The 70,058-nt window shown below is 39.5% G+C and overlaps 6 protein-coding genes, 1 long non-coding RNA gene and 1 other non-coding gene across 9 annotated transcripts in view; 3 read left to right on the forward strand and 5 right to left on the reverse strand.

Annotated features, from left to right (window-relative positions):
* The first annotated feature begins 2,167 nt into the window (after positions 1 to 2,167).
* LOC148791217 (U2 spliceosomal RNA) lies at positions 2,168 to 2,355 on the forward strand. Its single transcript, XR_016076828.1, has one exon. It is a non-coding gene; the product is annotated as a U2 spliceosomal RNA (small nuclear RNA).
* Positions 2,356 to 5,783: 3,428 nt separating this feature from the next.
* Positions 5,784 to 11,239, reverse strand: LOC104607579 (cytochrome P450 81Q32-like). Its single transcript, XM_010273251.3, has 2 exons — positions 10,212 to 11,239; positions 5,784 to 6,493 (listed from the first exon to the last, which is right to left on the reverse strand). Exons 1-2 carry the CDS (start codon positions 11,121 to 11,123, stop codon positions 5,870 to 5,872), a joined length of 1,536 nt encoding a protein of 511 aa, XP_010271553.1. The 5' UTR covers positions 11,124 to 11,239; the 3' UTR covers positions 5,784 to 5,869.
* Positions 11,240 to 16,271: 5,032 nt separating this feature from the next.
* On the reverse strand, positions 16,272 to 21,032 carry LOC104607571 (cytochrome P450 81Q32-like). The gene is made up of 2 exons (XM_010273239.3): positions 20,023 to 21,032; positions 16,272 to 17,319 (listed from the first exon to the last, which is right to left on the reverse strand). Exons 1-2 carry the CDS (start codon positions 20,935 to 20,937, stop codon positions 16,696 to 16,698), a joined length of 1,539 nt encoding a protein of 512 aa, XP_010271541.1. The 5' UTR covers positions 20,938 to 21,032; the 3' UTR covers positions 16,272 to 16,695.
* Positions 21,033 to 27,676: 6,644 nt separating this feature from the next.
* Positions 27,677 to 30,039, reverse strand: LOC104607564 (E3 ubiquitin-protein ligase APD2-like). 2 transcript variants are annotated; one of them, XM_010273230.2, is made up of 8 exons: positions 29,849 to 30,039; positions 29,541 to 29,767; positions 29,289 to 29,391; positions 29,135 to 29,212; positions 28,645 to 28,868; positions 28,484 to 28,553; positions 28,089 to 28,389; positions 27,677 to 28,006 (listed from the first exon to the last, which is right to left on the reverse strand). In XM_010273230.2, the coding sequence occupies exons 1-8, from the start codon at positions 29,940 to 29,942 to the stop codon at positions 27,928 to 27,930; spliced, it is 1,176 nt and encodes a 391-aa protein (XP_010271532.1). In that variant the 5' UTR covers positions 29,943 to 30,039; the 3' UTR covers positions 27,677 to 27,927. The 2 variants fall into 2 exon arrangements, with proteins under 2 accessions (XP_010271532.1, XP_088743411.1); XM_088887285.1 differs by having other exon boundaries at positions 29,868 to 30,001.
* A 3,062-nt stretch (positions 30,040 to 33,101) lies between these two features.
* Positions 33,102 to 39,883, forward strand: LOC104609694 (agamous-like MADS-box protein AGL104). Its single transcript, XM_088888879.1, has 11 exons — positions 33,102 to 33,728; positions 33,825 to 33,878; positions 34,030 to 34,045; positions 34,150 to 34,211; positions 34,335 to 34,377; positions 34,484 to 34,545; positions 34,677 to 34,776; positions 34,867 to 34,920; positions 35,046 to 35,179; positions 35,265 to 35,455; positions 39,588 to 39,883. Exons 1-11 carry the CDS (start codon positions 33,544 to 33,546, stop codon positions 39,653 to 39,655), a joined length of 969 nt encoding a protein of 322 aa, XP_088745005.1. The 5' UTR covers positions 33,102 to 33,543; the 3' UTR covers positions 39,656 to 39,883.
* Positions 39,884 to 45,109: 5,226 nt separating this feature from the next.
* On the forward strand, positions 45,110 to 63,152 carry LOC104607554 (MAR-binding filament-like protein). Its single transcript, XM_010273219.3, has 6 exons — positions 45,110 to 45,620; positions 45,716 to 45,921; positions 47,719 to 48,016; positions 58,021 to 58,128; positions 62,307 to 62,551; positions 62,647 to 63,152. Exons 1-6 carry the CDS (start codon positions 45,408 to 45,410, stop codon positions 62,765 to 62,767), a joined length of 1,191 nt encoding a protein of 396 aa, XP_010271521.1. The 5' UTR covers positions 45,110 to 45,407; the 3' UTR covers positions 62,768 to 63,152.
* Positions 46,367 to 58,014, reverse strand: LOC148791218 (uncharacterized). Its single transcript, XR_016076221.1, has 2 exons — positions 53,695 to 58,014; positions 46,367 to 46,996 (listed from the first exon to the last, which is right to left on the reverse strand). It is a non-coding gene; the product is annotated as an uncharacterized LOC148791218 (long non-coding RNA).
* A 5,205-nt stretch (positions 63,153 to 68,357) lies between the features above and the next one.
* Positions 68,358 to 70,058, reverse strand: part of GH3.1 (Auxin-responsive GH3 family protein) — a 2,430-nt gene continuing 729 nt past the window's right edge. The window contains exon 3 of the mRNA XM_010273209.2: positions 68,358 to 69,988. Within this exon, the coding sequence (XP_010271511.1) occupies positions 68,608 to 69,988 (1,381 nt within the window). The 3' untranslated portion in view covers positions 68,358 to 68,607. The remainder of the gene's footprint in view (positions 69,989 to 70,058) is intronic.

The raw sequence follows: 70,058 nt of genomic DNA on the forward strand, positions 1-70,058 counted from the left end.
AGATGCAACATAGCCCATTTCTGGAAGCTAGCCAGTTGTCTCCGAACCGAGTTTTATTTGGGCTCCAATTCGGCTTGTTTAGCAAATGAGTGTATATATAAATATAAATATATATTGGACTTGAACTTGACTCAAAGCTCGATTTGGAGTGAATTAAATTGTGCTAGCTTTTTACTAGTGAGCTCGAAAAACTCGTAAAAATCTCACATATTTGTATCCACCCTACTTGTAATAACTTTGTATGTTTATCACAATAACTTTGGGTGGAGTTTTTTTAGGTAATTATCAATAAAAAGTTAAAATTCATATCAGGGTAAGCAGGGCTTATATACAGGTGTGTTTAGTGTTTAACTTTTGAGTTAAAGCCATTTGAATTGATAGATCTCTTTGCAATATGATGAAGGGTAATTTGGCCCGACTTGTTAGCACGCTAACACATGGAATGACCTGATGACTAGGTGACAATTCAACACTTTTCAACACCTTACCTGGCAAGGTCAGCTTGGGTACCTCGACGAAGAATGAAGCCCGAGCAGTTTGTGGTGTCTTGACCTGCTGAGATGCCACATAGCCCATTTCTGGAAGCTAGCCAATTTTCTTCGAACCGAGTTTTATTAGGCTCCAATTCAACTCGATTAGCAAGTGAGTATATATATATTGGACTTGAACTTGACTCGATTTAGAGTGAATTAAATTGTGCTAGCTTTTTACTAGCAAAGCTCGAAAAATTCGTAAAAATCTCACATCTTTGTATCCACCCTACTTGTCATAACTTTGTATGTCTATCACAATAACTTTGGGTGGAGTTTTTTTAGGTAATTATCAATAAAAAGTTAAAATTCATATCAGGGTAAGCAGGGCATATACATGTGTGTTTAGTGTTTAACTTTTGAGTCAAAGCCAATTGAATTGATAGGGGTAATTTGGCCCGACTTGTTAGCATGCTGACATGTGGAATGACCTGATGACTAGGTGACAATTCAGCACTTTCCAACACCATAGCTGGCCAGTTCAGCTCGGGCATCTCAGGTACCTCAGCCAAGACCAAAATCTGAGCAGCTTGTGGTGTCCCGGCCTACCGAGATGCCACGTAGCCCACTTCTCGAAGCTAGCCAACTGTATTCGACCTTTCCGAGATCGCACCTCGTGTCAGCGAGCCTTATCCTTATTCCACCTAGATCGGACGAACTCGATAAGCCTTATCAGCTCAACGAAGTCCATCTTCGGGTGCAAAACGGACTCCAGGTAACATGGGCCAGAGATCTCGAACATGTTTCATGGGGCCTATGACAGTTTGCCTATATAAGGGCATCACTACCAACCTCAAATGGTACATGTGATTTAGCTTTTTAGCTCTCTTACTTACAAGGCTCTTAAGCTCACAACTACACTCTTCGTTAACTTAAGCATCGAAGTACCCACATAAAATAAAACACCCAGGGTTCTTTATGTTTTCTTGCGGTTTGATTGACGACATAAGCAGATTGATGTCCGAATTGCCATCCAGCACGAAGTCACCAGATTGTGCATCATCACAATATAAACAAGACCTGCTTAACATAGGCCTGGCGCGTCCTGATTTTTCTTTTCTGGCGCATAAACAAAAATGCATACAATCGTCCTTGAGAGCATGAAATACGATGGATCATGGACCTAATAGCCGTGCCGTTTCATATCCCTCATTTGGTATTTGTTTCAGAAATACATACAATGGTCCATTTTGTGGATGCTCAATTATACAAGTTCGATGGTTCGAACTTCCAAATGCAGTGAATAAGTTAAAAGGCTTCACAAATTCAATGGACCTAATATTTCCTGTTGAATTTTGATCATCGTGGTCGATCCTTGAGGAGCATATCAAAGCTGAACATACCGACCCAGATGGTTTTTTGAAGCATACTCGAGACGGACCCTTAGAAAGCTCAAGACAAGTATTTTCAACAGGCAAGAGAAAGCCAGAGACGTCGATCTGGGAGCAACAGACCGCTAGGCCAGGGCGGTTGATAAACTGGGAGTGTGTGGGTTGATTTTGGATCAATGGATCGCCGGGAAATGAGGCAGCCAGGCAGGTAGGTATATAAATATCACTGTGTTGTGGTGTGGGACATTATTGACTAAACTTTAGTTCCCACATCGGCTGGTGGAAAGAATTGAAGCGGAAGCGAGGATTCCTGAGGACAATCAAAGAAACGAATGAAAGCATCTGTTCTTATCAGTTTAATATCTGATACGTGGGCCATCGGCCCATATGATATTAAATTAATTTCTTTTTAGGGGGAAAGTCCATTACAGTAGCTTGCTACTGGGGTTTTCGTGCGTGGCCCATGCGTTGCACTATCGCACCACGCTAAATCGATGACAAAACAATTTGTTCTCTGTTTTTGAACACTTCTGATTCTTCCGCCTTTCGATTACAATCGGATTATCTTTTTGCGGTCTGACAGTTGCTATAGGAAAATTTTCAATTTAATATCCTGAATTTTGGCCTGAACTTTATGTCAGTCAAGTTGGTCCCTGTCAGAAAATGTCAAAACTATCTTTCAAAAAAAGATAGTGTTCATTGTCTTCTACTTTGAGAGTGAACCAGTTGAGGTATTTGAGATTCTAAACTATTGAAGTCATTGTCTTTTACCTTTAGATCTGAAATACATTTTTGTCTAGTTATTTCTTTGCTTTTAGTTATTGTTTTCCTCTATCATATTTCATGTTTTTTCTTTGAAGATAACCAGTTCAATCTCAAGGTAGAAGACAATGAACAATGTCCTCTTTTGAAGGGTAGTTTTGATATTTTCAACATATAACTGACGGTCAGCTAATGATAGGGACCAACTTGATACTTTTTGAAATTTTAGGTATTGCAGTGATACATTTGAAAGTTCGGGTACTAATTTAACAATATCCCTAAAGTTTAGTGTACTAAGGTGGACTTTTCCTAAATAATAATTCGAAGAGTCTGACAATTGCTATAGTTCCACAATGCGCAAAAAAGTAAAAGAAAAAAAATGAAGAAGCCTAAATTATATTAGATTTAGGTGTTTGCACTTGAATTTGGATTATAATAGGATTTTGTATTTAAACCGAGTCTATTTTACCATCTTTAAAAACAAAGAAAAAACTAAAAAATGAAAATAAAGTAATCACTATTTAACTTCATATACATAAATGTAAATTAAGAACTTTCTTAATCATAAACTTTATTTAATTTCATATCTATCTATCTATATATATAGCAAGATGTTCCAAGTCACCTTGCTTCTTCTTGCTCCATTACCCCAATCTTGCATTCTTCTTGACTCTCTCTCTCTCTCTCTCTCTCCCTTCCCACCACTCTCAATTTGCCATCTCAACACCCTCTCTCTCCATTCCTCTCCCTTCCCATTGGGTTCTCTATCCCCCCATAACTTACATTTCTCACTTTCTATAATAAGTTAACACATTTTCTCCTTAATTAGCTCAATATATGTTTTATCCTCTCCTTCATTTTCATCTCTAATTCCTCTCCATTCTCTATACTTTCCCATAAAAATAAGGCCATAATTTATTAAGATTTTGTTTTCCATATTAAACAATATTTATATCTATAGATGTGATTTCAAGCAAAGAGAGGGGAATAAGGGGAATTTTGATGTTTCCTATATATATTCATGGCATCTTCCATTGTTGTTAAACAATCTATTCTTAAATAAAAGTTTATTGTTAAATAATCCATTAGTTATGAAAATTATTAAAAATTTCTGGAAAATATTCTTCCAAAAATTATGAAATAATTATTAAAGAAATAATCCATTACTTCAAAATAAATAATTTAGTAATCTACCAAAAATTAATAAACAACCCATTATTTAATAATTTTGGTTATTAATAAATGTTCAAAATTTCAATGTTTAGTGTAATTTACATTAATCACTGTAATTTAATAAATTTTTATTATTTTTTATAATAATAATAATTTATCGATAAAAGGTATTACTAATTAGCATAATTTACTAATTTCTATACAATCAATAATTATAGTTAACAATTATCAAATAATTTAGGAAAGTTCTTTAACTAATAATCCATAATTATTTTTTTAAATAAGTAATTAAAAATTTTCGAAATTAATAAATGAAAAAGTATTCTTAAAAACTATTTAAATAATAATCCATTATTATTATCCAACTAAATAATTATTAAAAAATTTAGGAAATCAGAAGTTGTTTGATAATTATTTAAATAACAATGCATTATTATTATTATTTCAATAAATAATTATTAAATAATTTGGGAAAATTATTAAGTCTATCCACATGGATCTAGACCATTTGGTTTACTTGGTCCATACCTGGTTTTACATTAATTAACAACAAGTGATTTATTTTTAATTAAAAATAATTTAGTTTACCATAATTACATTAATTTACTATAATTACATTTACTTTGATTAATAGTAAATAATTTAGGCTTAAAAAGTAATAAGAAGTAAATAATTTACATTAGTTTATTGTTATTGTAAATAATTAATTTACTATGCACTACTACTAATCAATAGCAATTTTAATATTTTTTAAATTATTATAAATTATTGTTATTTAATTTACTATTAGTTAATTGTTTATAGAAAATTATTAGAATTGTACCAATGGCAATTTTTCCTGTAAAATTGGGGCCCTACCTTGCACCGCCCCGAATGGGGCCAAGTTTCTCAAATCTTAAATGGGGACAGGTAGAGACGAAGTGGGGATAGGAAAAATATTTTTTCCCCTAAATTAGGGATGGGGTTTGCTTGTAATTCTCTAAACCCGATGATAAATTAGTAAAATATCCATAGATTTAATATTGATTTTTAAAATAAATCTAAAATTTCCACATATTCTTATAATAATATGACTCATAATTTCATTTATAAAATACCCCTAAATTGTCATAACCCAATTCCTAAAATACTCCTAATTTTTTATAATCCTATTTATAAAATATCCATAAATTAGATTTTTTTAGGTAATTACCTCAGGATGGGGAAAAGTTGGAGATTCCACATCCTCGATTGGGAATGGGTGCCCTGCCATGAACCCGCCCCGCCATTAGGGTTGGGGCGGGGATGAAATAGAATGTCTTGATTTATTGGGGGGAAGGACAAAGGCCCTATTCACATTTTGGTAAGTTACTTACCCGGGTAAATGCACTTGCCCAGGTAATTGTTTCCCAGGAAAGATTTATCCGGGTAAGTATATTTACACATGTTCTTTTATTTCCTATGTAAATAAGGCAATGACCATTTTATCCAAAAAAATCTATTATTACAAGGGGCATTTTTGTCCCTTTCAAGTGTTGGATACTTTCCCCTAAGGTGGGAAAGTTATTTACCCACCCAGGACATGGGTATCACTTACCCAGGAGATGGGATACCCAGGAAAATAAATTTTCTCTCATCCCCACATAAATCTGAAAAAAGAATATGGAATTTTTGACCATTGACCAACTTTCCCCAAAGAGACAAAGAAGGGTGTTCCATCTCTACATCGCACGGGCCACGTTAGTATTGTTATAAGCGAAAGTTAATAAACTTCTTAGGTTGTAACCGCGTTTGATCTGACTATTAACGGATCCATCTTGCAAAGAATTAAACTGATCCGTTTATATAAACGGATTACCAGAATTTGAAATATCCAGACTGCCACCATTGACCGCCTTACAACTAATGTAAGTATCGGCATTATTATATGGTGAATATTTTTGTTTTTCCAGCTTCTATCAAACCAAAAACCGTCTGGTTCCATGTGACAGATTGGGTTCTTTAAGCGTTTATTCTAATAATTCACAAATAATATTGAAATATCCAGAAAGTACCACAACATGCAATTAGAAGGGGGGAGCTTTGAGAATGGTTTCAAAGTTGAGATAGGAGGTCCACCATCGTTGGGCGTGGCTTACGCTTTGCTTTCAAGACCCGGGCTTTGGGTAGGGTGAGACCCCCAGCTCCTTCGCTCATGTCCACTAGGTCGTCACCAACCATCTCCCACTCGAAGCACTGAATGAGTGAGCCCAAAGCTAGCCCAACCATGCGCTCAGCCAATCCCTCCACGGGACAACTTCTCCTCCCCGATCCAAACGGCAATAACTTGAACCCATCTCTTCGCCCTTCCAGCCCTTCAAATCTCTCTGGTTTGAATTTTCTGGGCTCCTCCCATATTTTGGGGTCGTTGTGTATGGCCCACATGTTCACTAGCAGCAAGGTGCCATGTGGGATGTCAAAACCTCCAACAACGCAATCCTCGGATGACTCGTGGGGTACAAGCAGGGGGGCCGCTGGATACATCCGAAGTGTCTCGTTGATGATACAGCGCAAGTAGGGGAGCTTGGATAGATCGGATTCATGGAACAATCGGCCTTGTCCAACATGGTTGTCTATCTCGGCTTGGGCCTTCTTGAGGACGTCTGGATGGTTGAGCAAGAGTGACATTGCCCATTCCATCGTTCCTGATGATGTGTCGGTTCCGGCTGCTATCAAGTCCTGTAAAGGGTAACCTTATTAGTTAGCATTTTCTGCATCGACCTTAGCTAATCAATCAATTCTTATCAGTTGGCCCAACTTTTTGATATAGTAACTGATGTAACCGTTTCTGGTCACGTACCATTTTTTGTGATGTATAAATTTTTTTGGCTAAGTATCTCGTTGTTTAACCCTCTGGGGACGTGCCTTGGTGATGAGCTACTTGGTGGCGAACTGCCCGGTGGCGAGCTCCCTGGTGGAGAGCTACTTGGTGACGAACTGCCTGGTGGCGAACTGCCTAGTGGTGCTCCCTGGTGGCGAACTGCCTGGTGGACTTGTCACTTGACTTGCTCCTAGGCGGCCTGCGACTCAGAGGATGGTGGAGCTCCCTGGTGCAGCGCAACCCGACTACCCTCCGCGTGAGGTGATTTCCTCTCCTTTGTAGGCGGCGGGAGCTGAGGGACCTGCAAGAACTGAATCAGAGGACCCGGGGGTATTTTCCCGGTGGAGACTCCACGATGCCTAAGTTAGCATTCTGATTACAGAGAGCTTGGAGAGAAATGAGAGAGCTAGAGAGCAAGGGTTACCATCCTTTTTCCTCCCCTTTGGCTTTGGGGGTCGGAGTCCTTATATAATGGTGTCCTCGCGGGTTAGGTGGGTGAAAAGCCTTCAAACGGTAAGACTCGTCATATCCCGTCAGAACCGGGGTACGTTGATGAACTCCTCGAGGTTGTCAGGCTGGCGCTTGTGTCAGGCTGCCAGGTCGGCGCCTGGGCCAGGTTGTCAGGTCGGCACCTGTGTCAGTCGGCGGATCGGTGTCTGGGCCAGGTTATCAGGTCGGCGCCTGTGTCAGTCGGCGGGTCGGTGTCTGGGCCAGGTTGTCAGGCAGGAGATCTTCCTACGATACGCCTAACTACTCTTCTATACCGAGCTACCCTACAAGTGGCGAGAAGCCCGGGGGAGCTATGCCGAGTTGCCTGGCTCCTTGGTGGCGAGCTCCTTGGAGAGCTGCCTAGCTCCTTGGCGAGCTCTTTGGTGAGCTACCGAGTTCCTTGGTGAGCTACCGAGCTCACGGGGTATGCCGTTAATGGTTCTTGGTGGGCGTCTTATAGGTTGTCAGGTCGGCCAGGTCGGATCATGTGCCGGGCTGATCCGGCCAGGTCGCGTAGGCCGCACGGGCCGTGCCAAGCCGCGTGCAGGCCGCGTGTATGTCGTGCCAGGCCAGCCAGACCGGTGCCCGGGTGGGACACCAACTTGGTAAGTTGTTTGCCTGGGTGTTTGCCTAGTTGTCACGAGGTGCCACATGTCGCAATTTCACTGGAGGGCCAAATTTGCCCTCATCAATTGCCCCCCACTCCCGAGCTGAGAGTAACTCAGCGAAGGGAGTAGATTTCTTTTGGCTCGTAAGTCGACGAGCTAGTAGGTGCTGATCCAATTCCTTAGGCTTTGGGAGCTGCCTGTATGTGGCGAGCTGCCACTAAGGCGAGGGGGTCTCCGCCAGTTCAGTAGTGTAGCCCTTAGGCTCTAGGGCAACTTATAGTTCATTTTTGCTGATTTTGCTCCAGTTGAGGAAGCGACTGGATATTTAGCAATAGTGTGGCCCGTAGGCTTTGGGAGTGACTCATAGTCTACTCTTTTTTGACTTTGCCTGCGCTGGAGAGGCGACCGGGTCTTGAGCAATAATGTGGCCCATAGGCTTTGGGAGTGACTCGTAGTCTAGTTTTTTTTGACTTTGCCCGTGTCGGAGAGGCTACCGGGTCTTGAGCAGTAATGTGGCCCGTAGGCTTTGCCTGTGAGGTGTCGAGCTATGATTGTGCTGCATCAGCTTCGTATTGCCAGTCACCCTCTCCTACAAGAAGCTACTAGGAGCGCGACCTTCGGGGGCAGCACTACTAACTTTAGGTCGCCAGCTTTCACGGGAGCCTTCGGAAGGCTCGACCGGTAAGGGCGCCTATGTAGTCTGTTGGCCGCCAACTCACGTGGAAGCCACGAAGAGCTCATCTTTTGTAGGGGGAACTTGCGGAGAGGACTGATGAGGCATTATCTGAATCGGAGGTAAGATTGGTAGATCTACTTAGTCTGTTAGCTCCCTGCATAGTCTTTGAGTTCATAAAAAATGTAAACTATAAGGTGATAGCTTCAATTTCTAAAAAGTGAGGACTTAGCTTTGGTAAGATGAGAACTTAGCTTTTGTAGGATGAGAACTTAGCTTTTTGTAGCGTGTTCCCACAGACGGCGCTAATTGATGTAACCGTTTCTGGTCACGTACCATTTTTTGTGATGTATAAATTTTTTTGGCTAAGTACCTCGTTGTTTGACACTGTGGTGACGGGCCTTGGTGATGAGCTACTTGGTGGCGAACTGCCCGGTGGCGAGCTCCCTGGTGGAGAGCTATTTGGTGACGAATTGCCTGGTGGCGAACTGCCTAGTGGTGAACTGCCTGGTGGCGAACTCCCTGGTGGTGAACTGCCTGGTGGCGAACTGCCTGGTGGCGAACTGCCTGGTGGCGAACTGCTTGGTGGACTCGTCACTTGACTTGCTCCTAGGCGGCCTGCGATTTAGAGGATGGTGGAGCTCCCTGGTGCAGCGTAACCCGACTACCCTCCGCGTGAGGTGATTTCCTCTCATTTGTAGAAGGCGGGAGCTGAGGGACCTGCGAGAACTGAATCAGAGGACCCGGGGGTATTTTCCTGGCGGGGACTCTTCGATGCCTAAGTTAGCATTCTGATTATAGAGAGCTTGGAGAGAAATGAGAGAGCTAGAGAGCAGGGGTTACCATCCTTTTTCCTCCCCTTTGGCTTTGGGAGTCGGAGTCCTTATATAATGGTGTCCTCGCGGGTTAGGTGGGTGAAAAGCCTTCAAACGGTAAGACTCGTCATATCCCGTCAGAACCGGGGTACGGTGATGAACTCCTCGAGGTTGTCAGGCTGGCGCTTGTGTCAGGCGGCCAGGTCGGCGCTTGGGCCAGGTTGTCAGGTCGGCGCCTATGTCAGTCGGCGGATCGGTGTCTGGGCCAAGTTGTCAGGTCGGCGCCTGTGTCAGTCGGCGGGTCGGTGTCTGGGCCAGGTTGTCAGGCAGGAGATCTTCCTGTGATACACCAAACTACTCTTCTGTATCGAGCTACCCTACAAGTGGCGAGAAGCCCGGGGGTGCTATGCCGAGCTGCCTGGCTCCTTGGTGGCGAGCTCCTTGGAGAGCTGCCGAGCTCTTTGGCGAGCTCTTTGGTGAGCTACCGAGCTCCTTGGCGAGCTCCTTGGTGAGCTACCGAGCTCACAGGGTATGTCGTTAATGGTTCTCGGTGGGCGTCTTATAGGTTGCCAGGTCGGATCATGTGCCAGGCTGATCCGGCCAGGCCACGCCAGGTCGCGCGTAGGCCGCGCGGGCCGCGCCAGGCCGCTTGCAGGCCGCCCGTAGGCCGCGTACAGGTCGCGCCAAGCCAGCTAGACCGGTGCCCGGGTGGGACACCAACTTGGTAAGTTGTTTGCCTAGTTGTCACGAGGTGCCACGTGTCGCAATGGAGGGCCAAATCTGCCCTCATCGGTAACAAAATGTTTATTTTCTATCTAAAAATTGCTATTCTAAATTAGGGGTATTTATTATTTGGTTCAAACTGCATAATCCAATTGAATCAAATCAAATTTGCGATTTGATTCGATCTATACCTGAAACTATATATGGTGTAAATATATAAACCGACTCCTGAGTTAGTGAAAGGGAGGAGGGAGGAAAAAAAATCTACCAGAACCAAGCTTTTGATGATGTCGTCCGTGTGATATTCCGGCTCTGCTTCTTGGAGAGACAACAAAACGTCAATCAGCGTCTTCTTTCTCTCACCAGATTCAGAACTAGAGCTAGAAATGAAAGAGTCATCGGTCTTCATCTTCTTATGCTCTTCGATTAGTTCTTGCATAAACTCGTCCCTCTTCTGGTGCAGCCTCATCAGCCTCTCTTGTAACCTGTTGAACCCAACCCATCTTAAAGCCGGCATGTAATCTCCGATATGCGTTGCCGCAGATAGATAAAAAGTCTCCGTCACAATATCATGCAAACGCCTTGCTTTCTCTGATTCCTCCTCCACGTTCTCTCCGTAATACCGCTCTCCGGCTATCATCATCATTATCACATTGAGAGTTAACTCAAAAAACATCAATTTCATATCTACCTCCTTGGTACCAGAGGAGGCAAGCCGTAGGATCATTGATCGAACCTCGTTGGTGCGTGAGCGGGAAAACATCTGAAGACGATTGGTGGAGAAAACCTCGAGGCTGCTGATGCGTCTGAGATTGCGCCAGTGGTTGCCATACGAGGCCGAGCCTATGCTTAAATAGTTATAACCTATGTATTTTCCGGCAAGGAGGCGAGGACGGTTCGCAAAGAGGATGTCGTTGGTGGTAAGGCATTCCCCGGCCGCGGAAGGGGAAGAGACGAGGAGGACAGGGCGGGAGCCGAACCTGAGGAGTAAAATCGGGCCATATCGGTTGGAAATATCGGCAAGAGTTCGGTAAAGAGGGTTCTTGAATAGGTAGAGATGACCGATAATGGGTAGGGTGAGAGGGCTTGGTGGGAGTTTCCACTTCTTAATGAGTCGATATTTGGAGAGTAAAAGGAAGCCGAAGAAGAACAACACAAAGTAATACAGCAAAATCTCCATATCTGATATTGCGAATTATGTATTTGGAGGTGCATTAGGCGCTGCTGCTGTTGCTAAATATCAATTTCATTATTACGGAAGCACCGTTAGAGAAGAATCCCACCAAGACGCGTTCGAATAGGATACTCAAATAGGGCTGGCTGCATTCATTTAAAATTCACATAAGGGTTTTGACGTGGGTTAGCTTGGCCCATAACACATTAACGCATGCTAACGTCAGTCACAGTAGGCGAGAGCCCTGTTGCCTTCTTATCGAGTCAATCACTTAACTATTTGGTGTACCTTTAGGGCTTACAGTCTGACCTAGTATGGCTCTCATCCGAGATGCTCATCTCTACCTACCACCAGCATGCTATAAATAAGAGGTAGTTGCCTCTGAAAAGGGGCAATAACAGAGTAACTCCAATATTTACTCACTCATTTACTTCCTGTGCGCACATTACCCGCTAAACATTAATTCTGTGAGATATGGTGCATCTGAGGACCTTTTCCAGGAACACTCTCGCATTCTCCCCAGTTTCGCACCTCGTACTAATTTGAGCGTCAGAGCCTCCGCCTCGGGTATCCACCCTGAGGCCTCTGACATTGTGTTTTGCAGTTCCTCAGGTCACCAGGGACCTCGCCTTAGTCAGTAGTCCTCGGCTACCATAATCCTCACCTCGGTTTACCGTCCTCGCCCGCAGGCTTAACCTCGGGCCAAAAAGCCCAGCCCACATAAAATTCGAGCCGGGCTCGGGCTTTGCCAAAATAGCCTGGCCCGAGCCCGGCCCAGCCCGACCCGACCTATAGTTAAACCTAAGTAAACTCGGCCCGACCTATAGTTAAACCTAAGTAAAAACCCTATCTGATGTTCATTTGAATAATTTTCTTGATTTGAGAAGGTTGTTGATTCACTTGTAGGCCCATTCTTCATTTAAATAGGGGAAAAAACATCTGAATTAAAATAGATAATGTCTATTTGAATAGGGAAAATTTTGAATATCTTTTATTAGGTCGGGCTCGGGCTTCAGGCTTTTTATCAGGGCCGGGCTCGGGCCCAAGTTGTAGGCCCGTTGGTCGGGCTGGGCTCGGGCTCGGCCCTAACATTTTTCTGTTAATAAAGAGTCAAAGCCCGGCCCGAGCCCGAGCCCGAGCCCGGCCCGGCCCGGCCCATGAACAGGTCTACTTGGAAAGTGTGACAATCATCGAATTTCTTGTCAAGAAGAGATTTTAGCAGTTTTTCAACTCTCACCCTTTTTTCTTTTGTAATGTAAATTCCATTCACCTTGCTTTTGTTACTTTAAGAAAGGCATTCCATTATATAGTGAAACCTACTCAATCTGGGGTACCTTCTTTGAGTATTAAAATTGGCTTTTACAATGATTAGTTTGTTAGGATCTCTTTCATATCAAAACAAAAAATTAGAAAGATCCTTTGTTTATTGTTGGTTTTGATCAACATAGGAGTTCAACGGTATTCTAAAGTCTTAGAGTTGTTTGAATTTTGACATAGGTCCCATGAACACCTAGAGGTGTAAAACGGGGCCCCCACTAAGTGCGGGCTGTGCCATGTTGACCCGCGGGCCGTCTCGTGTTGTGTCGCGCTCCCCTGGGATAATTTGGGGGATCGGCCCGGTATGGCCCACGGCCCAATCCCACGAGAGCCCATGCCATGCCATGGGCCGGGCTGGGCCTTGGATCGGGCCAAAGCTATTTATTTAAAAAAATTGAAAAAAAACTCAAAATTTTAATTTTATATGATTTTTGATGTACACAATTACTTATATATACAATAATTAAATAAATTAGTATAATAAAATTGAAAACAATTGTTTATTTTATTAATATATTATATTATATTATATATATATATATAATATGGGCCATGTTGGGCCGTACTATGGGCTATGGGCGACACGACCCACTAGGTCGTGCCGGCCCAACTTGGCTCGCGGACCTAAAACCCCAGCCCCAGCACGACCCACACGAACGTGTCGAGCCTGGCCAGTTCAAATTCGTGTTGGGCCGCAGGCGGGGCAGCCTGATTTACTCCTCTATGCCCTTGTAACATTTGTTGGGATTTGCTTCTCAAAGAGTGCTCCTAACACCAACCTTATAGCCACTTCCCACCTTGTATTGGAAACATCTCCCCATGAATAATAAATGCAAGTACGAGAGATGTTCCCGATGTTTGACCAAGACATGTTCCCCGGGAATAATAAATCCAATTTGAATATGATCCATTTACAACCCTATTGCCCGCATTATGTATGGGCTTGATGCAAATCTGAGATAGGCTCAACTTAGAAGAAAATAGTTTCTTAAGCCTAGAAATTTACAGGTCTAGTTGGGTTTAGCTAAGTTATAAATAATCATCCTTAAGTAGGAGTTTTATTACATTTCTATTTGGGTCATTATTTGTTTTATTGTTTTAATTAATTTTTATATAGAATGCAAATGGTTTATTTTATTACTTTTAATAAATTTTTTTACTTTTTACTATTAATTTTAGATATTTTTAAATATCATTCAAATGTATTTTAATTTTTAATTTATGAACTACTAGTTTTTATAAATTTCTTAATTTTTAATAGTTTCTTGACAAAAACTTGCTAAACTTTAATATTTTTCTGAACTTTAATAATTTTTTTTTATAATATTTAGTTATTAGGTTTTAAATTACAATTTTCTATAACTATTTATGATATTTATATTAACTAATTTTTAAATTGTTATTTGTTTGAGGGTTGGATTGGGCTGATGTAGCATAACCTTTGGGCCTAGATCGGAAAAAGAGTAAATGAATTTTAAGTAATTTAATGGAGTAATTGAGATGAAAGAATTAATGGAGTATTTATTGAAGGAGAGAGAGAGAGAGTTAATAGATGATCAAATGAGTTAATGAGGAAGAGGAGAGATGAAAGTCTTAAAGACTTAAAGTTGCTTGGTTACTTGAATAATTTTATTCAATTTTAAAAAATAGAATTAAAAAAATCATAAAATAGATACATGATAGGGGAGAAAGGAGAACCATGCTGACATGGCATGGCACACCTTGAGCGTACGCACGTGTGTGTGTATAATTGAGTTCCATGTGGCTATAAAATTTAAGTCCGCCATAGATGATATATTGTTATTGCACACGTGCGATTTTGCTCTAGTAATATATAATACTTATACTTCTCTTGATTTATGTGCAAATTGTAAAAATTAGGTATGTTATCTAAAACTCACCATGATGATTACACATTTTTTTTTATATTCACCATGATTTTTAGAAACCGCCAAAAATCCCTCTGTTAGTGAGTTCTATTGTCCAAAATTCACTTTCTGTAAAAATTTCCATTACATGACTAAAATACATATAAATGGCTAATCAAGTTCATTATAGATTTTTTTAAAATAAAATTAGCCTTAACCTCGGCCTGAGCCCACACTAGGCCCACAAATTTTATGGTGAGTTCTAAGCCTAATACTTTAAGTCTGGTCTAGGCCTAAGCCTAGCTTTTGTAAAATAAAATGCTTAAATGCTTAAGTGAACAACTTATGTTAAAGGTAATTGATGAGGCCCCATATTTACGGCCTTGGTCTGTGCCACAACGTGCCCAAGAATGAACCAAAGAGCTCCTTGGTGATCTGAATTGGCCTGACCACTGATCCGAATAATTGGAACCATCTCTGTGTGTATGGCACAACTGGATAAGGACATTGCATTTATTGTCTTTAATTTACCTTGGACAATTCAACTAACCTGTTAACTTGAATGTTGGAGTTCTAAGCCTAGGATATCAACCAAGGCTCTCTGACCTGCCTTTGCTTTCTAGGTTTTCACCTTATGTTTGGATTAAAGTTTCAAGTATCGACACGTATTGGCCCGTATAAGTTAATACGTATCGTTCCAAGATCCCTCCGATACACCCACAGGTCTGACCGGTTCAGGGGGTAGAGGAGACCTAAACTGGCCCCCCTGAACTAGTTGCGAAGAAAATAAAAAAAAAAGGCCTGAACACTGTATCAATTCACCCATACCGGCGTATCGGGCATATTATATTTTGAACCTTGGTTTGGACCGAGCTCCAGCCTGAAGAACCCAATAGATCAGTATTTCTTATTTGGTTACTTTGTTCATCATCATTAGGAGTTCAATATAAAAATCCATATTGAATATGGGCCAAATTCAAATTGAATTCTGTTATTGAATTGTATTAATAATCGAATTCAAAATAACCGTAAATTTATATCATTTCTTTTATTATTTACACATATCTGTATGCATGTAGATATGCTAGTCAGACTCAAATCCTAGACTGAATAAGGTTATATCTGCATATGATCTCATTATCTATACTACTTATAAAAATGTGAATGGGTCTTATTTTTTGGAATTTTTATTGGACGGAATTTACCCCTTCATCTTGAGCTATCATGGGAGCAAATTTATATTTTAATAAAAAAGCATTAATTGAGACAATAAACCAAATGAACAACATTTATGAAAAGAAAGTTTAAGACCCCATCTATACTACTATTAAAAGTGTGAATGGGAGTATGGAATTTTTTGTTTGACTAAAATACCCCAACTTTTTTTTTATTTTTAATTTGGTCCCCCTCTCATTGTAAGGATGGAAATGTAATTTGAACAACTATTATTTTTCTCATCCAAATCCTTCTCATTAACTCTTATATTTAAGGTACATAATAACTACCAATAATATTCATTGAATCCTTTTCTTGATTAGAATACCCCTATCTTTAAATTTAGTCTCTCCAATTATGAGAGCATAAAATGTAATTTGAACTACTACATTTTTTCTCATTCAATTCCCTCTCACTAAGTTTATATTTAGAGTATTAACTCTTATATTAATTGACCATATTTAAAAAAATAAGTGTGCCAAAGAATGATGATAGAAATAAAATACAAATTTAAAATCAATATGAAACGGAGCTGTTTTCCTATCTAGTAGCAAGTTAATAATTCAACCTTTTAGGTTAAATATGTAAACCCTTGATATAATAATTCAATAATAATAAAAATTAATTAATAAGAATGAAATCAAATTAAAGTATAAAAAGTACAAAAAATAATTGTAGAAGACATTTGGACACATCTCTAATATCATATGTTTATCATGTTAAACAAAAATAAACATGATAAACAAGAATAAAATTGTAAAAAAATTTGAAAACATATTCTTATTATCATCATAAAAAATTATTACATGCTGCTTTGCATACACTTACTAATATATATTAAACATATCTATGTTTCAAAGTATAAATCTGATCGATTTTTTTTCCATAAAAAAAAGTCTGATCGGTTTTGGCAAACTAGTCACGAGAATCTATATTCAAACGGCCTTGGACTTTCTGACTCCATTGACACTCATACATGTAACAAATATCGGCATTATATAGTGAAATCCAGCTTCTATCAACCATAAATCGTCTGGCTCCCTCTGAAGTATTCGGTTCATCTCGGGTTTATCAAGTAATTCACAAATAATAACGAAAAATCTAGAAGTAACATAACAAGAAATTACATCTGAACGCCCATAAAATTCAATTATAAGGGGAAAGCGATGAGAAGGGTTTCAAGGTTGAGATAGAAGGTTCATCATCTTTGGGCGTGGCTTACACTTTGCTTTCAAGGCCTGGGCTTTGGGCAGGGTGAGTCCCCCAGCTCCTTCGGTCATGTCCACAAGGTCGTCACCAACCCTCTCCCACTCGAAGCACTGAATAAGTGAGCCCAAAGCTAGCCCAACCACGCGCTCAGCCAACCCCTCCCCGGGACAACCTCTCCTTCCCGATCCAAACGGCATTAGCTTGAACCCATCTCTTCGCCCTTCAAGCCCTTCGAATCTCTCTGGTTCGAATTTTCCGGGTTCCTCCCATATTTTAGGGTCGTTGTGTATGGCCCACAAGTTCACTAGCAGCATGGTGCCACGTGGGATATCGAAACCTCCTATAACACAGTCCTCTGATGACTCATGGGGTACAAGAAGGGGGCCCGCTGGATACATCCGAAGTGTTTCGTTGATGATACAGCGAAGATAGGGGAGCTTGGATAGATCGGATTCATCGAGCAATCGGCCTTGTCCAACATGATTGTCTACCTCGTCCTGGGCCTTCTTGAGGACGTCTGGATTGTTGAGCAAGAGTGACATTGCCCATTCCATAGTTCCTGCAGATGTGTCGGTTCCAGCTGACAGCAATCCCTGTAAAGAGAAATATTAGGATTTTCTGGACAGGCTTATCTAATCAATCAACTTCATTATGCCAATTAACTTTGCTGGTAAGTTCTTCCGCTGGTTGTAATGGAGACTTGAGATCTAATGCCACCTTACGCCAAGGTTGGGGATGGGCTATCGCTGTTGTGTAGTCGCATGGAGCAAGAAACAATAAAAAAAAAAATGTTGGGGATGGGTTACCGCTGTTGTGTAGTCGCATGGAGTCAAAAATAAATAAATAAATAATTTTATCAGATGAATGCATTTGATAGTATATTAAAGGGGGGTGTCTTTAAAGTGAATTATTTTTTTTGTTGACTTCTGGAAATAAATGAAAACCATTTGGATTGAAAATAATTTGATTCTTAAAACAAAAGCATAGAAAACGTTTTCTAGTTGTATGTATTTTTATATCTTAAACTGAAACAAAAAATAGCTTTTCATGCTTAATTTAGAACACGGTTTTGTTTTAATTTTGCTTTTTTCTGATATGGCAATTTCAATAACAAAATAGAGCAAAAAATAAAATTTTTCCTGTGAGACGGATAAACATAATAAATAGAATATTTAAATATGAAAAATTCATATCCATTTATTGGTTGCAAATGAGCTCTAAGCCTATGGTCCAGTACGATTCATCCGGGTCGAAGCCGCTAAGAGAAGAAAATGTCAAAACAATGAAACTAGGCATGCTAAAGATTGAAAATTCTTTTTGAACATCCTACAATTTTGAATTTGAATTTTCTCCTCACAGAATAAGCCCCACACTAACTGTGCATTAGAAACATCTTTCCATAAATGATAATATCAAGTACGGGATATGTTCTGATCTTCATGAATAAAAGTTGTAAATGTGTCTTTATCCCAAATTAAATTCCTGAAATTTTAAAGTTGGGAGTGGTGGGTCCTTTTCCAAAACTAAAGCTGGGATGGGATCTAAGTGTTACCATGCGCAAAGTATGAAATCTGTAATTAATACTAAGTGTTAGGGAAAATTCCCCATCGTTTGGCTCGAGTAATAATTTGATCTCAAAACTTTAAAATATGATAATCTAATATCTAAATTTTTGAAATATGACAATTATCTATATTGGACAGTCAATTATGTATATCATAATGACCTTATGTGTGATTTAATATTTTGAAAATGTCAGAATTACCCTTGAAAATAAAACACATTGTTCATCATCTTCTTCCTCAATAAAATGAAATAGAGCCTAATCTCTTTGTCACAAACACCACAAACATTTGCCATCGTCCTGCAAATATGTGTGATCTCATGTAGTGTCCACTATTAGTAATGCAAACTAGGTGAAGAATACTGTTAGGGGTATAAATGGATCGAATTTGAATTGGATCAGGCAATATTTGAATTCAAATCTAATCAGAAAATTCGATTCGATATCCAATATTGAAAATTAATACTCGAATTTGAATCTGATTAAATATTCGAATATTCGATTTGATTCAAATTCGATTAATTAATTATTTTAGATAATTAATAAATATATAAAATAAATATTTTATTGATATAAATATATAAATTATTTATATAACTTAATTGTTATATATAAATTATATAAAATATTTTATATATTATATAAGAATTAAATAATTGGTCGAATTCGAATATTTTTCTAATCGAATCAGGACATATCTGAATTCAAATCTGATTAACTATTCAGTATGAATAGAATATCCAAATTCGATTCGATTATGTCGAATATCAAATTTGAATTTGGATTTTCGAATGCCATTGACACCCTAAATACTACAAATATGTGTGATGTAAGAGGCAAGTATGCAACGCCCCCACCCCTAGAGGTACAAATCGTGCATTTTGGCATGACACAATTTTGAGCCGGCCCAACTCGGCATATTGGATTGTGGGCTATGTTAGGCACATGATCGTATGGACCATATTGGGCCTAGGGTTTCAGGTCCATGGGCCGATACGACATGGTATGACTCAGTGGGCTGTGCCACCCGTGACCTAGCATGGCCCTATATATAATAATTATATATATATATATATCAAAATTTATATATTTTATTATTTTTTTCAAAATTAAAAAAAAAACATGGCTTGATCTAGTCTACAAGCTGGCCTGACCAAGGCTCGACTGTCGATCAGCCCATCTCATGATACGACACATGGGCATAGCACACCACGGGCCTGTGCGGGCTCGGGCCATGGGTCATGCCGGGCCGTGCTCGGCCCGATTACACCTTATTGCTTTGTGTGTGTGACGTTTGAGATGACGTAAATGTATGGTAATTTATTAATTACTAATTATTCTTAATAAATACTAAATAACGATAAAAGGAAAAGGTTAGAAAAAACAAAATAAAATAACGAAATCTGGATTCGGAAAATAACTACGGGAGATGTTCACAATGCATGATAGGATGTGCGGAGGAAATAGGATGTGAGGAACATATTCCATCACATTGCAAACACTCACATGCACATCCACCGTGCATTGAGAACATTTTCCGTACGGGAGATATTTCAAATGTCTCATTTGGGAGGAGCGGATCCCGCTTCGATTCCGGAGGGAGAGGGTTCTGCTGCTCGCCACGCCGTGTTCGCCCGTGATTGACTTCGTGGCGAGCACCAGAGTACCAGATCTCCAGTTCGAGTGAGTGAGTGAGTGGGGTGGGACTTGGGAGGGAGGAAAAGAAAACTACCAGAACCAGGCCTTTGATGATCTTGTCAGTGTAGTATTCGGGCTCTGCTTTTTGGAGGGACAACAGAACGTCGATCATCGTCTGTCTTTCGCCAGAGTCAGAAGCAGAGTTAGAAGAGGAAGAGTCATCCGTCTTCATCCTCCTATGCTCTTCGATTAATTCCTGAATAAATTCGTCCCTCTTTTGTTGCAGCCTCATCATCCTCTTTTTCAATCCGTTGAGTCCAATCCAGCTTAAAGCCGGCAAGTAATCTCCGATATGCGATGCACCAGCTAGATACAACGTCTCCGTCACTAAATCTTGGAAATGTTTTGCTTTATCTAACTCCCCCACGTTCTCTCCGTAATATCGCTTTCCGGCGATCATCATCATCATCACATTGAGCGTCAACTCAAAAAACGTCGACTTCATATCCACCACCTTGGAACCAGACGAAGCAAGCCGTCGGATCATTGATCGAATCTCGTTGGTGCGGGATCGGGAAAACATCTGAAGACGAGTGGTGGACAAGATCTCGATGGTACTGATGCGCCTGAGATTGCGCCAGTGGTTGCCATACGAGGACCAGGCGATGCTTGAATAGTTGTAACCAATGTATTTCCCAGCAAAGAGGCGAGGACGGTTGGCAAAGAGGATGTCGTTGGTGGTGAAGCATTCCTCGGCAGCGGAAGGGGAAGAGACGAGGAGGACAGGGCGGGAGCCGAATCTGAGGAACGAAATCGGGCCATATTTGTTTGAAATATGAGCTAGAGTTCGGTAGAGTGGCTTCTTGAATAATAGGTAGAGATGCCCGATTATGGGTAAGGTGAGAGGGCTCGGAGGGAGTTTACGTTTCTTACCGAATTGAAATTTGGAGAATAAAAGGAAGCCTAAGAAGAACAACACAAAGTAATATAGATACAGCAACACATCCATATCTAATAATTTTGTGAAACTTGGAATTTGATGTGCTTTCTTTACCCTTTACGCTATGCTGGTGCCTGGTGCCTGGTGCTGGTATTATATAATAAACTAAAGTATATATATATATATATATATATATATGCATTAGTGAGTTGGTTGTGGCCGGGGAGGCCTTTGTCCAAACGCGTTACACGATCCGCCAACCACCAAAACACAAAATTAGTGCATGATAGTGACCACCTGTCCCACAAGTGTGCTTCTCAGTCTACGGTCGTTTTGACAGCATATGCGAATTGAGTCGATCGGCTTTAAAGGCAATTTCCAGCAGGTTTCATCTAATCCAAATGTCCAATCCAAAAATCTTTCAATTTTGATTTTTAGAGGAAAAAGATGATGACCTATTGTCTTATTTTGGAAAGATAATATTAATGTTTTGAAAAACTTTAACTCGTGTTATTATGTGATACAGATAATTATTGGTGGACTGCTGATTAGGTATCAAAATAGAATTAAGCCCAAAATACAGAATATTAATATGCAATTTACCCATGACTGTTATTGCGGACTCGTTCAACGAGTGTGATTACGGACTCTTGACTTACCCCTACCTTCTAGAAATAGAGAAGACGACCGTCCAACGTTGAAAGGTCGGACTTGGACCATATTACTTTTCCTTTTTCCGACCCACCCACTCTCTGACATCTCAATTGACCACCCGGTGGTCAAACAAAGAGAGACGTAGATAAACAAGTGATCCTATTTGACGATTATGCCTAGATTGGAGGTCTGGTCCGCAATTACCGGGTCCAACATTCTTCTTTGGTTCACGGGCCGGGGCTATACACAACGGATCATGGATCTCTTCAAATCAAAAAATCTTAAATTGGTGTACAAACACAAAGAACACTTGGAGCTAGGGCTGCAAGTCGGGCCAGATTAGGCTGGGTTGAGGCCAACCCTAGCCCAATTTTAAATTCTAAACCCTCAATCCTAACCCTAACTCAATTTGACCTTCAATCTGATTTATCTTAACCCTAACTAAATTCCTTCAACCTTAACCCAATCCCTACGAACTTCTAAATCTCAGATCTTAACTCAACTTTCATTACATATATTAATCCTATGTTTTATTAGTATTTATTTGTTGATGCTTTTATTGGTTCTTTAAGTACAAAATTCAAAGAAAAAAGTGTTTGAAATGATTATAGTTTATTATGAGTTATAGCTTATAATAGATCTTTTGAGTGATTAAGCTATGGGTGGCAAACAACAACGAGGAGATAAAGAATAAAATATTCAAAACACATAAAAAAATGTTATTAAGGTTTTGGTATTTCCAATTAAATTAAGTGAAGTGATTACCTTAAAAGAAATAAATGATAGCATGTAATAAGGGCTATACAACTATCATACATATAAACAAATCAATGTATGATATCATATATTTATATATGATATATACTATATAATTGGGTTCATGTTGAGTTGAATTGTCCGAGGGATCAACTCTAATCTAACCTGAAGTAAAGTCGGATTCATAAATTTCAACCCTAACCCGAGAATCAACCCAACCCATTTCAACTTTTTAAGGTTGGATTCAAGCCAACCCAACCCAAATTGCAGCCTTACTTAGAGTTGGAGCAGGGCATTTTAGCTACACAGAGGGATATTTCTCGTATCCCATCACTTACGCAGGGGAGAACGGACAGTCCATCCCCTATACCCACCCACTTAGAAAATTGATTCCGCACTGGCACTTATTAGTGTCAATTGACCACCATGCATGGGCCTAAGCAAGGGAAAAAAATAGATAAAGTGATAACTACTGATCTAATTAAACAATTACGCCAGGACGGGAGGACTCTAAACTGAGATCAGCTTCCGTCTGTGCAAAGCCCGTGCGAACAGCCATTACAGTTTTGCATTGTGAATACTTTTGTGCTCATGTGCTTTATCTCTGGTGAAGGTGGGATATTTGGATAATTGTCAAAAGTTGTTTTTAATGTTTTGTAACTGTCATTATAGGCCTAATGTTAGTAACGGATTTTAAAATCTGTCACTATAGGCTATAGTGGCGCCACTTGTAGGGACGGATGAAATTTCGTCATTTTTTCGTTACTATAAATTTTATATTGACGGATTCTCAGTTTATAGTGACAGATTTTGTCCGTCACTAAAACTCATTTATCTTGTAGTGATTGGGCTTTCTAGAACTATTTCAAGCCTCCTGAGTTCCTAATCCAACTTATCTTGGCAGATGTTCTTGGCCGTGTGCAAGGCCAATTGACAGAAGTCTGTGATTCCTCTAAGAACAAAGCCTTTTTTGATCGATGGAACATGCATGTTCATTTCAGGAATCCTATTAAGACTTGGCACTCTTGGAACCCCCCTCCCCCTGGAATGGTGTGTGCCAACATAGATGGGTTCTTAGGCTATGTTTGGTTTGAAGGAAAAGGTTGGGAAAGACAGGAAAATTAATACAAGGTTTGTTAAAGTTTTCTTACCTTTGCCTTCCTTTTCCTATATTTTCCCTTAAACCAAACATAGCCTTAATGATTCCCAGATACTTAGTTTGGAAGAAGTACAAATGCAAATGTCTAGAATGCAAAACTTTATATTTTGTATTATTTTTATATATTTGTAATGAACATATTTGCATTTGTACTCTTTCCAAACTGAGTCAGACTTGTGATTTTGGCTTTATCATAAGGGACCACCTTGGGTCCCCTCTTTGTGTTGTGGCTGCTGGAATGCAGCCTGTCCCTATTCTGGTCCAAGAGATGGAAGCCATTCATAGAGCAGTCGTGGAAGCGAAAAGTAAAGGCATCAAGAAGCTTCTGGTCCAATCGGACTCCCTCATTGCCATAAACAGTATAATTGGAGCGGTGGAGACCCCTTGGAGAATTTGGTGGCACATCGCAGAAATCCAGGCCTTGAGGCGTTTTGAGTTTTTTTCCTTTGCTCATATATAGCTAGAGAGCCTAACAGAGTGGTCAATTTTTTGTCTAAGGTGTGCATGGGCGTACATGAGTTAATCTTGTATCCTTCGGCCTTCCCGGCCGAGCTCTCCCGTCTCGTTTTAAGTGATATGAAGGGAGCTCAAGCTCGCCAAGTGTAATACATCCGCTGAACTTTTTTATATAGTTATGAGTAAACCCCTTGATTAGAATCCTCGCACAAAAAATGTTCAAAATACTCATTCAATTATTAGTAAGCTGATTTCAGAAAAAAATAATATAAAATTTATGAAAAATAAAATAAATAAGAGAGTTTAAAGCTAGAAGTTAACTTTCATCAATTGATTTGAAGGGCAATTTTGAAAAATAAATCAATTTTAGAAAAGAGATTGGAAGGGTTTGGAGTAGCATTTATATGAAGAGAAAATATGGAAAATAAACATTTTGGTCAAAAGTAATCGTATGGATATTTTGGACGTTTCCATGCCTCTTATTTGAGAATTCTAATAGAGAGGATCAACTTGCAATTGTTTTAAAAAGTTTAGGGAGGTGATTACAATTATCGAACTTCAGGAGAGGTTATAGTAACTGCCAAAAACTTCAAGGGAGGCTTTAGCAATTTACCCTAATAAATATTCTTACAAGTTACTTTTTATTGAAATGTATTAAAAGTTATTTTTTAATAAATATTATGACAATCTTCATGTCAAAAAAACAACATTTTTTCATTGGCATGTCAATTGATTTTGTTTTAGAAAACAAAAGCATTTAGACGAACACACCTAATTAGCCTATCTTATCTGACAATGTGGCAATGTGGTTGCCTACTCTTGGGTCACTCCGAACATGTTTGGTTCGCTGCTTTGTGCCTCATTTTTTTTTTAATTCTTTCTCATTCTAGGTAAGAATGGGTAAAATGAATAACATTAAAGAATTTGGTTACAAAATTCTTGCCATGGGCCTCATCTTTTTTTTAGAACGAAAAATCGACCCATAACACAAAAATTGAGGCATCTTGCAGCATGAAAAATAATCATGCCTCATCTTGTTCATTTTCATTCTTTAAAGAAACTCTATGATAACAATTATTAATCACCACCCTCACTCCTAGATCTACAAAACCACCACCATTAATGTTCATTGATTGTCGACCATCCATCGGTAAACATCTATGCAATGATTTTGGAGACCTAGGTTGGCAGTTTATGACCGCTAACACAGCTTTGTTCAATGTTTTAAACATTGACCCAGAATCGGAATCATTTAGGCTATTAGTTTCCAAGTTGACGACTCGACTACCTGATTTGAACGGATGGCCCATTCCGACAAAAAGAATTAAAAATCAAAATAAAAAACAGCCAAAAACCATTGAATGGGTCAAATAGGTTGATTGTTCAACTGCTCGGATCAATGGGTTGTTGACCAATTCAATAGTTTTTTGTTGGGAACTGGGGTAAAACTGAACCGGTTGCCTAAATGGTTTATGGTCCTACTGTCCAGGTCAACAGTAGTTCGAAAATGTTGGTTTTGTTTAAAAATGAAAATAAGCAACATAGGGCACTAGCCAATTTAAAAAGAATTCATTTATAAGAAAGTATTTGGGTCATAGCAATATTTTCTCATTATACTCATTTTTACCCATTCTTGTCCATTTTAAAATTTCATCTTGAATAAGAATGAAAAAGAAAAAAGAGTTGAACAAAACATGGCCTCAACTTACACCTCTGCTAATTTCTTAAATTAATCTTTGAATGTCTAAATGATCTTTCCCATACAGCACAAAAGTATAGGGACACTAATCAAGAGCTGCTTCAGTTCCGAATCTCCTATCAATAAAATACTTTTCAACACCCTTTCAGCATCATTTAACATTGAACATCTCATATATAGTGTCTCATTTTTATGATGGGTCCTAGTCTCAGATGTGCAGTGTAAGATCATTTTGGATGTGCGTTGGAACTTGGAACGTGTTATGTTGGTAGGAGATTTCAACTACATACTTGGTGCTTTTTTTTTTAATTGAAGTTTGTTGTGCAGATAACAACTTTCAAGAATCTCTCATATTAAATAGCTTCCAAGAGAATCTGGATCTGCTCCTCACACTAATGTCACAACTTGTCTCAACCACACAATGAGAACATCTCTCATACTTGTATGTTAGTATTCACAGGAGATGTTTCCCAATACACAGTGGTATGTAGTTGTGAGGAAACCACTTGGGCACTAGAGAGGGTGAGCACCCTATCGCACCACGAGGTGTTGTTGGCAAGTCAGGTTCTTTAAGAATTCAGTTCTACTCGAGTGGTAAATTTCATCCACAGCTAAATACTGACAGGAAATTAATAGGGAACAAGTACCATGAGACAAAGATGAAAATGACTTTGAAAAGAGATTCAAAGAGTGCTTGAATTTGTCAAGAGAGAAGCAGATGGGGGTTGGTAATGCCCCCTAGTCGTCTGAGGAACAACGAGAGCTGGTCCGCTACTTGACTAAGGGAGCGAACCGTTGCAGATTACAGCGGTGCCCCAAGCCCAAGATGTCGGTTATGCCCTCAAGATAGTTGGAGCCGGTGCAAGTTCTATCGGTAAAGCCAATGGATAGAAGCATTGACGGCACAACGTCCTTGACCTGTTCTCAAACTTTAAATAGGTAGGACAGTGCAACTAATCCATTGAGTGTGCCATGAAATTGATACCTCCAAGTGGGCCATTTTTGGTAAGTAGAACCAAGGTTCTTAAGATTGACCCGGACAACGAACTGATCAGGGGTCTAGTTTTCGGGTTGAATGATCCGACCGTTCGAACCGAATAGACAACCCGTTCTGACAAAAAAATAAAAAAAAATTAAATAATAAAAAATAGTCAAAACCATTGTACGGTTTGAATGGTTCAACTGACTAGGTCAGCAGTTTACTGACCAAATCAATGTTTTTTTGGTAAAGATCCCGTTTGGAGTAAAACCAGAACCGGTCACCTAACCATAAGGAGAACTAGTGATGCAAGATGAACTAAAAATCGGGTTACGATGCCCAATTCCACACTAACCTATAACCCACAAAAGGTGTTGACAGGTTAAGACGACAAAATGGTTATCTAACTTTCACCATAAGTCGGTGAATCGCACTCCAGGTATGTTCATTATAGCTCTCATTTTGCCTTCACTTCATTCTTTACTTTCATCACCAACCTAGCCTCCCTTGCTTAGTGTTGCAATCTTTTGCTCACGTATATAACTTAAGCATCAGAGAATTCTATTTCGGATACCTGTACAACTGAAATCGTGAAAAAAAAAACAACTCGATTCAAACAACCACCTTGGCTCGTCTGACTTTCAATCCTCTCCTATTTTATGTTAACGCAGCACAATACTTATACAACTGAAATCGTGAAAAAAAAAAGAAGCCATCTTCTAGTCATCACCATTTTTTTTTCCATTTTTAGAGAGCTTCGATGGGGAACATGTTGGAAAGATAATCTCCATACTTCACGACGGAGGCCCGGATCCAACTAAAAATGAGGAGAATTTGGCAATTTTCTGTTCCCTCCACCAGATTCAATCCGTAAAGACTTGTTAGTGTAGATGGAATGATGACTTCAATTTTACAAATGAGGAGAAATTGCCAAGTTCTCCCTTCCCTGGTATGCGCATTATAACTTTAATTTTCAGTCATCATTCCATCACACGACACACAGTAGTAGCCAGAAAAATGAGAACAGAACAAGAACGGATGGAGTGGAACCGTGGAAGGAAGCATATAGATGTTCCCGTCTGGGCATGGAGCCGACCCCAAATCCTAAGCCAATACAGCTTAATTACTCTCAATTATTCGAAAAGTGATTGAGGAATCTTCATGACCCCATGAGTAAACAGAAATCTATTGTCCTAATTATGTTACACGCACAAGTTACTAAAATCTCTAACTCAATTACAAAGCCATCAATCTCTTGCTCAGGTATTAAACCCTGAATGGGGGCAACCCATTCATTCTCTCACCAAGAGAAACAAGAAGCAAAACCTCTATGGAGAGAGAAACAATTATCTCCTCTTAAGCACTGAACAATCTTCTTACTTTGTGAATGAGCCTTCGACATATGGGGCATACCTTGTTTTCTTCATCCACAATCCTGCAAAATGCATCCTTGTGAGCTACCTAAATGGACTGAAGAATGAGCTTGATGTAACAAATTCCAACTCTTTGCATATTACCTTTGGGCGCATGTATAGCAGGTGGCACAGTGACCGCAAGGAACAAAGAAACAGTTCCGTTGTTCGTCATAGCAAATCACACATATCTTTCCATCATACAAGTCCTCTGAAGAGCCACACATTCTTGACTCAGGATCTTCTTCTTCTTCACCCGTCCCATAAGAAAATTGAATTCTCTTCTCTGGCAATAATGGACTGGTCTCATTCTCTGTTACTTCCTCTGTTTCTCTCTCCACCATTGTCTGGCCTTCACAGGCTCCTAGATATTTCAAAATCAGTGAAATGATAACCACAATAAATCCTGCAGCAAAGAGACAAAGCCCATTTCATTAAGTCCCTGGAAGCTTTCAAAGAGCAGACAAAGAGTTGAGTTTATATCTGAAACTGTGTAATACCTAAAATTGCAATATAAGCAATCAGGCGAGCAATGAAGGAGAGCTCAATATACCATTCATCAAGAACACCCTGTGATTATTTATGCACAAGCAGTTAGGAAGCTTAATTCTGGTTTGGAAACCGAAATAATAAAGTGAATGAGAAAGGATTGAGTTATTACATGATTGGGAGTTGTTAGAACGACAAAATGAGTTCTGGGGAAGAGAAGTTTGAGTTGGCACGACCCATTTATTGTTGAACAATTGCTTGCTGCTTTGCTTGTGTCATACATCTTTGACCAGACATTGATGCTCAATGCCATTGTAATGCTTTTGGGACTCGTATTCACTACTTCTACATAGTAACTGTCAGCTTCCTCAATTATGAATCCAACTTCTCCCTTGCCTGGCATTCGATTCAGAAGAAACTAAATAGGATTACAGAACATACACAGTTTCTTCTCTCTTGTTGTTGCTATCATTTGAAGAGTTCAACTAAAATTTAAGCATGGGTCTATTGTAAATCGTAAAGAAATTCCTTGAATTAGAACTTGACAACTTTTTGGTACTAAAGAAAAAAAGAAGAAGAAGAAAAGAAAAACTCAGCTTAATTTACTTTCTCTTAGCTAATAAAATGCTCTCCTTGAATGAATAGATTCTGGAATGTGTTACCTTTTGTTGGACTGCTGAGAACGAGGGAATGGGAGGAATTTGTGGAATATGGAACCAATGTTTTGAAACTCCGCTCTCCTATGGAAGAGTCAAACATAATTAATGATTTCGTGAGATTAAGGAAAACCCAGAAATCTAATATAAATGACAATACCTTTAATTACAAGAATTATGAGGTCACTATCACTAAAATTACTACTCTGAACTTCCCATCTCAAACTGATCCTTGATCCCTCGTTCAACCACAATGCGAATTCCTAAAACAAGAATAGTTCAAGTCCACAATTCTTTAGATCATCTATCAAAATAGGGGAAATAAAAAAAAAAAAGAGAAGATGGAAGAATAAAATTGAAAATAAAATAGAAAACAGAGAAGATGTTGAATATTACGAAAGAAGAATAATACCTGTTTACGGTATGATCCAATAATGACATAATTTGAGACGTTCCAGTTAGTTTCCAAGCTCAATTCTGGCTTTTCTCGGAACCCATAAAGAAAAACCCCTTTCTTTACATCATCTCTAATCTGAATCTCGTCTACAAAGATAGAACTTGCCTTCAACAACCGCGACGAATTTGGTCCCAACGTCAAATGGCTGTTCCCGTAATACCCATACCGCAAACTCAACGAAACTGCAAGAAACATGAGCACGTCTTGTTTCAGAAACGATTAATTAAGGAATGCTGCAGAGAAAAATTATAAAGATTACATGCCACATAACCATAAAGTTACTGGAACGATCCATCGGGAATAAGATTCATGCCCACTGTACGAATAGCTTGGAGATGGGAAAGCTGGTCTACTCATCGCCACAGAGACCAAGAAATGAGTGGAAAGAAAATGCACTTGGACAGAGAGAGTGAGAGACGATGGTCTAAGGAGGGCATGACAGGTAAGGAAGACCAGTGGATGAGAGAAGGTACTCCACTTCGGTTTCAACTAACTGGTTTTCGAGTTTGGCGGGTAAGTGGAGAATATTTTTCTGAACGATAGGTGGTCCGCCGTTCTACCTTGCCGTTATTAGGAAATCGTAACAGGGAAAAACAAAGTTTTAAAAACCGACCCGCAACTCGAACCGCTTTGATCACTGGTTTTTAGGTCAGTAGTTTAATCGTCCGGTTCGAACAGATGGTCTATTTTAATTTAAAAAATAATAAAAAAATTAAAAATACTTAAAATATAAAACGACCAAACTATTATCTCAGTCAAATAAATTAACAGTTTGACCACCCAGATCAATGGGTCATTGACCAAACCAATAATCTTTGTCCAAGGACCAAGGGTGAGATGAAACTGGTAAACAACAGTTTGAAAATACTAGAGAAAGAGTGTAAAGAGATAACCATACTTTGGCGAGTTTTAATTTGCTAACCACTTGCCGCTGCCTATGTCATGAGTACACGGGAATATCTCATATGCCCTTTAACTCAATCTTTTAAAAACCGATCCAAACTTGGAGCTGCCCACTATTTTTCGGGTTAGTGGTTCAATTTTTCAGCCCGAATGAATGATTTATTACAATTTAAAAAAAATAAAAAATAACTGTCAATGGTTAATTAGATAACCTGGATCAACAAGTGGGTTGGCCAAATCAACATTTTCCGCAAAAGAACGGTTTAGGAGTGAAATTAAATCAAATAATTAATTGCCTGGATGATTTTCAGGCCGAACAGTCCAACCATTGAATCAACAACGTTCGAAAACTATGCTTTAACGGTAAAATACTTATACTTCCCTTGACGTTTTTGAAATGTACTTAAACCTCTCCTCACCTTTAAAAGTTGCAAAGACCTATCCTCACTTTTGGTTTAAAAGTTGCTTATTGACCCCTTCCATTAATTCTAGTGGATGGAGAGTGAAAAATTCCCAAACTAGTGACTACCTTTATGTGTTTACCAGAAAAGTTAAAATTTCATATTACCAAAATTATCCTTCTAGGATTATTCTGCCATCACTTGAAATAATTCTCACTTAGTTCCTCTTTTCCAGTTCTGCCATCCAATTCAATATTCTCACGGATTCTACAAAAAAACCTGTGTGCAAACAAAGAATACCTACTTTTGAAGTTGATTTCACACAATATTTTGAGTTTACTTTGATTTTCTTTAAGTTTTTAGATGTAGCTTTTTTTTCATACGTTGAATACATTATTAACCTAAGTTTTTTGTGTTTTTTTTTATTCTTGATTTTTCTTGATCTATTATTGTTTATATAGCAAACAAGATGAATAAAAAGTATATATAAATTGTACTTGAGTCTAGAACAGATCATACCTTGTTTTGTTATTGTTTATATAGGCAACTTCACTGTTTGTTTAATACCTGGTTCTACTCGTAAAGGGAGGTCTTTGCAACGTTTAAAGGTGGGGGGAGGTTCAAGTACTTATCAGAAACGTTAAGGGAGGTTTAAGTATTTTACCCAAACATGATTCATGGGTATTTAACATGCAACTAAGAAGGGGTCAGTAAGCAATTTTTACACCAAAAGTGAGGAGAGGTCTTTGCAACTTTTAAAGATGAGGGGAGGTTTAAGTACATTTCAGAAATGTCAGGGGAGGTTTAAATATTTTACTCAAAACTAGGGGTGGCAACGAGCTACTCGATCTTGGCTCGGCTCGGTTTCAGCCGAGCTCGAGCCCAATTCAATGGCTTGATTATTAATATATATAATAAAAATATTATAATTCTTAATTTTTTAAATATAAAATAAAATTTGTTTATATATAATTTTTATTTTTATAATAAAATACTTATAAAATATAAAACGAGCTAAACCGAGCCAAACTCGAACTCAAAGTTCTGACTCGAATCGAGTTCGAGCTTGAACCTAATACTATTTGACTCAGCTTGGCTTGAATCCACCCCTACCCAAAACTATATTGCGTTTGTTCAAAAGAACCAAAAATAGGACCAAAGAAAAGTTATACGGGTTTGCTAGATGGAATTAAAACAAAATGGTTCTTTTTACCAAATTACCCTTGGTAATAAAATATCACTTATACGGTTATACCTCAAAATTATATTTTAAAATTGATTAAAGTCTTCATCATAGCTAGTATAATGGCACGTGCAAGATCAACCTTAACGTATTGGGCCAAGTCCAATCCTAAAAGTTGCGAGCCCAGGCCTAAACAAGAAACCTAGGCCCAATCCCAAAAATTTTTGGGCCAGACCGAGATTCTAGGCTAGACATTTTTTTTTTTTATTTCATGTGTAAACATACAATATTTGTACAAGGATTGTCTAACACTTATCATAAGAAAATAGCAAAAAAAATAAAAAAGAAGAAAAAATGGTAAAGAATTCCATTGGTCATTCAATTCTAAAATCAATTCTTATTTATACTTTTTTCCTTATTCAAATTAAAACATTTAAAAAACATAAAATCTTTTAAATCTAAAAAAATATGATATTTACATAATATATCTTTTATTTATTTATTTATTTATCATTATTCTTATTAACTGGCTTTGGATGTGATGGTCATGGTTCCTCTACCTTTTTTGATGTGGACTTAAATGGAACAATTATTCTGTTTTTAATTTAATTATATCTTCTTTTCTTCAATGCAATTTCTTTTCTCATACCCATTACCCTGATTTGTTAATTAGTGCAAAACTAATATATATAAAAACTTACAAGCAATTAATACTAATTTGATTTGTTTTTTTTTTTTCACCCGGGATGTGCCAGTGAAATATCAAAAATGGCATGTGCTCAAAATTCAAATTGCTCTTAAAAAAAAAGAACAACAAACTCTAACCACGTTGCAAGCAATTCTCCTCCTCGACAGAAACCTGTTAGCGTTGCAGTGCATGCCAGAAACCTGGGGGTAATTGAAAGGCGTTATTTGATTTAGAATCTCATGAGATTTTGAGAGAGAGAGAGAGAGCTAACAAAATGATAGACCGGGACCTAGTTCTGGTCCGGAAAGGAAGAAAGATTACACAATGAATGAGGTAAATAATAACACCAGCAAATTTTCATGAGAGAGAGAGAGAGAGAACGCGAATAAGTCGGGCTTAAAAAGGAAGCTTTACAACCCTAACCATATACCGTCATATCTCTCAAGCTTTCTCCAACTCGGTCGTCGTCATTTGCAAAAGAATTGCCTGATAAAATAAATCTCCTTCATACTTGATTCGTCTTCCTCTTCCTTCTTCATTCATCTTATTTTTCTTTTTGTAGTTGGTTTTTGTCCTTCATCTCTTCTAATTTTTAGTAGTTTTCTAAGAATAGTTTTCACTCATACGGTTTATACACTTATTATCAGCTGTGTGTGTGTGAGAGAGAGAGCTCCAGTGCTCCATCTTCCTCTGTTCAATTTGCTTGTGTTTCCTTAACCGTCCTCTTAGAAGATCGCGGGTTTTCCCAATAGAAAAAAACAAGAGAAATCAAATATAGAGAATATGGGCAGAGTAAAGCTTCAAATTAAGAAAATCGAGAACCCAACGAGCAGGCAGGTCACTTTCTCCAAGAGGAGAAATGGACTCGTTAAGAAAGCTTATGAACTTTCTGTTCTCTGTGATGTTGATATTGCTCTCATCGTCTTTTCCCCCTCCGGAAAAGTCAACCTCTTCTCGGGGAAAAAAAGGTTTCCATTGTATCCTTTGGACTAAATCCATTCTCTGTTCTTTTTTGTATCTAGATAGTTTATTTTAAAATTTTACTCGGTTTTTTGTTTGCTCAGGATCGAAGACGTTCTGTCCCGATACATAAATCTTCCAGAGCATGAGAGAGGACGGTGAGCTTGCCATCTCTCATCTCTACTGCTTTTGTAGGTTTCTAACAGATTATTTATTACTTGATGTGTTGATGGTTTTTTCTTTTGTCCCTTGACATGGATCGATCTGATTCTTTGCTTTTGCTGGATGCCATAATATATAATTACAAAGCCTACATAACCAAGAGGTAAATACCTTCTACAACATACTTGCTAACTTTCTTCTTCTTCTTCTTCTTCTTCTTCTTCTTCTTTCTTGGTGTTGATGTATTTTTGGTTTAAACATTCGCAGTTTCTCCAAAGAGATCTTGACAGAATGAAGTGTGAATATGATCTAGCTACCCGAGCAACATGGTGTGGATTTTATTTCTCCTTTACTCAATATATTCCTTCATGAGTTCATTTTTTTTTCTTTCCGTCTATCCTTCTTTTTTTAAAAAAAAAAATTCTCCTTCATCTCCGTTTGTTGAATACTAGTCGAGTTAGCCGCAGCACAAGGAGCATCAATTGTCAAATTGAGGTACGTTGATTTGAATGTGAACCTTGGGCTTTATCAAGTAAGTCACCTCTTCATCAAGCTTCTTTTACTTAATAATTCATACAGAACTACTTCATCTGGATTACAGGATCTTCAAAATGAAATGGGTAGATGGCAGTTTCGATTGAAGGACGCCGAAACGCAATTGAGGTAGGACTAATCTTTTATCCCAGTCTGTAATTAATTAGTTCCACTTCAGTCTCCAAAAGAAACCCTATGTCTGGAAGAAATTAAGAAGCGATCAATTGATATCTGAACACCCTAGCTACCTGCTCTCATAGGAGCTTTGAAGGAGATGCTCTTCCGATCACCACATTACGTGAAGCTGTTCTCCAGGAGTATATCTTAGAAGAGGCTTTGAGACGTGTGCGAGAGAGGAAGGTATCACATACTGGTTCAGTCGTGTTTCTTTAACTTATTCGCTTCTTTAATCGGATGAACTCATGAAAATTTCCATTTGCGAACCAACAGCTTGCCCTGAAAGGAAATTGTTTTTCAACTAATGTCCAGCCAAGCTCTACTCAGGTACGTAGATATAATTTTTTTTCTTTCAACATTTATGCTTCTTGTGTTGTGTTGCTTTAATTAATTGAATCAAAACAATATTATTAATTGTGTATTAATTTTGCTTGTTTATGTCTAACAATCAGGTGTTTCTGCCACCTCAGAGTTCGAACGTAAACGGGTTTGTTACAGGAAACTCAAACCGTGTCTTTGATCGATTTCCACCACACTTCCAGAGGATAAACTCTTTGGATTCATCAATTGGCCTTCTTCCTGAAAGGTGTTTAGTTAATTATCATGAAAAAAATTGCAGATTGAGCTCTGTATTTATTTATTTTGAACTATAAATTACACTTTGCGTGCAGGGATTATTATCAAAGAGAACACATTGCGCAGTTTCTGCCACCATCCTCGACGTTCATTCAAGTAAACGGTATGCAACCATCGGTCGATCGTATCAACCCACATGGTAGACTGGAGGATGCCATCGACCTGCGCCATCCCGAGTTCCGGCATGCGAACCTGGATCATTGGCGACCTGAAAGCCATCCTATAGGTAAAGAGCTTGCTTACTATGCCACTAATTCTACATCAGTGCATACAGCTTTATACATTAATAATGATTACAATATGCGCTTGAGCTTAGCCTAGTTTAACCTCTCTCGAGTCTCGATTTTTTTTTTTTTTTGTAAGATCTCGAGTCTCGATTTACAATTTTAAATAAGTTGATATGATATTCAATAATAGCATTTTCTTTACTTATAGAATGCAAAATGACTATAATAAATCTGTAGTGGGCCGAGCTTGGGCCGGGTGAACTGGATTGAGTTGACCTGATCCTATAAAAATTTAGGCAAATTGCTAAACGTAAAATTTCTTAAACTACCTTAAGGAAATCGACTAACTACACCCTTTCAGTATTTTCTTAAATTACTTTTATTATTTCTAACAATTGATTAAATCTTCGTCACCGACAGTATCCGTTAATGAAAGGATTAAAAAGATTATTTTATTCATCATTCTTCTTTAAATTTTCAAGAATAGGAAGCAGATTACTAGTCTCCTTTCGATGTACCTTGCTCTACAAATACAAATCTATGGTCTCTCCCGATATTGCTGCTCGAAAGAATGACGCCAATGAGGTTATTGAATGAAATATTGAAATGAGTTAAGAGTTTTAAATTTCCAAGGGAGTCTAGGATTGATGCCAATGAGGTTGTTGCAGGTTTTGATCTCTAGGATCCTATCCTGAAATCGGTTAACCGGTGCTATTGGATTTTAATCTCATAAGAGATTAAATCTAATGGGTTTAATTGCTCAATTACATGAGAAATTGCACCTACACACTTGTTTGAAAAAATTAGTTTTTTTCTTACAAAACCCAGTTTTGAACTTGTCCCACATTGAAAAATTATAAGCTTTGTTTTCATTATTTTAATAGGAGCTGATTTGCACTCCTTAGAAATAGTATAGGAGAGTATGGAGGTTTGATACCGTACAACACGTGTGCACACGTGTGTGTGGTGCAATGAAGCGCACTTTGCTCGCGAAGGGTGACTTTGGTTTTGGTGTGATGCTAACCATTGATCACCGTTGATGAAATCAACGGTCACGATTCGATCGGGTGTGATCAAGAGCCACAATTCAAACTTAACAAGATGCCTTCTCTAAACCAACACCTACCTTTTCTTCATACCTCTTCATAAACCATTTAAGGAGCATGAATCAGACTTCTCAAACACACATTTTTGAAATCCACTTTCTTTCTCTCTCTCTCTCTCTCTCTCTCTCTGTGTGTGTGTCCGGTTTGCTACAGTCTTATAGAAGGTTTCTTCGGAGACTCTTCAACTTTGCTGGTTGCAGATTCTCGTCCAAGGCTCTGTTGTATCCTGGGAACGGATTTGCCTGTAACCCAACAGCAAACTCAGTGAAACTGAGTGGGGGCAAATAACGTTCTAAAGACAGTGTCTTCAGATGCGCCTTAGAGCTTCTCCTCCAAAGTTTCAGTGACCCCATTTTCCAACAGGTGCATTGACAAAACTAATATTTTTCAATCCGAAGACATCAAAAGGGATTATTTCTCTCACTCTCTCTTGCCTCCGCTCTCCCCTATTCCACTCTCTACCAGCGATGGTGTACCTCCGGCACCACCCCTCCGCTTGACCTCAATCAAGGATCGGAGTTATGGGTATTTTCAATCGCCCTATTATTCCCCTCTATCATACATTGAGTTGAAATCAAACAACTAAGTAGTGTTGTTTGTCATCTTCCCCAATGAGAACAACGAACCTAGTGGCGATGTCACTCAGTTTTTCACCCATGTTATTGGCTTCTCCAAAATGGTTGTTGGTTCACTCTTAGACCTCAGTTATCTCCCTCGATCGAGGGAAACACTACAACATCTAGCATATTTTCTGTGTCAACGTCCAAGTTCTGACCACCGGAAGTTGTATGCATCTTCTTTGTGTCGTATGAGGAGTGTATGTGTTTGGGAGGTTGGGGTTGAATGAATAGCTGCTGCTACTTCTGCTGAAGGCATCTCAAGATAAGCAATTTGTGCGTGTGTGTGTGTGTGTGAAGAAGCAAACAGGGCGTTGCATTCTACGGTAGCTTTTGTGCCGCTTGTTCCCCTTCTCCATAACCTCCATGGTTTTTAAAACTGACCCGGTGAGCGAACCAGTTAGGGATTTGGTTACTGGGTCAAACGCCCAAATGGTCAGGCCGTTCTAACAAAAAAAATTAAAAAAATTAAATTTTGAAGAACAGTCAAAACCATTTGAATGGTTAACCGGTCAATTCAGCGGTTTGCTGACCAAAATCAACGGTTTTGGGAAAAAACGGAACCGGTCAGGTTCGGTCCGACCGTCCAGTCCGGTTTGTTTTTGAAAACCATAATAACCTCCCTCACACTCCAAGAATCATTTCTTCATTTACACCTCCGAACTCCCCTATAATTCCATCCATTCTCTACTTCATTGCAGTTGTTTTGCTCTATGAATCACACAGACAAGAATCAACAGAGCACTGATCCAAGTTCCATTCACTCTCTGCTACCGTTACGTACACCCAGATCAAGAAACCTGATCCAAGTTCACCCTGGCACAGCCTGGCTTAAAGGAAAAAAGGAAGTCTCGGTTCTGCCACTGCGTTGAGACTGGCAACTGGCAAGGAAGGAAATAGTTAAACTAGGCCCTGAAGACTCTCAGAGCTTTGCAAATCATCAAAGGCAGATGAACCCATCTCTGATTCCTATGTTGTAGGCAATCCTGATGCGACTACGGATGAATCATGTCTCTGATTCCTGTGTTGCTACTCATGGTTTTCAAAATCGGACCGGACCAGACAGTCAAACTGGAAAAATCGGGAACCAATCACCTGACCAGTTCCGTTTTTCCCCAAAACCGTTGATTTTGGTCAGCAAACCGTTGAACTGGTCGGTTGACCATTCAAACGATTTTGACTGTTTTTCAAATTTTTTTATCAGAATGGGTCGACCGTTTGGGTCGAACCCGATAACCAGACCCCTGATCAGTTCGGCCACCGGGTCGGTTTTGAAAACCATGTTGCTACTAGGAATTGTTACCGAGATCCATAAGCTCCAAGCTTTGGCAAGATAGAATCTCCTTGAGTACATTCCCCTAGAGAAACTTTGCTTCTTACAAACACATAGGCTATTCTCAAAGGGGTACAAATTTGTGCGAGAAAACTTCCACTAAGATTGTTGAAAGAAAAATCAAAACCCTCGAGATTTAAACATTTGTAAAAGAGTCAAATGTGGAGGTGCAGGTGGCAGATTTGGGTTCCTTGTAGAGCTGAGAGATACTCAACAAATCTGAGACGAGTGAGAGAACAAAGGGGAAGAAGGAGAGAGAGAGAGAGAGAGAGAGAGAGAGATAAAATTGCATTTTAGAAAAAAAAAATTATACATCACCTGGTGTCACATGTACATGGAATTTGATGGAATATTAGCACCATAAGGGTAGAGAGAGCTTGTCAATTGTCAAAAACAGTAGGGGCACTTTAAGACAATACTGAAACAATAGAGGTATAGTTAGTCAATTTCTTAAACCTTAGGGGCAGTTTAAAAAATTTGCCCATTGCTAAAACTTGAAGCTTCTAACCCTTGCCGATATTAGAAGAGTCCGGATCTACTCCTCACATAAGCACACCTCATAGCCACATGGCATCGTGTATGTTCTCTTCAGTACCAACTGCAAGCCCTTCCTCCTTTTCTGAAATTGATTTATTTTTCAAATTTACCGTTCATATCAGTCATTCAAAGGTAAAGCTGAAACTTTAAACCCTTATTTTTTCTTCATAAATCTTGTATCATTTTTTCATAAAAACCAACCTCAGTAATAATTGTATGGGTATTTTGGTCATTTTCATGCTTCTTATTACAATAATCTAATATTAGGGGTCTATTTGCATTTAGGTCAAAAAGTAAGAGGTGAATGCAATTACCAAATGTTTAAACTTCAAGAAAGGTTTCATACGCAATTTATCTAAAAACAAAATATGTAATACACGCATACTTGAACCCATAAAAATATTTATTTGATATAGACAATTATTCTTCTAGTGCTTATTGTTTATTCAACCATTCTGTCAAGAGCAAATCAACCACCATTAATTGTTTCATAATCGCCTAGTTTCAAAATGATTCATGGCCACGAATATCTTTGCAGGGAATTGTGGCTCCGCAGTGCAGAGCCAAGAGAACGATCTCTCTTTCATCTGTTATTCTCTCAGATAAAGACCATCATGACGAAGTGCTTTGTCACCAAATCAATTTCGTCCCAACTCAGGAGGGGAACGCCGAATTCGGTTTTTGTGTTGTGCTGCTTGCTAAGCGTGAAACATAAAATAAGGTGGCATAAACAAAATTTCTATCTTGTTGGTTTAGAGGAGGACCTAATTGTTATATCAGTTTGGTGGTTTCAAGCTTTAAAAGAACGAGCATGTAATTGTTGGACCTGTTTAATTTATGAGCTATAATTTATCTGTTAAGTGTTGGATAATTGGTAATCTCTTTCGGGCTTTTTCCTTTGAGCCAGGTAGCTGGGCTCAACTAAACATTGAGCTTATTGGTTGAGATTTTGCCCACTGTAATGGGCTTGGTTGTCAATAATTCGTCCAATCAAGGTTCTAAATATCAACACGGGCCTATACGTTTTTTTAGTTTTATGTTTTTTCCGAAATCGGTTCAGAGGAGTTGGTTTAAAGCTTGGATACCCTTTGAACCGGTGATTGACCCGATATAACTCCTAGAGGGATGTATCGTTAAGCCATCGGCATGATACGGGTCGATACTTTGAACCTTTGTCCAATTTAAAACCACTCCATTTATGTCTAGCGGTGGCAATTGGACGGATTTGGTTGGGTTTAGTTTGGGTTGAGCTTCAATCCAATCCATCTAACCCGCCAACCCATTAATGACCCAGTTATATAAAATTAAATGGGTTGGGTACTTGGGTTCAATTCAAACTCACCTTGACCAATCCAACCCTCCCAAATTTATTAATCTTATATTTATGTACTTAAAACAAAAGCAAACCCATTTGATTATGTTTGGATTTGATCAAACCACTTAGGTTCACACCAGTCAGACCAACTTGAACTATCTAATTGGATTGTCTTCGAGCTACTCACATTAAGATTGGTTGAACCGTTTGGATTTTGGATCAATTTAGTTGGATCAAACCAGGCTGGTTCAGTCAATGGTGAATTGACTCGGTCTGCCCCATATCAGCTTGTGCACAGGTTTGGGGGCGAAAGATTGGTCCTAAACGTGTCAAGGGAAGTAAATTGGGTCAGTAATTGTGCTTGGCCTTGGCCGAACCAGTCCGTTCGGTTCCACTTCGGATTCAGGTGGACCCAAATCAGCATAGTCTGGATCGGGTTATGTTCGGACTGTTATGAACACACCACCCGGCAACGCACGGCGGCACAGCCGTAGGCAGCAGCACACACAGCGGGCCGCCTAGCGGCACGCACCGCCCGGCAGCGCCGCATAGCAGGCTGGCAGCACGCGGCACATACCGCCCGACAGGGCGCTGCACGCACACGCCCGACACCACACGGCAGCGGCACCATGGCGCGCGACACGCACCGCCAGGCAGCAGCGCGCACTGCATGGCAGCACGCACCACGCACACGCCGGCGCCGCAAGGCAGCGATACCATGAGCCGCGCGCACGCACTGCGCTGCAGCAGCACTGCGCGCCCACACGCGCGGCAGGGCACCATGAGCCGCGCGCATGCACCCGGTAGCAGCAGCAGGGCGGGGCCCACGCGACAGCTAATAGGGGTGGGCCCATCCTTATCTGAATATGCCAACTCGCCGCCAGCTTACCTTATCCTTATCTTATCCCTTATCCCTTAGCTTATCTTAATCTCATCTTTATCTTATCTTAAGTAATAGTGAGTTACCATTAGGAGTAGGTAATTAGGAGTTTGAGTTCAAATTGGAGTTTGAGTTTAATTAGGAATTTCCTTCTGTAAGCTCCTATTTAAAGTGCCACGAATTGAAATAAAGCATTCAGTTTCCAGCCAAGAAAAGAGTGAGGAGAGTTTGGGTGGTCTCTTGGACAAATCACCCCAAGGGAGAGTTCGGGTGGTCTCTTGGACAAATCACCCACTAGATAGGCAAAATAGGGTCTGTGCGCAAGGCCAAGGGCAAGGGAAGATCAGGGGTTCCTGCCGTGGAACGACCCGTGACACGATCCTACGCTCGGGCCCATAACATCTTGGTATCAGAGCCTACCGTCATGGGGGAACAGGAGCCGCTGACTTCCAGGGTCCACGAGCTAGAGCATAGGCTCGCCAAAACCTGCTTGGAAGTGCGTGAGGTCAAGGATGATGTCCGGGAGCTGCGACGCCTTCTGGAAGCGTTTCTCTCCAACAACGAAAGAAGCGCGGAGGGAACCGGCACCACCATCAGCCATCGACCGGACAGGGCGGAGACGTCCAGCGAACAGCAGACCGCTGCCCCAACAGCCGCTGTTATTCCAAAGTACAGTCGGCTGGAATTTCCATCCTACAACGGCGCGGGAGACCCACTGGGATGGTTGCACCGCTGCGAACAGTTCTTCCGCAACCAGCGCACTGATGACAAGGACAAGGTCAGCTTGGCCGCGTTCCATCTGACCGAAGAAGCGCAGCTCTGGTTCTACCGAGTAGAGCAGGAGGAACCAGGTCTTAGTTGGGGACAGTTCAAGTCGTACTGCCTCCTTCGGTTCGGACCCCCACTAACAAACAACCCTTTGGGGGAACTCATTAATCTCAAGCAGACCAGTACCGTAGCAGAGTATCAGCGGCAGTTCCAGACCCTTCTCGCCAGGGCCTCTTCAGTACGACCGGACCAGCAGGTTGATATGTTCACAGCTGGTCTAGCCGAACCCCTGAGAGTTGATGTAGAGATGCAGAGCCCGCCTAACCTGGTCACAGCAATGAATTTAGCCCGAGCCTTCGAACGCAAACTGCAGATCAGTCGAGGGCCGTTCAGCATGGGATGCCCAGCAGTGGCTTGGACCAACCCGAAGCCTACTGGAGGAGGGTCTTCACTAGCAGACAACAGGGAACCACTCGGAATGGCCTCATATCCAGCAGCCAGCCCAGAACGGAAGCCACAGACGAGCACCAATTCCATATCAACATCCAGTGTGGGGAGCAACGGCGGTACACCTCCTATCAAGCACTTGTCAAGGGCTGAGATGGCAGAACGCAGGGCGAGGGGGCAATGTTTTAATTGCGATGAACCCTACTCGGCAGGGCACAGGTGCAAGAGACTTTTCTGCCTCTTGGTGAAACAAGAGGAAGATGAGGATGAACCCCCTCCATGAGAACCCGATCCAGGAGGGCAAAGCCACTCAGGATTCCCTTGAGGGTGTTTTGACACCCAATTCGAGCTTGGGGACAAGCTCGTAGTCCGGGAGGGGTGTGATGTTATGAACACACCACCCGGCAACGCACGGCGGCACAGCCGTAGGCAGCAACACACACAGCGGGCCGCCTAGCGGCACGCACCGCCCGGCAGCGCCGCATAGCAGGCTGGCAGCACGCGGCACATACCGCCCGACAGGGCGCTGCACGCACACGCCCGACACCACACGGCAGCGGCACCATGGCGCGTGACACGCACCGCCAGGCAACAGCACGCACTGCACGGCAGCACGCACCACGCACACGCCGGCGCCGCAAGGCAGCGATACCATGAGCCGCGCGCACGCACTGCGCTGCAGCAGCACTGCGCGCCCACACGCGCGGCAGGGCACCATGAGCCGCGCGCATGCACCCGGTAGCAGCAGCAGGGCGGGGCCCACGCGACAGCTAATAGGGGTGGGCCCATCCTTATCTGAATATGCCAACTCGCCGCCAGCTTACCTTATCCTTATCTTATCCCTTATCCCTTAGCTTATCTTAATCTCATCTTTATCTTATCTTAAGTAATAGTGAGTTACCATTAGGAGTAGGTAATTAGGAGTTTGAGTTCAAATTGGAGTTTGAGTTTAATTAGGAATTTCCTTCTGTAAGCTCCTATTTAAAGAGCCACGAATTGAAATAAAGCATTCAGTTTCCAGCCAAGAAAAGAGTGAGGAGAGTTTGGGTGGTCTCTTGGACAAATCACCCCAAGGGAGAGTTCGGGTGGTCTCTTGGACAAATCACCCACTAGATAGGCAAAATAGGGTCTGTGCGCAAGGCCAAGGGCAAGGGAAGATCAGGGGTTCCTGCCGTGGAACGACCCGTGACGCGATCCTACGCTCGGGCCCATAACACGGACTAGGCTGGTTGATCCAAACGAACCGAACTAAGGTTATCGGGTCTGTTCAAATTTAGACCAAGTTGAACTGGTCCAGACTCAGGATGGATTGATTTGGATTTATGTGGATTTGGGTGAAGTGTGTTTGTTCGAGGAAAAACTAATTTTAGTCAATAATTAATAGAAATTAATGCATTAATTATAAATTATTTCACTCAAATGAAGAAAATTAGAAAAAAAATGGCTAAGGAATTAATACTTGTATCTTTAATGGTTAACCCACTGGTTATCCACAACCCAATCCATTTAAATTGACTCAAATGGGTGATCAATCCATTTCCAACCCACCAAGTAAATGGGCGGGGTGGGTTGGGTGAGAAATTGCAACCCCTATCTATGCCCTAGTCCATGTTGGAGAAAGTGAGAAACTCAAACCCTAAATTGGACTTTGTTAAGAAAACTGGATTAGTGGGTATGACCATGTATGCTCAATTTCATCCCTAGATGGGTTTATGGGTTTTGCTTGCCTGGCAATCCAAGATGGGCAGGGATATGCTACAAATACAACGCTACCAACATGTCACAACAGGCCACTCAGATGTACGTTGGAAACATCTACCCTGTCATTCATGGGAGATGTTCCTAATGTGCGGCTGCAGTTGACAGTTGGAACATGTTGGCAGCCTATTGTTGGTAGCAGATCCAAATCGCCCAAGATGGCCCTATTTGTTTATTTCGCTGTTTCAAATGAGTTCAAATCAGCCCTCCACAAGATTGCCCCCCACAACGTCCCACAGCACATCCCCGCTGTGTATTGGGAACATGTGCTGTGGAACGTTGTGGGGGACTGATTTGATCTCGTTTCAAATAGCAGGTTTAATCTTATTTCCTTTTTTGAATGGGTTTGACTATGATATGGAAAAGATATGATATCTGAAAAATTTGTGGACCTTGTCCATCACGGAGCTCCTAAATTACAAGAGGATGAAATGTATAATACATGTAACGGCCACTTCCGTGATGCTAGCATCCACCATTTTAATTAAACAAATGGAAACTTTAATTTTTTTCTAATTCATCCAAAGGTAAATCTCACTTTTTTAATTCAATTAAAATCTATGATACGAAAAAGATATAGTATGAGAAGAGTTTTGACTAATCAAAACCCACCAATGAATTGACTATCATGTTTATAATTCCAGTTAATCCCTTTTTTAAAACCTTGCAAAACTTGGTTTTAACGAGGCCGGCCCATATAAGTGGTAATCAATCACATGGCCTTTCATCAAAGTTCACGGCCCAAAGGGATCGAAGCCTTTGCGGTGTCATGTCTTTCTGGCATCATAAGTCATTGGGCTGGGCTGGGCTTGTTAGGTCTAAAACCCATTAGTATATTGATTCTTGATAAACGAGAATAATATATGTATGGCGGGGCGTGACCATACATCCCCTGGCTCAAAATCACAAGTCACAAGACAAGACACGATCGTTCTCAATACACTCAGTTCTCACAAACAGAAATGATAAAACCGAAAAACGACACAGACCTCCCATTGGAAAGAGGTCGTCCCTACGCGCTACAGCTCAACTCCGTCGTCCATGTCTGACTCTGACTCTCAACACTCTCCAAATCACAATAAATGGTATTAGATCTGGTGGTCGTTGGGTTGGTTTAGGACACAGCTCAGCCCAAGGTGGTGGAGAGAGAGATACAGAGGGAGAACAACTGCCCAACGGAAGGTATAGGCATGCCGACCGTTGCCTCTCTCCTATCTTCTCATCCCTCTCCTTCTCATATCCTCTCTTCCTATCGCCCTCGTTCTATATCAATCTTCTCGCCCTCTCAATTCCGACCAACAAATAACCCCAGAAAGCTACGGCCCCTCGTGCTCGCTTCGTCGACATCCTCTTTCGATGAGCTCAACGCCAAAGGCAAATCTGATGCCGCCAATGTTTCAAAGGTCAGTTTTGTTTCTTGAATTCTTGTTCTCTTCTATAACAACGAGTTTGTTACAGTTTGGATAGGGATTCTAATCCGGTTTTGTTTGGTTTTTAGAAATCATTTTTGTCCAATCTTATACAAGATATAGAGCCTTTGGATGTAACCCTTCTTCAAAAGGATGTTCCACCCAATACTGTAGATGCCATGAAGAGAACTATATCAGGCATGTTGGGCTTACTTCCTTCTGACCAGTTTCAAGTCTTGATTGAAGCTTTCTGGGAGCCCCTCTCCAAGTTGTTGGTTTCTTCTATGATGACCGGGTATAATTCGTTTTTCTCTAATTTTCTTGTGTTCAAGTTTCGTTGTCATTTATCCGTATCTATGGTGGAGAGAGAAGAAAAACCACCTAATCTGTCTGATTCCAAATGGATGGGCTTTTGTTTCACAAGCTAGGGCTACTTCCTCTCTTACATGCGATTGGGGTTGCTTCTCAGTAGTTAAAAATCTAAAATTTTGGTTGAAAATTACAAGCTTGCTGATGTAAGATGGAGGCGAAAACACAGAGAATTATGCAATAAGAGAATATAAATGGGCTAATACCCAATATTCACCTCAACTATCCGGGGTCTTAGGAGACAATAAGAGATTATGAGTGCTTTTTTTAAGCAGAAAAACAGAGGAGAAAATAGCAATAATAGATTAACGAATGCTTATTGTAACTGGTCATAGAACATCGATTCATGAGGAATCAGTCTTCACTATCAATAAGGTAATTTTAATTTTTTATTCTTATACTGATCAAAAAAATTGATTCTTATATAAGTCTGCAAGAAAGCCTGATATATGCTTATTGTTAATTCACAAAAAGCACCAACTAAAGTTGACATTCATGTAAATATCTGCCTCATTTTCTTTGAATCTTCAACATGTTGTAGATAGTCCCATAGCACTTCCCGAGATCATCACTCTCCATCCTGCAGTTCTCCCTTCTGGAAAGCAGGCAAGCTGCTTCTTAGTTCTTACCTCCTCCAAAGATTTCAATTAGACCCACAAATCTTCCTTTAATATTCTTCCTTTCTGCAATTCGACCTTCCTCCATTTGTGTTGTTCCTCCATTCATGATAATGATTTGTGTAGATTGCTCTATCAATGATTCCTTGAAACCAGAGCACTGTGTTGCCTGCAAATATCAAGTTGTTTTCTTCAACTCTTGAGCCCTCAGTGTCATACTGGATACCGCTTCTTGTCTAGATCTCTTCAAAGATGAAGGATTTAGCCCCATAGCCTGTGGCCTTTTTTTCAGCATAAAGTGGCCTTTCTTAGACCTGTACCTGCATTCTCGAGCTTGTCTGTCTGAGATTTACCGTTGTACCAAGTAATGGCCCCGATAAACACCTGAAAAAGATTTCCAAAATTAAAACACATACACACAAATAAATTCCTTCTAGTAAGGGCCCTACTAAAAACAGATTTATAAGATCAAAAGTTTTCTAAGTAAAATACACAGCACTGATTTGGAATCTTCTGATAATGATGTAGGAAGCCACTTATCCATAGTCTTGAAATGTCTATGGATTTCAATTAAGCCAATTAAGCCAAAGAAATGTCTATTCTTTGTGCGGCCTTCTTGCTTTCACTTAGGAAGTTCTTTTTTTTTATTATTATTTTGGCAACCCCATTAATCTAAGGTAAGATAAGAACAACAGTCTTGATTTGATTATTTAGTATCTGGTGAAAAGTCAATAATCTTACTATCCATTTCCTAGTCCTGGGGTTTATGGATCACACCTGAAGGATCAGTTGAAGTTTGTACACTTGTATTGACAACATTACTTCAATTTTCATAAACATCCACTACATCTATTGCCAAATGTTCTTCTATAAACAAGCCTATAAATGAAAATGTTTCCCTATAGTTTTGAGCATGATAGAAATGTTCTTTTGGGTAATTTATAGCTTCTCTCTTGCCCACCAATGCTAAAAATACTCTAGGTCTAGATAATAGGCTTGGACATTATTCAAAATTTGCCTTGCCCTATTTATTCTTTTGAATTTGATCCTTTTTCTTTGTCCATTGATTCCTGAGATAATAAATAGTCCTATTCCATATATTGTAGGTATACACTGAGGAATGCTGAATATAGACTTTGCCTTGAAAAGAACCTTGATATAAATGCAGAGGATTTTGGAAAACAAAGGCTAGAGAATGCTAAACCTGATGACCATGGGATGTCAGTTGATGGTAGCCCAAGAATATTTGAGTTTTCTGGGAAAAATGATATATTGCCCAAATATGAAAGAAGTGATGAATATCCCTCATATGGGAGCAAGAGTTTTCATGACCTTGGGGAAATAACCCCTGAGGCTCGAGAATATATTCTTCATTTGCAATCTCGTTTGTCTTCTGCCAAGAAGGTACATGCTATTCTCTGTACTTTTTTTATGGCTTATTCTCCATACTTCAAATAAGATTTCTTGGTAAACATTGAAATGTCTTCTCCATTAACTTTGATAATTGTCTAACTTTTGATTAGCTAAATTTATCTATTGTCAACATCAGGAAAAATAATTGGGGTTTGTGCAATCATGTACGACCCATATATACTTCTTTGATCAATGCCACATGTTGAGGGTTTTCTGTGATTTCACATTGATCTTTATTCTACTTTTTAGATCATGTGCATATTGTTTATATATGGTTGTTCAAATACTCAAATATTGTGTTAGATATTGGATAAGTTCTTACTTCTTTATCATTTCTAACTTCTTATTCAAAACAAATTGAAAGTTTAGTGGAATAAATAATTGGGAGGGTAAATTGAAGATGATTAAGTTTCACAAGGAATTGCAAAAGTTGAAAGCCAATTTAAAAGAGTGGAAGAGGGACCATTTTGGGAGAATTGAGGAACAAAAGTTGAGACTACTGTCTTAGATTGTAGAGTTGGATGTTAAGGAGACTCAAAGGAACTTGAATGAGCAAGATAAATTTCTGAGAAGGCAGTTGGAAGAAGTGTTACTAAGAGAGGAGATTTGTTGGAAGCAAAAAGCCTAGGCACAAGTAGATTAAGGAAGGTGATGGGAATACCAAATTTTGTGGCCAAGCTAGAGATTGATGGGGAAGTGATCTCTACCCAAGATGAGATTTCTAGGACCTTTCTTGATCATTTCAAATCCATTTATAGAAGACCACTAAATCACAAGTTGCGGGTAGATGGTTTGGATTGGCCAAGTTTGGCTGTTGAAAACGCAAGCCGGATAGAGAGACATTTTGAGATTTTTTTTTTGATAAATGAATTTTGAGGAAGAGATTAAATGCACAATTTTCTTAATGGATAGGTCCAAGGCCTCAAACCCAAATGGTTTTACAATTCCATTCTATCAAGACTATTAGGAAGTGTTGAAAGATGATTTATGTGATGTCTTTGGAGTTTGCATATAATCATATAGTCAGCACAGGAGTCAGTACCATTTTCTTGGCCTTCGCCCCTAGGAGACTGATGCTAGTTACCCAAAGGACTTTCAACTAATCAGCTTGGTGACTAGTATTTATAAAATTTTAGCTAAAGTCTTGTCTTTGAGGATTAAAGAGGTCATCCCTTCTCTTGTTAGTCAAAACCAAGGGGCCTTTATACAAGGAAGACAAATAACAAATCCGATCTTGATTACTAATGAGTTTGTGGAGGAGCTGAGGAGATTTAGGTGAAAGGGCTTTGTGTGTAAATTGGACCTTAAAAAAGCTTATGATTTGGTGGACTGGGAGTTTTTAATAGAGGTGTTGAGAAATTGTGGATTTGGGGAAAGATGGTGTAATTGGGTGTTTGGTTGCATTAGCTCTTCTCACTATTCTATTTTGGTGAATGAAGTGGTAAAGGAATTTGTCCAAGCTTGTAGGGGTGTTAGGTAGGATGATCTCCTTTCTTCGTTTTTGTTCACTTTAGTAGTCGTTGTGTTTATTAGGTTAATCTCGTTTGCTGATAGGGAGGACTTGACAAGAGGTTGGAGATTAGGAAGAAATGATTTTCCAATTACCCTCCTTTGATTTGCAGATGATATAATTATTTTTTTGTTAAGGGGTTGATGTCAGAAAGGTAAGGAATCTAAAAGAGCTAATAAGGAGGTTTGAAAGATTTTCTAATTTGAAATTTAACTTGGACAAAAGCTGCATAGCAAGTATTAATATGGACTATGGAGGGTAGGGAAGTTAAGGCTATTGCAGATTGTTTAAAGTGTTCTTGGCCTTTGAAGTACCTAGGCCATCTGTTAGGAGCCAACCCTAGGGAGAGTAGGTCTTGGAACCCAGTGGTAGAAAGTTTGTTAAGAGATTAGCTACATTGAAGAAGAACTATATCTCCTTAGGAGGGCACATACTTTGATTAGGGCTACTCATTGCCAATTTGCCAACCTACTTTCTCTCTGTCTTTAGGATTCCACCTAGAGAAGCAAAGAAATTAGAGAAACTTATGAGAGATTTTCTTTAGGAACTAGGGGAAAGCAAGAAGGACCATCTAATTAAGTGGGAGATTATGTGTAGAAGTAGGGGTGTAAACGAATCGAATTCGAACCGAATAAGGCAATATCCAAATTCGAATTCGATTAGAAAATCTGATATCCGACGGATATTGAAAATTTGACCAATTAATTATTTTAGCTAATAAATAAATATTTTATTTATTTAAAGTATATAAATATATAAATTATTTATATAATTTAACTATTATATATACATTATATAAAACATTTAAATATTTTATATATTATATATAAGAATTAAATAATTGGTCAGATTTGGATATTTATCAAATCAAATCAGGTTATATCTGAATTCGATTCGATTATGTCGAATCTTGAATTCGAAATCAGATTTTCGAATACAATTGGCACCCCTATGTAGAAGTAAAGAGGAAGGGGTATAGGCATAGAAAATGTAGTACCAAATAATGCAGTGTTATTAGGAAAATGATTGTGGAGGTGGCCTTTGGAAAGGAGTTTGTGGTATGAAGTGGTGGCAAGTATTCATGGTTGTTTAGAGAACAATTGGGATGTTGGTGTATCTTGTTGGGCCATGTTGGCAACACCATGGAAGGCAATTCACAATATTCTTCCCTAATTTCTCAGGTATGTTAGGTATGATGTGTGTTTTGGGAATTCTGTTATGTTTCCGAAGTATGTTTGGGTTGGGGATTTTTCTTTAAGGCTCCGTTTAGTTTGTGGGATGGGGATGAGAAAAAGGGAATATTCCAAAAATATTCCTTTTTCTTTCATTTGTTTTGAGGGAAATAGAGGGATGGGATGAGAAAAGTGTGAGATGTCAGATCCCAAAATCATAGATTTGGGGTCGCACCAAAACCATGCGACCCCGATGGAAAATTTTGAGAAACCACTGTAGAGAACCAACGATGTCGAATAGAGGAGGGAGAGAACCAGTGCCTTCCCCGTTACCATCGGCGATCTGCTACCTCCCCTTCCCTGTTCGGACCCAGAAACAGAGCAGCGGCGGCGGAACCCCCTCTCAGCCATTCCCTTCCTCCCTCTCTCCTCTCTTCTTCTCTTTCTTCTTCTTCTGTCTTTTGTTTTTCACCCAAAAAAAGCATTGCTCATCATCTTCTCGACAACGAACACAGGAAATACCAGCAGTGGTGACCAGGATCTCCGTTCATCGTCTTCGCTTTCCACCACGAACTACTGTTTGTCTCCCTCTTGGTGAAACAGAGCAATGTTCATCGTCTTCGCTTTCCTCTCATCACAGTGCTTTTCTCATTGTTTTCCCATATATAAAACCAAACAATGGAAGAGTAAATTTTTACACTTTCCCATCCCACCCAAATCTTCCCACAAACCAAACGGAGCCTAAAGGACCTTTTTCCTTCCCTATACTCCATCTCTTTGTATAAAAAGGAGGTTGTGTCCAAATTTATCTCCACTCCAGTAACTCCTTTGGTCTCAACTTGGGATTTTGGTTTTCATAATGGGTTAAGGGATGAGAAGATTGGTTTTGTGTCCAGTTTGTTGAGAATTCTTAGTAAGGTTTGTGTGGATCCCTCAAAACCAGACAAAAGGGTTTACTTTCCAAAAGGTCTTTTCTTATAATTCTTTCTTTAAATTTCTTTGTTAGTCTTCGCCTTAGCATTTCCCTATTAAGGAAGTTTGATGTAGACCTATTCCCCTTAAAGTTAGTGCTTTTTTCTAGGAAGTGTTCTATGGAAAGTAAACACCTTAGATAACTTACAAGAGAGAAGACCTCTCCTGTGTATCTCACCTGATTGATATATTCTTTGTAGGCATAACAGTAAGGATCGCTACCATTTACTAATTTCTTGTTCTGTTACTACAATAGTTTTTTAAAAGCGTAAGGCACAAAAAAGGTGCAGGGGTCGATTTGCGCCTGAGGCGCGCACCTTTTTAAGCAAGGCACAAAAATTAAAAAAAATGCTAAAAATAAAAAAATTCAGAAAATTTAAAATACATATACATAACATGTAAAGCATATTCAAATAAGAATTTAAAAATAAAATCAAACATATAAAACATTTTCAAGCATATAAAACCCATAATCTCTTTTTTTCTCAATTACATTACTTCAAGTAGCTAATGTGAGTGTGACATATTACATTCCTGATTCTACGAGCCGCCTTTGTGCCATGCCCCTCAAGGCAAGGGGCGTGGCATGGGGGCGGAGCCCCTGTCCCAACCGCTAGACTCAAAGCAAAAAAGCGTCAAATTTTTCAAAAGGCGTGCACCTGGGCTGAGGCGCACCAAGTGCACGCCTTTTGAAAGGGCTGTGCCTAGGACTTGGGCGAGGTGCCTACCCTAAAATGCCACCTCGCCTGTGCACCTAGGCGCACTATACTGCAAAATTATGGGTTTGGCTTTTCTCGTTGTTTGGGTGCAAGTGGAGTATGCCAATAGAGGTTAGCACACTCTTTGATTCTTCTACCTTCGTTTAGGTGCTTGGTCTGAAAAAGGAGGAAGGTTTATGTGGAGGTGTTCTAGAACAGCTTTGTTGTGGATCATATGGGAAGAAAGGAATGCAAGAATCTTCCAAGAGAATGAGAGAAGCCTACAAGAGATAAAGGATTGTGTGCTGAATAGGGCAATCCAATGGTTAAAAACTTTGGAACTATTCAGTCAATTTTGTTTTGACGATCCATGGAGGAATTGGTCATCTATGGCAAGTTGCTCTTTCAGAAAGAACAGTCTCCCCCTAAAGGCTATGGAAAGCTAAACTTTGATGGAAGCAATCTTGGAAATCCAGATCCGTCTGGAATAGGTGGGGTTCTCAAAAATGAGGATGGGAATATTTTGTCCTTTTTCTCAGGTCCACTGGGAGAACGGCTGGATTACTAGCAGCTGTTCAAGGAGTGCAGGTTGCAAATCAACGTGGTTTGAAATCCCTACTGATAGAAGGGGAGTCAAAAGTGGTGGTGGTGTAGGACTCAGAGTCTGCTATTTGGTGCTACTAGGAATGAAATCAAGAGATTCAAATCGCTTACACAGAATAAGAATATAAGCATGAAGAGGGTGGGAAGAGCAGCAAATGCTTTGGCTGATTGTTTAGCCAAGCAAAGGGGTAAATAGGGAGCATTTGTTCTTGGCTCAATTGTAACTTGGTTTATTTTTTAACTTATGTTATTGGAGAGGATGCTGCTGCACCTCTCTTCGGGATACTTGTATTGCTTTGATCTATTGAATTAATAAATTCTACATTGATCCAAAAAAAATGTTGCATGTCAATAAACATGGTATGGATCATATGGATCAAATGTAATGAAGGTAACAGTTCAAATAATTTGTCATTTAAAAACAAGTTGCGATTTTGGATTGGAATGATGGAACAGTATCTTACATTGGGTAAGTCAGATGAATAATCTATTTGGGTCATGAGGGTTGCAGCAATATTGGCTGGCCACATGTGGTATACTGGTTGGCTCTATGCTTATAAGAAACATGTTGGATGCAATAAGACTTTTCAATGATCAATCATGTGCAGAAAATATAAAGAATATATTCATTTGGTGAAGTAAAATAATAGAAGAAATATGTATAAAAAACAAAAATTTATTCTTGAAAGGGATAGTCAGCTTCATGTCACAGACCTAGACTCCTCTAGCGTCTCGTGCGGCACTTGGGCAGCAGTCCGTCGCTCCACAAGTCAGCCTTCCCTACTTAGAGCACTCTCCTGGTTCTTGAGACCAAGTAGCCTACCAACTCGTCCCTCACAATAAGGCACACACTTAGGCAACAAAAGCACAAAGCACACAAGGAAAGAGAGATGGAGAACTCAAATGAACTCTTTGTATTACTCAAGAGAGGAATACAACACTTGTTTGCTTGGTTGCTTAATGCAAATGAGGGAGGGGGTCCCCTTTTATAAGCACCTCCACCTCCTTAAGGGATTTCTCTAGAATATGAATGTTCTGGACTTGCTTCTAGACTTCTCCTTCTTCTAGACTTATCTCAGTTCCCTTAGATACATGAATGCTCTAGAATAGGTCTAAAAGTATGTACAAAGTTCAAGGGTGTTCATGAGGCTTCTAGAGTGCTTCCAGAATCTCCTTGAACTCTCTTGAAGTGTCTTGGGGCTTCTAAAACTTCTAGAGTGTTCCTGAAACCTCTTCCATCAGCCCTCTCCACAGTAAGGTCGAGTCAATCTTGTCATCTCGTGACATTCAGCTCTCAACTTGAACCAAAACACTACCTCAAACTCTCCTAGATGTTGGATGATCTTATCACTATTAGAGTTGCCCAAATTCATACCATAGAGGGGTTCAAAGATTAATTTGTTGATGATGTGGTGAGAAGGTGATCTTGTGTGGCTTCTTCATCAACTGAAAGACATTTTTGTGCTCCTCCCTTTGCAGGAATAGCCAAGTTAACTAATTGCTTTTTGTCTAGGGAATTCAAGACAGTTAGGGGTTCAAGTGGTGCTTGGAGACTATGAGGGAGAGAATTACTGGTTTATTCTGGCACCTTGGTTATCTGGGTACTCTATCAGAACAGAGATTATTTCTTGCTTCAGGGTCTGATATTGATGTTTTCTTTGTCTTCTCGTAAGTGGAGGTAAAGGGGGGTAGGTAGTTATAGGATGGATGAAAGATGGTTATGATGGCACTAGCAGAACATCACAACAAGGAGGGCAGCTGCTTTGAATCCAAAGACCATCCAACTTGTTGGCTGCTTGGTTTTAGGTAGAGTTGATACAAGTGAGCTATATTAGGGTTCAGCCCTCCCGAGTTAGTATTTGGTTAGTTACTTGGTTTGTTGTTTGGACCTCAGGGTCTTGACCATTATGTCTTGAAGGTCTAGACTTGTTCTTGTACTTTCATTCCTTTTAGTTATTGTAGGGGAGGTGTTTATTTATTGGATTGTTTGTTGTTCTCTTTTGGGTTAGGGAAAATTCTTATTCTCTAGTTTCTATTTGAAGCATTACTGTTTTCTTTGTTGGCTATGATACTCTGGGCTATGATAATGTGAGACAGGGCATTGTGCAAACTTTCAGCAAGCTAGGAACCAGATTGAAAACTGTGAACCTCTCTCATTATTTGCTTCTATGATGTGCAAGCCATCACACTCATTCTTCTTTTTGTAATCCTCGAGAAAAGAGATGCTTTTTTTGAAATGCAAGTCATGTCTGTCTCCATAGACCATTGTGTCTGGAAGTTTGGTTTAGAAAAGGAAGTGATTTACCAAACCAAAAAGACTGACCCATGTATCTTAGTTGAATGATGGTGCATGTAGCAACTCTAGACTGAATCTCAATTGTCATAATATTCTATTGTCATGTCTTAACAATTCATGAAACTCCATCGAATTTTGTTAAGTCCTTAATTTTGTTGGACTGTGAGAAGGTTATTAAGGTATTCCCAATCACAGCAAAAAAAGGGGCTTTCTTTCTAGCTTGATCTTTTAAGCCTAGTCGGTCCTATGGGTGGGCTGAAAAATTTAGGGAAAAAAGGGGCTTAATGAACAAGTCCCCAAGTTAATTGGGCCTTATTTATAATGCAGTAAGCATTTAACGGGCCTGTAGTAGAGCCCATTTAGGTGGTGTTCAGAACCATGGTCATCTCATGGATGGCATGTTGCGGTCCACACCACGAGATGTCCATGGCGTTCAGTTGGCTGTGGACGGGACTGGTCCACAATACATCGTGGATTGTCCTCGTCCACAACCTAAAACCTCGGCCAGACATATATCTTGTGGATGTGGCTGGTCCACAACATTTCCACACTCTATTTTGATACAATACATCTCTTCTACATACATTTCTTTCTTTTTAATTTTTTAATTTTATCACAAGCCCGGTGGTAATCCTTTTCCACTCTTTTTTCATTTATTTAAATATTAATTTTCTTAATGCACTGTATTCATGTCCGATAGGTGATGGAGACTCTTTGAGAGCAGAGATTATGGCCTTGCTACAAGGTCTAAGACTGGCTAAACAATGGGGCTTACACCAGATTGAGGTAGAAGGGGACTCTAAACTATTAATTGGGTGGTTGCAGTCACATAACTTGGGGGCCTGGGTACATCAACAATTCATGAGGGAAATAAACTGCTTAGCAAGAGAGGTTGGGGCATTGTTCAAGTGGACAAGGAGGTCAGCAAATGGACTAGCCGACACCCTTGCAAAGCAAGGAACTTTCAAGGAAAACTTGTTTTGGGCTATTCTGTAATCAAAAATTACTTTTCTTGGGGTAAACACCCTTAACTGGGTGGTGACAATGTATTCTCTTAATATGTCTAATGAAAGTTACCATTTCTGATAAAAAACAATAATATTTTTAAATATTTAAAATATTTTTTATTTTTAAATTATTTTACTATTGTTTTTATTAAAATTAATATTTATTGGTTAATTTTAATTTTTGATGCCTTTTTCAATATTTTTATTATATAAAATGCAAACATTAGACATTTATGATTGACTGTGTAGGTCATTCATAAAATGTATATGAGATACATGGAATCAAAAAGTGTGGTGTGGACCAGTCCACACTCACCAATTTCTCATCTACACTACAGAACACACCCTTAATGGGACAACAGGCCCTAAAAGAACTAAATTTATATTAATTAATAATCTTGTGAGGTGTCCCACTATATTTATAAAGGGGATGCCACTTGCTCTATCCTAACAAGAGGGCTATTTTCCCTCCTTTAGCCACTTGAAGTGGAGTGACACGTGTCACCCTAGGAAGAGAAGACTTTTTCCCTCCTCTAGCCACTTTAAGTGGGGTGGCACATCTCACCCTGGGAAGATGGAGTTATTTTCCCTCCTTTAACCACTTTAAGTGGGGTAACACATGTCACCCTAGGAAGAAAGTTTTCTTTTCCCTCATTAACCCATTTTAAGTGAGGTGACACTTGGCACCCTAAGAAGATAGGGGTGTGGAGTTACCTAACCACCTCCCTCCTCTATATTAACCCCTCTCCTTGTAGGAGAGAGGGCTAATGACATTTTTTTAGCTAATGCTATTTTGTTGATAGAATTTCCAGCAATAAAAGACAAACAAGAGGAGAAAGAGGGGAAGATTGTGGTGTGAAGAAAAAGAAGAGAAGGAGAAAGAGGAAGTTAGGGATTGAAGTGTTTCCTCCACCTCTTCACTATGATACTCCTGCAACTTCCTTCATGAGAACTATGTCTTTACTTCTATTTCTTTCACCCTTTCTTTCTTTATTGTTATTTTTTCTCTTTCTCTCCTTGTCTCACATTTAATCATATGTGAGGGAGACAACCATCTATAGCCTTGTTCATGAAACTTGGCTGATTATAGTTCATCACACTATATTCACCTATAAAACTATTACTTTATGTGAAAAACAAACCATCTACAGCCTTGTTCATGAAACTTGGCCAATTATGGTTGCCTCTAAAGCTTAGTTAAAAAAAAAAAAGAAACTTGGCTGATTATAGTTCCCCACACCATGATAATGCACATAACCACTATTTAAAGGCCAACCTTATTTATGAAATATGGTGACTTATGATCCCTATTTGCATGTCATGCATTAAAAAATAAGTTTATTTATTTATATATGTTGGTTTTCTATCAAATGAAGAGGGAATATATAACAGAGTTTTCAAAGGAAAACTCTCTAGGAAAGTTCTACTTAGTTTAGTCTGTTCATTTGTACTAATTCAAAATCAAGAGGTTTTCTTTGCCCCTAGTAGAGATGTAATTAAGGGAACATCTACATGATTTCCTGAATGGGACTTACCCAAATATCAAAAAGCCCAGTTATTAGTCTAATTGAGTGAACTATGTTATGTGAGAAATTATATTACAATTTTTTCACTAACAAATTTATGCTATACACATTCTGTTTTTTATTCTCATCCTTAGGCTAATACAGACAGGTCCTGTTGTAATTTAATGGTTCTGTTTGATAATCACCTAACTGTCTTATATGTAATATGAAGGAACTATCTGAAGTTAAAAGGAAAAATGCAGCCCTTCAAATGCAACAGTTTGTTGGGGAAGAGAAGAATGACTTATTGGACTACCTGAGATCTCTGCAACCAGAAAAGGTAATCTTTCTGACATTTTTTATCTTCAACTTTTTGTAGCTGGTATTACAACTAATATTTTTCTTACAAGTTGCTTTAGTAGCTTATATGATATCGCAGTTTACAGAGTTAGATACCTTCACTTTGTGATTATTGTTTCTGCATCTTAATTGTCGCATCCATATGGTATTGTTGCTAAAACAGAAGAGTGAGAGAAAGAGAAATAGGTTGAAGGATGGACCAAAAGATTTATGAAATTGAGGCTGACTGAAGAGCACTGACTAAATTATGTAGGACCAACTGCTCTGACACCAAATTGACATTGGACTAGTAACCCAAGGATGAGTCTAAGGGGTAATCATTGGCTAAGAGAGGGTTATAGGGATGATATTAGGACTAAAGGTAAGGATTCAAAGGGGTTAGAAAGACTTTGGGTTAAAATTCTGAGAAATATAGCTTATTTTTGGGACCACAGAAAAAAAATGTAAGAACTGATGAAGGGATGGAATAGTTAAGGAAATTTACAAGGAGTGGTTTAATTTGAAGGCATCTTAATCAGACTTTTCACAACAAGAAAAAAGTTCCTTCATAAGAGAAATTGCCAAATTTCCATGAATGAGAATTTTGGTTAGAATTTTTGGATGGAATGGAAGGTGATTGAAACTTGTGTGGGGTGACATAATTTGAGGGCATTTGAAGGTGGTTTGGCACAAAAGGATGAAAATTTCTTAAATGGGAAAAATTAGGGTTTTGATATAAATATGAGAGAAAAAATAATTTGGATCATTTTTAATCCTTTAGAGATGTCAAATAATCTCTTTTAATGAAGATTTGGTTTGCTGTTGATGGTTGTAGTTTCTGCTTACAAAATTATAAAGAAGATAGAGAGAGAAAGCTTGAAATCACTCAATTGGCACCTAGAATCACTCGCCATACGCACAATAGGCAAAAAATAAATAAATAGTCCAATATCATTCAGATATTCACCATATTGGTCAATCATACTAGAACTAGACTAAAATTTTAAGCACATCAAACTCTTAGGCTAAACCCTATCCCTCAGATGTAAAATGACGAGCACACCCTTATTGTCCAAAAATACAAGAGCCCTGATCAATCTCCTCCTTAACTTTACTAGTGCCAGATTAGCAAGGTGAGATGTGGTTGGTTGGTGGAAAGGTGATTCATTTGTGCAAGGCTTTTATCACTTTTTGCCTGGAAAAGGTTTAATGGTTAGGTTGTTTGATGCGGCTTCTACTCTCCACTTGCAAGGTGTTTAGAGGTGGCCCCTATTTTCCACTCTTTTGAATTTCACATTAAGGGCAGTTAAGGTTGTCCTTATTTCTGGCCTCTAAAATGATTCCACAGGAAGGGTGCGCATGATAGCTGCTGATCTCCTCCAATATGGAATTTTAGAGCTCAGGTGGCTGTGGCTGCTCCCATTTCCACCTCCAATAAGTTTTGAGGTAAGGGAATGTGAGGAAACTTGTGATTTTCTTCTTGACAAATATTGGGATGATGACACCTGTTCTCCCATGGCTTTTGCAATCAGCCAATAAAACTGTGGTGAAAGTGCTTGTCCATGTTACTGTCACTTTATGATTTTCTAGAGCTCTGAGTTGGTTGTGGCATCCTGGCTCCAAGAACTGTTATCAATGCTACTTTCTTTTTTTTCTCCACCTCTTTTCTTGGCAGGTAAAAGGGTTAATCATTATCCATTGGTAGTTGGTAGGTGAAGATGGGTTTTGAAACTAGGTCTATAGTGTAGACACTCAAAGACTTCTCTAACTCATCAAGTTGGAATCTTGACATTGGAAGGATGATTTTCTAAATCTGCTGGACCCTATTCTTTTGTGGTCAGACTCTTAATAAGTTGACTATACGACTTTGGCACAATAACTCCCTGATAAGGAGGGGTTTTTTTCATGCTGGTAACATGTCTTAAAGTTTTCTAATTAGCAAGTCTTAATCATGTTTTTCAACTTCCTTTATCAAAAGAGAGCTCACAGTATTTTTATAGTTCATATAGTCGTCAGTTTTTCCAGGGATTGTACTAATGGTGGAGGAAACATGTTCTGTCAATTTGTACTTTCGTATGTTTTGGTGCATTTATATGCATGGAATCCATTGATGGAAATATTACGCTTGCTTGATCCCAGCCTACAGGTATAGGGGCATGTCTTTTTTTCATTTAATTTTTACATTTTCTATGATTTTTTTCTATTTTAAACACTTTTTCTAATAAGAATTATATAGGCAAAAAAGACGAAAAAAAAGGAGTTTGTATGAACATATCCAGTAAGTTTTTTTTTTAATGATAGCTTGTCATCTTATTAATATGTGAGAAAGAACAATAGATATGTACAGTGTAATTGGTACAAGCAGTACCCAACACACTCCTACATCCTTTTATGTTCTTCCAACATCATAACCGTTTGTTTGACCCTTCTCTACATTACATCATTCCATTTTCCGTCCAACCATCCCTTTTATCTGTGGCTCCCATTGGTACAATCTGTGGCTCTCTGTTGGTGCCCTGTTTTGCTAGAATATAAGACATACCATTTGCTGATCTTCATACTCAGACAAAGGTGGTGTTCAGATCCCTTTCTGCGTTCCTTGCTTCCCTTACAATATTTATGTTTGTGGAACTGGATGGTTCTGTTTCAGTCCAGCCATGCCATTATTAGCCTTCAGTCACCTTCCACCATAAGGCCTTTATATTCAAGTGACCTCCTTAACTTTAAACCTTGAAGTACTGCCAATATCTCAGGCCTTTTTTTTTTTTGATGAATCCAATATTTCAGGCTATTGAGTTATTTTGTTTGATTGGTTCTGAAAGATAGCCCTCACCTCTCCCTCAGGGTCCTGAAAAGGTAGTCTTTATTTCCGGAAACTGTTTTTCAAAGGGGAGTGACTACCCTGTACCTAAAACAGGAAAGCAACTCTCCCATTTATATATTAGATGAGTAGTGAGGTTAGACCCAGCAGAAAATTTACCCAGAAAATATTCCAATTCGAGAGCTGAGATCTCTGTCCCTAGAAACCTCATAAAAGCTCCAACAACTGGCATACTTTACCTATTTACCCGTCATAAACTGGCCCAAAAGCCTGCAGACTTTACATTTACTTCTTCGCTTATTAGATCTTGAACGATTAGGATGTGGATTCTCTTCTCATACTCTTTTCTTACAAGTACCACCCTGGTAGATTGTTCAGAAAGCAGGCTTTTGATATCATCTTTTCCTTGGTTTTTAGTTGAGTCCATTTGGAGAAATGCCTAAACCTTCCAAAGTGGCTTGAGATGGTTCCAACAACTGGCCAACCAATAAATAGACAAAAAAAACACTCACTAATTAGGGCCGTTCATCAAATTGATGAAGCCGGCTAAACCAACCAGTTCGACCCAAACTGATCCGAGTTGGTTGGTTTTCTAGTATTTTCAGTCAGCTTTGGTTCAGCCATTATGCTAACCCAAGAGGCCAGGTCGGTTTTGGTTTGGCCGTTTGTAAACCGACCCGACCATATATATATATATTTAAATTTATTTATTTTTAATATGAGAAAGTGGGAAGATTCCTATACTTCCTAGTTTAAAATATTTTATATTGTAAATTTAAACTTTTTAATTTAATTTTTAATAATACCGCTGCAATTTTTAAATTTAATCTTTTGAACCGACTGGCCAAACTGAAAACCAACCCAAACGATACAACCCAAGTTGGCTTGTTTTCACTAATGGTTGGTCGGTTTCGGGTGACCAACTCCCCAACCCAATCAGGTCAGTTTGGTTGGCCAAACAACCTACAAAGGAAACAACGAACAGACCCATGAACACCCCTATCACTAATTTTGTCCTTGCAAATTTGATTTTGATTTGTCGAACCACCGAATTCTTCATTAGTAATTATCAGGAGAGGTTTGATACAAAATCTCCTTGGTGTTTATTGGGCGAATTAGAAGTAATGCCCCAAAAAGCTTTTTTTTTCTTTTTTGAACTTTTTGGTTACATGGAAGGGGTTTAAAATTTAAACTAAAGTGTACTCCACAAATAGAGAGTAGTTAGATGCACATGGAGAGTCCTTTGGTTTTCAACAACAGAGCCAGGTGGAAGATCCCTGTGTCATTTGAAGTTTGTAATCCCTGACTAGCAGATCTATCCCCTATGAGTGGTTCTTTACTTCTGTTTCTATGAACAGGTGGCTGAGCTGTCAGAACCAGCATCCCCTGAATTGCAAGAAACCATTCATAGTGTCGTACATGGGCTCCTTGCAACCCTTTCTCCTAGGATGCATTCTAAGACTTCTCTCTCTGATAACACATCAACTAGAATCATGAACATTGCAGCAGAAGAAGATTGTACTGAACTTGTTGAGAACACTTCCATCCAATTCCAGCCCATCATTTCAGTCACTCGGGATTACCTTGCTCGCCTGCTTTTCTGGTATGTCCATCTTCTTCATTCTATACTTCTCATGCTTTTAATTAGGTTGGTGGATTCTTAACTCATTACTAATCTAATGCTTTATTGGTCTTAAGGTGCATGCTACTAGGACACTACCTCAGAGGTCTTGAGTACCGGTTGGAGCTGATGGAACTGCTGACCTTGTCTAGTGATGTGGAATCCAATGATGCTTCAAATGGTGAGCTAGTTGCTTAGGAGTTCTTATTCTTGTTGGCATGAAGAAAATCAATGTACAGGAACAGCTACGTTGAGGTCTCTTGGCAATTTTGGATTATGATTTATGGGAATTCATGGTTCCTCCTAAGATACTGAGGCAGGTTTTTTAAGACCTGTGTCACAATAATCCATAGCTGAGGTTCCCAAGTTCCTTTGCGAGTAAAGCTTGAAATGTAGGCCTAAGAAATGCTGTTTTTTATAGCTTCATCATGTAATTTTTGTTTATGCATGCAACTAGCTTCTAGATGTTTAAAAAGAATGCATTGCAATTGCAACCAGGAAAAAAAAGAAATAACAATTGTTTCTCTGAACAAATTGTAAATTTGTATGAGGAAAAAAAAAGTAGAATATTCAGAATCTCAAATGAGAGCCGAAGTTTTTATGTAAAAAAAAAAAGGTGGCTTAAAATCTCAAATTTTTAATATCTAAAACTGGTACATACTCCATAGAGTGAGACAGTCATGTAGGTTTGGTTCAAAATTCCGTTACGTTGATAATTGGTACGCGAAATGAAGGTATAACAATCAATCATGATTCAATATGCAAGAAAGAGAGTGCTGGAATCCGCAATCCAGTCATTGGGTTGATTGGGTCAATGGTGTAATTGTTCGGGTTGGATTTTTTTTACCAAGTTAATGTGTTTTGACTCTTCTCCAGATTTTACTTAAATTGAACCTGAAATCTTGACTGAGTGATGGTTCAAATGGTTCAACCGGTTAGATAAACAGTGAATTGAAAACACTGCTCGAACCAATTCAAATGTAAAAGCTTTGGGTCAATCCTTTCGCCAGCAATAGAATCTTTCCATTTCATATGTATGGTTTCTTAGGAAGCACTCATGTACCTTTATTGCTTGCTCAATCTGTTTCACCGAGGGAGGTGTTCCCTTTACCAGTTACCAGCGGCTTTGGTGGGAAGATGTTTCCTATAAAAGAGCTAATCGGAAACACGGACGTTGTAGGAAGAAAGAGTTGAAACTTGAAAATTGAAATTCCATCTCCATTTTCAAGTCTTTGTATGACTACGCAAATTACGGTACATTAATGGACTTGTCTTTGTCTCCTCTTTAACTGTAGAAAGTGTAGATACGTCCCCAAAGTAAAAGACGGGAGTGGGAGTGGGAGTGGACAAAGAAACATGGAAACTAACACGGATTGGCCTACAAAATTGCACGGGCTCCCACTGGGTACTGGTCAAGTGACTAAGCTCCGCCCAAAACCCAGCAGTTGGTCATGACTTTTTGTCACGACTCACGACTAGTTTAGCTGGGGTTTTTATTGTTCAGTCCATCTTTACAAAGTTACAAACCTTAACTCCACCGTATAAATAGGATAAATCCTGACTATGACTATGGATCGATGCTAAATTTACAAGCAAGATATGGTTTATTATTGGGAGTAGTAATAGACTAAGAGAAGGTTGTAATTCAAAATTCTGAGGTGGAGTGCAGTCTATTTATCCCAGATGGTCATGGTCAAATATACTAAACTTGAAACTATTCTGATAAAAGTCCTAAACAGATTTTGTTGGTTGAGGGTTTGAGGCGTTGGGGCGGGTGTCGGTCTCGTCCTAAACCTTTGAAACGAGAGAACAGGGGAGGATGTTTCAGTCAAACTTTCTGTAGCCGCGAGAACGTGCCTTGTGTCTTATTAATTAATATTTCAGAACGTGAACATTTTGATTTGGGGAATGTTGCAAACTTTTCAACCTTAAAAACTGAAAGAGTTCAACGTACATTTTCAAAAAGAAAAAAAAAAGAAAGAGTTCAAAGTACTCACGTACTACGATCAAATTTTGTATCGATATGCGAGCAAACTCTAACACAAAACCATGCAGCTCTGTCATCTCCATGTCATCACTGTGAACTTGATCGCATAATAATGTCAGGTCATTAACAATAAAATCAAAACGAAGCAAACCGCTGCTAATTAAGCGTGCCCTTAACTCTTTTCTTCATCCTAATTGTTCTCTCCTACTTTCTTCTTCTTCTTCAATCAACCGGCTCAATAGGCCAAAATGTGATAAAAGATTGCAGTGCAATCAGATCAATGCATTCAACAAACTGGGCAAAGAAGAGGCGTAGGGAAATATGGTTGCAATCTTATTAGTTATATATTCAAGAACCAAAAACGAAATTCCGCCCTTCAAACTAGGTGGAAGTCACCTAAACCCTCCCATAAAGATGAGATTTTTTACCTTCAATAAACCCTAAAACACCTACACGCTTAGTTTCCAATGAATACAAATACAAATATATAGAGTGCAAAATTTTATATTATTTTATATATCTTTACATTTATACTCTTTTTAAATTTTGAAAATGATATAAATACAAATTTAAAAGTGCAAAATTTTGTATTTTATACGTATTTGACTATTTATATAGCCAAAGGAATTGATGAACATCATTCTTGATACGGCCAAATCTATAAGAATCAATTGGTATCCGATACATAGGCATCCACCCTGGCTCCATTAAGCACGATAACTCAAAGGAGAGGGCATTAGGTCAAGAAGGACAAGTGGCAGCCACAGGAGCACCACCTGGTGATGTCATGGCCTCAAGTGGCCAATAACGAACGACCTAGAGCGGGGCCCAGCATTGTACGACATACGTAAGAGGTAAGATGTGCCTGCCAACATATTATAAAACAAGTATTCCGAGATTTCGAACACGTGTTGCAGACTAACCAATCAAGTTTAGTCTCGAGAGGTGAGTCAGTCACTTTGCCTATATAATGGTAGGCAATAGGCAATTACTCATTTACCCGCCACATTAAATAGAATCACTTACCTTGCATACCTGGTAGTGGTAGGCTGGTACTCATTTCCTTTTTTCTCTTGGGACTCATCGAACTTTGACTGTTAGACTCCTCACCCCGGGGCCTTCCGATCTCAAAGTTCTTAATTACAATAACTTTTGGAATTCAAGACATCCATTTCATCAACAAAATGACAAATAAAAATTTGAGGACAAACACATTAGAAAATTTATACTGAATTTGATTCAGAAAAAGGTAAAAAATAAAAACATAATTAAAAATCCTTAAAGGTTGTGTTTGGTTTGATATAGGAAGTAACAATAGAACCATAAAATCGGAGGTAAAGTTCTTAAGAACTTTCTGTTTATCTATTAATTATTTTCCTATCAAAAGTGATGGCAATCAAAGTCACCAAGTAAGGAATGTGAGGTCTACGGGGCTCCTCGAACAAGGATTCAATCCAAATACAAGAAAAAGGTAGGTCAGAAAGCTCGGGGCTTGGAACTCTGACGTTTAAGTCATTAGAATGGTTAAGTTTTGTTTTTTTTTTTTTTTGAAAAAATTAGGACGGTTGAGTTATACAAGGTAAATTAAGAGAAATAAATTCAATATAACCATTAAAATTTGAAATTTACCTTTATATAGGACGGCTACTCATGTCAACCAATGCGTGGGGATAATCCAATGTAACTTTTCTTCTCTAGTCTTTACCGTCTCTAAAACTTAGCGGCAGTCAAGTATCTATTTTTCTCTTTTTTTACTTTTTAATTTGAAAAAAAAAATATGAAAACAGTCCGTTTAAATGACTTACACATGTGACCTGAGATGCCATACAATTCTGATGTGTCCCAATTTAATTCACATGCAACCAAGGAAATCCGAACTCCAAAGTATCACCCTAGGCTCTCTCACAGTCTCACCAACCTTTTCCTTATAGGCTCTCACCTCGTATTTGGACTGAGCCTTTGTCCGAGGAGCCCAATACACCTCACCTTCCGTATTAGGTGCCCTTGATTAGGATTGTTCACCCAATTGGGTCGGTTTATTGACATTTTTCTAATCGATTCGTTCTGATCGAGTTACTTGAAATTGAAATCGAAATCGATTATGTATTAAGCAAAATTGACCTAGTCGGTTTTAGTCGGGTTGGGTTGGTTTCGGTTCTAAGTTCAACCATGGTAATAAATTGGTAGATTGGGCATCAGAGAAGTAGCTAGCAATATCATCCAGCAAGGAAAGCACATAAATTAAGAGAAAACAGGCCAATAACTTTGTGAAGCAGGAGCACCCCTTAATCAAGTTATCAAGAAAATACAAAATCAAACTGTATTAGAGAAAAAAGACTAAAATTTGTATATTTTAAGAAATCTTTTAATCTAAGTAAAAAATGACACCTAATTCTAATTGTAATTGGTTACCTATTTGGTATAAGAGACCATAGAAACTAGGATCATTTTATTCTTTTCTTTAAACTTTTCCAAAAAAAATCCTTGTCTAGTTGTCTTACCATACTTGCCATTAATGTCATTTATAAATAGAAAACTAGAAATTAAGTTAGGTTGTAACTAGGATAGAGGCAACTTAGTTAAGTAGGAACTAAGTAGGTTGTAACTATTAATTAGGAACTAACTACTAACTACTAAGTTGATTCGTTTCAAGTCGGTTTATGATTTTTTACAACCCAAAACCGACCGGTGCTGAAAAAAATCCGACCGATTTAAGTTGGGTCAGTCCGGATTGATCGATTTGATCGGGTTGGTTCTTCTTATGAACAGCCCTACCCTTGATCGTCATCAGAAACCGAAACCTAACGAAAAAATGAAAGAGGAATAACTTTGCTTAATCTTGGCCCACGTAATTGGTTCATTACCAGAAGAAGACCATGTCTTTTTAGCTTTTTTTTTGGCTTTGTTTACTTATATGGAAATTAAATAAAATAGGTCAAAGAAAAGTATTTTATTTCATCCTCTCTCCTATGCTTTTTTTTAACCAAGCTCAGAAAAATCACTTTAGTCTAGATTAACCAATACTTTGAAGATAAACATGGACAAGCATGGCTATTAGTCATCACTCATCACTGCTTAAGTCCTTATTGAAGAGTCAATATATTAACTATTATAAATTTAAAGAAAAAAAAAAGTTTAGAGCAAAATCCTGGAAGCTTAAAGAATCTTGCAACCTGTACTTTTCAAAGCTATTTATGATACAGAGGAATGATCATGTTACCTTCAGCACAGCACATGACAATAAGCTCATGTAACTATTTTTGTGCAATCACTAATTCATCCAACGAAGGTTGAATGAGAGAATTAAGAAACGAAGTTGGCAGTGGTCAATCACAGACGAGATGGGGGTAAGTATATTGTTATTAGTGCTTTGAGTTAATTAGTTCATTATCTTGTGATGTTTTATATTTTTCTTCAGTGGGGTTTCCAGTTTCCACAGCTCTGACGTCCCAGAGATTTATAGACTAGAATAACAACTCTAAGCGACAAATATATAAAAACGCACCGACAAGGGAAGATCGAACTCTACTACATGTATGCCTCGTGCCTTCCCTGGGCGATGCTTTTCGGTGAAGGTCTCAAGGAATATAGTAACTGCACGTTTGCTGAAATCCTTTCATTCAAGTAAAGACCGGCCGACCAGCGGACGGAAGCTTGAATTATTATCTATTTCCTACTCTCTCTCTCTCTCTAATTTACATCTGTTACCAGGAGAACAAGGAGCTGTAAAAGAGTTACAGGTTTTGTACTGGAAAAAGAAGTAAAAGTGAAAGAACGAAACATACACGATAGTCCACTATGTTTCGTTTAGAGGATGTTAATTTGATGATTCTATAAAGGCCTGGCCTGAAAATGAAACGTCGAAAGACACTTTTCACAAAAGCTAATTAAAGAGGAGAGAATAACAAAAGAAAAGAAGCTAGAAAATGATACAAATTAAAAGGAAAAGAATAACGAGTGTAAATAAAAGTTAATTTTTTGCAATAGCTAGCTAGCTGGTTGAGTTGGTGGGCTAGATATTCTGAATTTATTCGGTTCGCCAGACGTTCCGTCACCGTCGTCGTTCTGGGGTCCAATGTGGGCAGGCTGGGCTAAAATGCACTGAGACCACTCTGGAGTCAAGTAGCTCCATGATAGGTGTAAAGTTAACACACCTTGGCACCTTGTATTGGTTGATTGAAGCACCCCTTGAGATTGCGTAGTCCATTAGCGCTTCAAATGTACCGCTTTTAACTACCCTTATTTCCAATGGACCGATCGAGTTGTCCGCCACCCGACCTTGTCTGTAGACCGAGTTCAGTGACTCTTCCATGGCGAGACAACACTTGTTCAGCACCTCATCAGTCGGCCCATTCCCTGGGTCCTTCACCAGTAACTCCCAATAGATCACGTAATGCCCTGGGATAGTCTTGGTGTCGGCATAGCTTGTGTACTCGACCACGCTACTGTTGAACTCGCGCAAGAGCTTTGACGCGTTTTCGACCGCACTCTGCAACTCTGCTTCGTCAGTCTTGTCTGAGTCGATGCTCAGCAGCACGTTCTTTCTCCTCACAAAGTGAAACTGCGGGGCCGAGTTGTGGAACCCGGTCACTCGAAGTATGTCCCCGACTCGGTAGCGGTACAGGCCGGCGTATGTGGTTATTACCAGTTCGTACTCTTTCCCTACCTCTACATCGACAAGGTCGACGAGGCGGGGAGGAGGGGAGTCTCGAGACAACAGGGAAGCCGATGTTGGATCGTGAGGTAGGAATTCGAAGTAGCCCATGTTGGGCATGATGGTGTAGGCTACCTCGGACGGCTTGCACATGGGTTTCAGGTTCAGGCCGAAGTAGCACTCGGAGGACGCGTACATGGTGCATGCCAGCGGCAAGCCACCGCTGTAGTAATCAAGGGTGGGAATGTATTGCGCCATGGCACCCGTGACGATCACATCAAGGTACTTGGTTTTAGGCCAAATTCTGTTGATAATTCCTTCCCACTTCTCTCCAGAGCACTCACTGGTAATGAATTCAGCCAATTTGGGGTTGGGTTTAAGGCGAGACACCATACATTCCCGGATTGAAGGATCAGTTATCTTGGAATTCAAGGTCCCAGTAGCGATGTCATGGACGAGTTCTCGCCAATTGAGTTGAAGGAAGCGGATGGCTCTGAGTAGGCCGGAGGCGAAAACGGCACCTACTCGGAGGACCTCTTCGCGCTGGTAGAGGCCACAGAGCATCTGGGTGTACATGCTTTGGAAGGAGTCAGGGCATAGAATGGCTTCGTTGGGGCTGGTGTAGACATTGTAAGGGTCGTAGGGCCTGGTCTTGAAGTGGTCACTCTTGTAGTAGCTGGTGAGAACTGGGCGGGCCAACAGTCCACCTGGCGTCTTTGTCTCTGATTTGACGAAGTAGAAGTAAAGAGCCTTCCCCTTGTCTAGTCCCGGTACATAACTGTCCGAAAGCAAGACGAAAAGAATGAAGAGACGTTAAACGTTATTTTCCTTCAACCAACCCCATAAAA

Source organism: Nelumbo nucifera, chromosome 5 (genome assembly GCF_055504915.1).
Source record: "Nelumbo nucifera cultivar China Antique chromosome 5, China Antique-T2T, whole genome shotgun sequence".
In the NCBI taxonomy this organism is placed as follows: Eukaryota; Viridiplantae; Streptophyta; class Magnoliopsida; order Proteales; family Nelumbonaceae; genus Nelumbo; species Nelumbo nucifera.

Excerpts from the sequence above, each read along its gene's own strand:
- LOC104609694 (XM_088888879.1), top strand. The coding sequence starts at position 33,544 with ATGGGCAGAGTAAAGCTTCAAATTAAGAAAATCGAGAACCCAACGAGC. Across the intron at positions 34,212-34,334 it reads CTAGCTACCCGAGCAACATG|TCGAGTTAGCCGCAGCACAA; the intron begins GTGTGGATTTTA and ends GTTGAATACTAG. Across the intron at positions 34,378-34,483 it reads GCATCAATTGTCAAATTGAG|GATCTTCAAAATGAAATGGG; the intron begins GTACGTTGATTT and ends TCTGGATTACAG.
- LOC104607571 (XM_010273239.3), bottom strand. The coding sequence starts at position 20,937 with ATGGATGTGTTGCTGTATCTATATTACTTTGTGTTGTTCTTCTTAGGC. Across the intron at positions 17,320-20,022 it reads TCATCAAAGGCCTGGTTCTG|GGATTGCTGTCAGCTGGAAC; the intron begins GTAGTTTTCTTT and ends TTCTCTTTACAG.
- LOC104607579 (XM_010273251.3), bottom strand. The coding sequence starts at position 11,123 with ATGGAGATTTTGCTGTATTACTTTGTGTTGTTCTTCTTCGGCTTCCTT. Across the intron at positions 6,494-10,211 it reads TCATCAAAAGCTTGGTTCTG|GACTTGATAGCAGCCGGAAC; the intron begins GTAGATTTTTTT and ends TACCCTTTACAG.
- LOC104607564 (XM_010273230.2), bottom strand. The coding sequence starts at position 29,942 with ATGAGTAGACCAGCTTTCCCATCTCCAAGCTATTCGTACAGTGGGCAT. Across the intron at positions 29,768-29,848 it reads AGTAACTTTATGGTTATGTG|TTTCGTTGAGTTTGCGGTAT; the intron begins GCATGTAATCTT and ends TGTTTCTTGCAG. Across the intron at positions 28,869-29,134 it reads TCTCAGCAGTCCAACAAAAG|GCAAGGGAGAAGTTGGATTC; the intron begins GTAACACATTCC and ends ATCGAATGCCAG.
- LOC104607554 (XM_010273219.3), top strand. The coding sequence starts at position 45,408 with ATGCCGACCGTTGCCTCTCTCCTATCTTCTCATCCCTCTCCTTCTCAT. Across the intron at positions 45,621-45,715 it reads ATGCCGCCAATGTTTCAAAG|AAATCATTTTTGTCCAATCT; the intron begins GTCAGTTTTGTT and ends TTTGGTTTTTAG. Across the intron at positions 45,922-47,718 it reads GTTTCTTCTATGATGACCGG|GTATACACTGAGGAATGCTG; the intron begins GTATAATTCGTT and ends CATATATTGTAG.